The sequence below is a fragment of the Narcine bancroftii genome, chromosome 1, assembly GCF_036971445.1.
Source record: "Narcine bancroftii isolate sNarBan1 chromosome 1, sNarBan1.hap1, whole genome shotgun sequence".
NCBI lineage: Eukaryota > Metazoa > Chordata > Chondrichthyes > Torpediniformes > Narcinidae > Narcine > Narcine bancroftii.
The window spans coordinates 241,247,978-241,320,066 of NC_091469.1; the positions used below are offsets into that span (position 1 = coordinate 241,247,978).

The window sequence follows — 72,089 nt, forward strand, 5'->3', positions numbered from 1 at the left end:
ATAAGGAGGTAGTGAAATGGATTCAGAAATGGTTGGATGGGAGGTGTCAGACAGTAGTGGTAGAAAATTGTTTGTCCATTTGGAGGCCCGTGACTAGTGGAGTTCCTCAGGGATCGGTCGTGGATTCACTATTGTTTGTTAAATATATTAACGATCTGGAAGTAGGGGTGGAAAGTTGGGTAAGCAAGTTTGAGGATAATACAAAGATTGGTGGTGTTGTGGACAGTGAGGAAGATTACTGTAGATTAAAAGATGATTTAGGAAGGCTGGAGGTATGGGCTGAGAATTGGCTGATGGAATTTAATACAGATAAATGTGAGGTGTTACATTTTGGAAAGGCAAATCAAAATAGGTCATAGGCTATTGAGATGTGCAGAGCAACAAAGGGATTTAGGAGTGATGGTAAATAGTACCCTCAAGGCTGATACTCAGGTTGATGGTGTGGTGAAGAAGGCATTTGGAATGTTGGCCTTCATAAATCGGAGTATTGAATTCAAGAGTAGGGAGGTTATGATGAAATTGTACAAGGCACTGGTGAGGCCAAATTTGGAGTACTGTGTACAATTTTAGTCACCAAATTATAGGAAAGATATAAACAAAATAGAGAGAGTACAGAGAAGGTTCATGAGAATGATGACAGGATTTCAAGGTTTGAGTTACAGGGAAAGGTTGTGCAGACTAGGGCTTTTTTCTCTGTAGTGTATAAGATTGAGGGGGGAGTTGATAGAGGTGTTTAAGATTTTAAAAGGGACAGACAGTAAATGTGGATAGGCTTTTTCAATTAAGAGTGGGGGAGATTCAAACTAGAGGGTATGGTTTAAGGTTGAAGGGGTAGAATTTTAAGGGGAACATGAGGGGAAATTTCTTTACGCAAAAGATGGTAGGGATGTGAAATGAGCTTCCAGCAGATGTGGTTGAGGTGGTATGATTGGTTACATTAAAGGATAGACTGGATAGTTACATGGAGAGGAGAGGACTGGAGGGGTATGGACCAGGTGCTGGTCAGTGGGACTAGGAGGGTGGGGATTTGTTACAGCATGGACTAGTAAGGCCGAACTGGCCTGTTCTTTGCTGTAAGTGGTTCTATGGTTATATGGTTATAACTCAGATTATAAGATAATAGCAAAACTATTAGCAAACAGATTAGCCAACTGTGTACCAAAAATCGTAAAACTAGATCAAACTGGATTTATTAAGAAAAGATGAACAATGGACAATGTCTGTAAGTTCATTAACTTAATCCATGCAGTACAAGGAAATAAGACACCAACAGTGGCTGTTGCTTTGGATGCAGAGAAAGCCTTTGACAAGGTAGAATGGAATTATTTATTCAAAGTACTACAGAGGTTCAACCTACCAGAGAAATATATTAATTGGATTAAAGCATTATATAAGGGTCCAATGGTGAAGGTGACAGTAAATGGATATATATTGAACCAATTTAAATTAAGCAGGTCAACTCGGCAGGGATGTCCATTATCTCCCTCACTGGTCACTTTAGCAATAGAACCATTGGCAGAACTGATAAGAACAGAAAATAAAAAAAGGGATAAAAATAAAAGAGAAGGAATATAAAATCACTCTATTTGCAGATGACATCATAGTATACTTAACAGAACCAGAATTATCAATAAAAGAATTACATAAGAAATTGAATGAATATGGAGAAATATCGGGGTACAAGATCAACAAAATAAAAGTGAAGCGATGCCAATGAATAATGTGATTTCACAAAGTTTAAAAAAAAAAGGATCACCATTTAAATGGCAAACACAAGCAATCCGATACCAAGGTATTAGACTAGATAATAATCTAGGCTATCTATACAAATTAAATTATCAGCCATTAATTAAGAAATTACTAGATGACTTAAACATTGGAAAGATTTAACACTAACACTGATAGGAAGGGTAAATTGCATTAAAATGAATATCTTCCCAAGGATACAATATCTATTTCAATCGTTAACAATTCCCTGAACAGAGAAATTCTTCAATGAGCTAAAGAAAATAATAAGGAAATTCTTATGGAAAGGGGGAAACTGAGGATAGCACTAGATAAATTAACAGAATGGTACAAACAAGGGGGTTTGCAGCTACAAACTTTAAGAATTATTATAGAGCAGCTCAATTAAGATATCTATCAGATTTTTATCAAACAAGTGAAAAACCAGATTGGACCAGGATAGAGCTAGATAAAATAGGGGAGAAGGTACCAGAACATATACTTTATAAGTGGGATGAAAAACTGGTGCAATATACAAGTTCATCAGTACTCCACCATCTGCTCAACATTTGGAAGAAGATTCACGTAGAAAGGAAAAAAACAAATTACCAACTAACAAAATTATAATTGACGCAAAATCAACTAATCCCTTTCACAATAGATAACCTTTCCTTTAGAGAATGGGAAAGAAAAGGGATTAAAAGAATAGAAAATTGTTTTTTGGGAAATAATTTATTATAATTTGAACAAATGAAGTACAAATATAGAATAACTCACGGTACAATGTTTCCATACCACCAACTGAAAACCTACTTAAAGGACAAATTGGGAAGCAGACTGAGGTTACCAGAAGGAAGCAGCTTTAAATATGTGATTACAGACACATGATAATTAAAAAATTTATAACAAACATGTACATGAAGCTGCAAGAGAAAGAAAATGATGAAATAAGCTGCAAACCCAAACAAAAGTGGGAACAAGATCTAAACATAAATATAAGAAATAAAATATGAAAAAAGCTATGCTCCGGAACTATGAGAAATACAATAAACACGAGGTTACACATGATACAATATAATTGGTTACACAGGCTATATTATCACGCCCCAAAAGTTAAATAAAAAGTTAGATTCTCTTTCTTGATACGATTTAAAAGCATAGTTTTTTTTAAATTAAAAAACCCTAAGAATCCATGCTACTGCCTTTTTCAAATGAAACCATGAAGAGTGAGAGCAAGGGGGCGTGGCAAGATGGCGTAGAAGGAAGACGTGTATTTCACCTTTCCCCAACTGGATTACTAAATACCTGATTTTTAAAAAGCATAAAAGTGGTTAAAAATAATATTTATAGTGTTTAAATAACAGTGATGTATGTTGTCATCTTATGTGAAAAAATTTAAACCTCAACTTCAGAAAAAATTACCATACAAAAGTGCAGAATAATTGAGGCCTACCTGCATAGCTGAATCCATGGAATTGTTGTTGGGAGTCTCCAAGCCTCAGAGGACTCCAGCCCATTCGAGTTTGACCTCGGCGCCGATCCTGCCTCCGCAAGATGGCGCCGACACTTTGGTGAGCTCGGCCGTTGCCAACCCACATTCATGTGAAGCTGTGTGTGTGGGCGGCACAGCTGACAAGGGGATCCATGAACCCACGACCTTGATGGGCAGCCTGGGGGTATGCAGTGTAGTGTTGGAAGATGCTCCTGCGCGTCCAGTGGCTTTGCCTGGCTTGCATGGGGCATCCTAGGTCTGAAAATTGCTGGATAAAGTATGGGCTGTGGGGAAGCCCCAATGCCAAAGTCCTAAAGAGGTCGGGGTGCCGGCGTCGGGTGTTCAGACCCGCAGCCATTCAGCTAAAGGATCTACGATGACTGAGGAAGAAGAGGAACTTAACTTATTGGAATTTATCCAGGAGGAGAAGCCTGTAGTTAAAGGAGGCAGACCTCAAAAAATGGAGGTGGAATCTGGAATAGATTCAGTGTTCAGTGTTTACTGTTTTGGAAGGGATTGCTTGTCAAGTGCACAAATTGTCAAAACAAATATCAACAGGTGAATCAAGGATTTATGGAGATGAAAATAAAAATGTGTGATGAAATGTCAACTATGAAACAGGAAATGATTGTAGTTAAGAGTGATATTAATAGATGTATAAAATTAGTTGATACTGTGCAAGATAATTTTAAGAAAATTTAAACAGCCTTTTCTGAGTGTCAAAATCAGGTGGAACGTAATAGAGAAAAAGTGGAAGTTTCTTTTGTAGATTGGGGGATTCAAAAAAGAGATTTATTGAAGAAGATTGATTCATTGAAAAATCAAAGCCGAAGGAATAGTGTGAAAATAGTTGGTCTTCCTGAGGACATTGAAGGTTCCGATCATATAAAATTTTTTAAGCATTGGATCCCAGAGGTGCTGAGTAAAGAGCTTTTTCCTCAAGGCTTGGAATTGGATCGGGCTCACAGAGCTCTGAAAAGAAAACCATTTCCAGGACTAACACTGAGAGCAGTCATGGTTTGTTGTTTAAAATACCTATGTATGGCAGTACAGAAAGCACAGCAGAGTCGGTCTCCATTAATTGTTCAAAATAATAATGTTTTTTATGCCGATTTGAGCCAAGAGATTATTAGAAGATTACGAGAATTTAATACAGCCAAAGATGTTTTGTGGAGAAAAGACTTTAAGTTTGCTTTTCGTTATCTTGCAATTTTGAAGGGTTTTTATGGAAATTTTCAATCTCAATTCTTTGAGAATGATCATGATGCTTTGGTTTTTGCTAATTCTTTGCCAAAACTGTGGAGAAATGGGCATTCTCCTCCATTGTCTCCTAAGAGGAGGGTAAATGGAAATGGAAATGGACATGGGTAAGGAAAGAATGGAAAGTATGGAAAGAATGGAAAGAAAGAGAGTTGACAGAAAGTCTTCTTGATGTTGAAGATCCGGAGCAGTCACTGGGCATGGAATTTTTGGGCTGAATATATGGACTATATTTTATTGTGTTTAATTAAATAATAAATATGTGTCTGCCTCGGGGGTGGATGACACTGAAAACTTTGATAGTCATCTGCCGCTAGTAGGTTTACCACACCCAGATTTTTAAGGTATTACTACCTTTGGGTGGTTTTTTTGTGTTTTTCAGTTATTTTTTAAAAAAGAAATTAGGGTTCTTTTTGAAGAATTATAGAGGGGAACATTATTTTATAGTGTGTAAATATATTAGTAGTTAAAAAAGATGTCTAAATTGAATTTTGCAACTTTTAATGTTCAGGGATTAAATAATCCAATTAAGAGAAAGAGACTATTGGCTTATATAAAAAAAATGAACATTGATATTGCTTTTTTACATGAAGCACATTTGACTGAAAAAGAACATTTGAAATTGAAAAGCGATTGGGTTGGTCATGTTCTTTTCTTCTTCTTTTAATTCTAAGGGAAGAGGAGTACCGATTTTGATTCAAAAAATTTTACCATTTGAATTGGAATCTTCAGAGGGGCATGCTCCAGAGTATTAAGAGTGAACTGTAAAATTTTTGCTGAATCTTTATGCCCCTAATATAGATGATGAGCGGTTTATTTCAGAAGCTTTTTTACTGTTAACTCAAGCAAATGAAAATGTCTTGGTGGTGATTTTAATTGTGTTCTGGACCTTTTATTGGACAGAAATCAAAAAAGTATGAGGAAATCAAAGATGGCAACACAAATTAATGCGCTAATGAAATATTTAAATTTGGTGGATATTTGGAGAAAAGTTAATCCTACAGAGAAAGATTTCTCTTTTTATTCTTCACGACATGATTCGTTTTCTAGAATTGATTTATTTTTGGTATCAGCACATTTACAAGGTAGAGTATTACGAGCTGAATATAAAAGTAGAGTTATATCAGATCATTCATTATTACTTTTTTCTTGTGAAAGTTCAGCGGTAGTATGCCCGTCGTTTAGATGGACGTTTAACGCAATGTTATTGGGGAAAAAAACCAGTTTGTTACTTTTGTTAAAGAACTTTTGATTTTTATCTTTATTTTTGATTGAGAATGTTAATTTTGTGGATATCATTTTGTAATATGGGATGCTTTAAAAGCTTATTTGAGAGATTATTAGTTATTCTATAAAAGTTAAGAAACAATATCTGGTAGAAAGCTTAGAGTTAGAAAATAAGATTGCTGAGTTAGAGAAAGAATTTCAGAAATGTGTAAAAGAAGATTAAAAACAAGTTGCATTAGTGAGGTTGAAATTACATTATAATACTTTACAAACTTTTCAGTTTGAGCACTTAATTAATCGATCTAAACAACATTATTATGAGTTGGGGGAAAGAGCTCATAAGGTACTTGCTTGGCAATTGAAAGCTGAACCGTCATCTTGGACTATTAATGCTGTTAAGAAGAATTCAAAAGTTACTTATAAATTTCTCAGGAAATTAATGACCAGTTTTATTCATTTTATCTAAAATTATATACTTCTGAGGGGAAACAGGATAATGGTCTATTGACTTTTACTTATCTAAAGTATCTGGTATTAGATGGAAATGATGTTCAGGAATTGGATTTTCCATTTATGGATTTTGAAATTAAGGAAGCTATTCAGGAAATGCCTAATGGAAAGTCCCCAGGGGATGATGGATTCCCTGTGGAATTTTATAAACTTTTTATGATGATATTTCTAATGTATTTGTAGAAGTGTTGAATCAAGTTACTGAAGATCAGAAGTTACTAGAATCATGTTCAAGTGCTTTAATAACTGTCATTCCAAAAAAAAGATAGAGATCCATTAAGTGTCTTCATATAGATCTATTTATTTATTAAATGTAGATTATAAAATTATAGCGAAAGCATTGACTAATAAACTTGTTAAATATTTACCCAAATTGGAACATATTGATTAAACAGGTTTATTAAGAATAGACAATATATTTTGATTAATTACTTTGGTCAACTCATATCTGCATATTAGATGCAGAAAAAGCTTTTGATAAGGTTGAGTGGGTATTTTTATTTAAAGTGTTAGAGAAATTTAAATTCAGCCCTTTTTTATTGGTTGGGTTAAGGCTTTATATGGACAGATTTTATGGACAGATTTCTTCACCATTTAAATTAACTTGTTGAACTCGACAGGGCTGCCCATTGTCACCAGCCTTATTTGCATTGGTTATTGAACTGTTAGCTCAGGCTATTAGACAAAATAAAGAAATTAGAGAGATGAGGGTTAAGAATGAAGAACATAAAATTAACTTATTTGAGGATGATGTGTTGGTATACTTGACAGAACCTAAACAGTCATTGAAACAATTGCAAGAGTGTTTGTTGAAATTTGGAGAATTATCAGGATATAAAGTTAATTGCATTAAAAGTGAAATTTTACCAGTTGGAGTGGGAGATTATTCTGAATTTAAAACTATTACAAATTTAAGGAGGACAAATAAAATTAAATATTTAGCTGTGTTTATGGATACTAATTATCAATTAAATTGTGTATCTATATTAAGACGAATTAAAGTTGATTTGATTAAGTGGAAAGATCTTCCATTAACTTTGATTGGTCAGGTTAATTGTATTAAAATGAATATTTTTCCTCAAATTCAATATTTATTTCAGTCAATATCTTGTTTACTTTCAAAGGGCTTTTTTTTCAAGATTTGAATAAAGCAGTGTGAGAGTTTTTAAGGAAAGGTAAATTAGCTTGAGTGGCATTGCATAGACTTACATGGAAGTATGCATTGAGCGGACTACAATTACCTCATTTTTAAGACTATTATGAAGCGGCCCAGTTTGTTAGTATATTGATGGATTTAGATCAGCCTCCTAGCTGGGATAAAGTGGAGATGATGTGTATTCCTAGGATTGAGATACATTAATTTATATTTCATTGGAATTTGATTTTGTTACAGCAATATGATATGCTGATATTGAAACATTTGTTAAAGATTTGGATTTAAAAAACCAGACTGTTAGGGTCGAAAGATAAATTATCAATTTTAACTCCATTGTCTAATAATCAGCTTATTCCTTTTTCAGTGTTTAATACTCATTTAAAGATTTGGGATTCTTAAAGAATAAAGACAATACAAGATTGTTTTGTAGAGGGGCAATTTCTTTTTAATCAATTGAGAGAAAGATTTGATATACCTTAAATTATTTGTTTGTGTATTATCAACTTAGAGCTTTGATAAAATATAATTATGGTAGAGAGATGATTTTACCTACTTAATCGAGATTTGAATCTTTGATTTCCTCTATACCGAAAAAGGGTTATATTTCAGTTATGTATAATTTGTTACAAGATACTATGGATAAGTCAAATCTAAACTTAAATGTGAGAGTGATTTAGTATTTATTTTTCCCGATGATGATTAGGTGAATATGTGTCAGGACAATGTAATTAAATTGACTAATGTAAGATATGGAATGGTTAATTATAATTTTTTACATCAATTATATTTGGCCCCAGAAAAGCTATTAAAAAATGGGTTTAGTAATTCGGATTCTTGTTTTAGATGTGGCTCATGTATTGGAACTTTTCTACATGCCGTTAGGACTTGTGTTAAAGTTCAATCATTTTGGCAAGGAATTAAGTAGTTTTGGAAAAAACATATAATTTTATATTACCGTTAGATTCAACAATTTTTTTGTTGGGAAATTTGTATTCGTTAAGGGGAATGGGATTGGACAAAATTCAAATTGCTTTTGTACGTTTGGTGTTATCAGTAGCACATAAATGTGTTGCTAGGACTTGGAAAGATGATACTGAGATTAATATATCACATTGGCCCAATTAATTAAAAGTATGTATTGTCATGGAAAATATTACTTATAATTTAAATGATAATTATTCTTCTTCTGTTAGTAAGTGGTCTCCGTATTTGAAATATATGCATTCAGATATACTTTTAACATTTATATTTTCTTTTTACATATATATATATATATATATATAATCGAAATTGTTTTTTTCTCCCCTTAAGTTGTATGTAAATTTAAGAAAAGATCTTTGGTTGACAGTTCAATCTCATTTCTCATTCTTCCAGGTTTACTGGTTGCAGGCAATTCTTATACTGTGCACACAATTTAACATGTATAAAGTTGGCTGAAGGGGTGGAAGGTGGGGTGGGTGTTAATGTAAAATCTTGTTTTTATTATTTCAATAGTGTATGATATGTTTTTTTCCTATCTTTTAAATAAAGTTTGGGAAAAAAGAAGAGTGAGAGCAAATTATTTGAGTGATCGGATCATTTTCATTAGATATTTGAATAGTATTTACTTTTAATGTTTTGGATTTCAGGATCTTCCACTGAAATTTCTTTTAACTCTTCTGGATTTTGAGGCCACTCTTCTTGAGATCGAGAAAGAAGTTGAGGACTGGACATCCATGTGTTGGCTCTTTTCAGAAAAGATTGAACCTTTGATCTTTGTGAAGCCACATCAGCTGATTATCCACCATTTTAACATATCTCCATTGATTATCATGCAAAAGAAACCCTCTCAATTTCATTAACTCTTATCCACAAAGGTACGAAACCTTGTGATTTTGTTATTAATATATTAAAGTACTGATGTACTATCACTCCAAAACACAGAATCTGCTAACTCCTTCTGTGATTCTCTTCTTAACAGTGTCCATTTTGCTCGCCATAGTAGTGGCCGTCAATTCCATTTGAGGTATGGAGCCACGCTGGCTTTTCCCATTACAAATCCACAATGTACTCACACTTGGTTATTTTGTAGTGCTAAATAAATGACAGTTCCAAAACCACCTTCACTTGCATCAGCAAAGTGGTATAACTGAGTAAATGCAGCATTTCCAAAGTCTGTTGGTTGAAAACATCTGTGGACATCAAAATTTTCTAACATCTTAAGACTCTCAATCCAATTCATCCAATCTTGTGCGATGGATTCTGATATAGTTTCATCCCATCTGAATTTTCTTCTGCACAATACTTGCAGAAATTTCTTGGCTATTAATACGACTGGTACTAATATTCCCAAAGATTGAACTTTCAATCAAAAGTTACAAGCCCAAAGGACCCCAAAACCCAGCAGCAATAGGCATTCACCAAGACAAGTAGTTACTTAAACAAGAATTGTTTTTAATTATCTTTAAACATGAAAATAGAATCAAACTTTAACTTATCTCTATTAACTTAACTAAACCCAACTTAATCCCCTTCTAATTCTAAGTGCATGTGTATGTAATGTTTGTATGTAAATTTAAGAAAATATCTTTGGTTGACAGTTCAATCTCATTTCTCATTCTTCCAGGTTTACTGGTTGCAGGCAATTCTTATACTGTGCACACAATTTAACATGTATAAAGTTCACCAGGCTTTGGTGCTCGAAAGGTAAATGTTTACCGCTCAGGAAGGTTCTCATAGGGTTTGCAGAGAGAGATTTCTTGTTCCAGGATTTCCACAACTGAGGTATCACCTCAATGACTTGCTGATGAAACTTGCCCCATCAGGGTTCTCCAGATGATAATCTCTTTCTTTCAGGCTATCACATACTTCTTTTCTGTTTTCTTATTCCAAGATAAACCTCAGACTGATAGCACTTCCAGCCATCCACCACTCTGGAGTTTTCTGTTTCAATTCCAACAAGCTTCCTGGTTTGCACTGTTCAGCTCTCTCTCTCTCTCTCTCTCTCTCTCTCTCTCCAACTGCCAGAAAGCCCATGAGATTCTCTCACTTGCAAAACCCCTGACCTTCTCCAGCAAACAATAGGAGTTAGTCTTCTTGGTCAAGCTGTTGTCTTCAGGTAAACAAAACCTAGGTGTGGCCTTTCTGTGCACTCTGTCAAAACCCTTGCAAAGAGCTTTTAACAGCCAGAGTGTCTCCTGCCTGTTGCTTCAATTATGTCATTTCAATTAACACCTACTTGTGAAATGTGCACAGCATTTTCCAGTTTCTGTAAATTCACTGAATATTAATTCTTCAATATTTCAAATAAGATCTGTTTTAATGTGTGTGTATGTATGTAACCTACTCTAATTTTACCAATTCATCTCCAAAATATTCCACTGCAATACCTCTTCTTGTTAAAGGCAGTTCTTTCAAAACAATTATGAATTTGAAAACATCAGATTGAACACACCATTACACTCTAAAATTCTTTTGACAAGTAGAACATCACATTCCAAGTCAAGATGTTTTATCTCCTTTGCTTTTTCTGCCTCAGGAATAACAGCCAACTCATTGACTGTTGCTAATCCATTTTGTAAGGAAGAAACCTCCTTTATTACAGATCTCCTTTAACTCTTGATAAAGATCTATTGCCTCTTTATCTGAAACCACTGAAGTAAGACAATCATCAACATAGAAATGATTTCTAATGATGTTTGTAGCTTGAGAACTAAATGGTCTTCATTATCTTCAGTCACATTTCCTGACAGCAAAATCTGCACAACGCGGTGACGAATCTGCTCTAAATAGATAAACTGCCATTCTGTATTCAATCATGTCTTTACTTTAATCACCATTAGGCCACCATAACAATCGTAAAAAAAATGACGATTTTCTGATGGTACTTTCACTTCATGAAACATCGCTTCACTATCTGCAGCAATTACAATTAGCTCTTTACAAAATCTTATCAGAACACCTGTTAAAGTACTGGTTAAGTTGAGAATTCAATGAAACTCCTTGAAATCATGCTCCACAATCAAACTTTTAAACCTGAAACAAAATTTGCTTCAATGTTCTTTTCATCATTCATTGTCTTCAATCAGATCTATGATCTTTTTCCATGAAGATTAAGTTTATTCATTAATTCAATTGTACAAAATGAGGTGCTATTTCCTGGATAAAGAAATAAGTAGGTCTTCAGTATGAAGCTCCCCCTTTTAGCTTTAACATGCACAGAAACTATTGAGAGGGCTTTGTCACCAGCCCCAGTAAGACTGTTTGTCTGAACCGAAGCTGAAGCATGCTCTCTGACTGTCTGCTTAGTTTAAGATTCAGATTGTTTGACTTCCTTTTTGACTTTACTTCTTTGAGTATGCAGTAACTTGGAATGCTTTAAACTGCAAATATCACAACTGTGTTGCTTATTACAAGTTTTGCTGATGTGTTCTTTAGACAAGCAGCCAAAACATAATTCATTCTTCTTTAAAAAGGTTAATTTCTCATCATGTGACTTTTTCTCCAATTCTGAACATCTTTCTAAAGCATGCTCATCTTTACAATACAAAGAGAAATCTGATCTTCCTTCTTTTATTCCCGTTTCCCCACCCCTTCACTGCCTTATTCCCCCATATCCCCCTCCCCTTTGCCCATTTATTCCCTTTTTCCCCCATTGTTCCACCTCCACCTTATCCCTTTTATTTCCCCTTCCCTTTGCTGCTTAATTCCCCCTTGTTACCCTTCCATTTGCCACTTTATTCCCCCTTGTTCCCCTCCCCTTTGCCCCCTTATTCCCCTCCCCTTTGCCCCCTTATTCCCCTCCCCTTTGCCCCCTTATTCCCCTCCCCTTTGCCCCCTTATTCCCCTCCCCTTTGCCCCCTTATTACCCCATGTTCTCCTCCCCTTTGCCCCTTTATTCCCCCTTGTTCACCTCCCCCTTTATTCCTGCTTGTTCCCCTCCCCTTTATTCCCCCGTTCTCCTCCCCTTTATTCCCACTTAATCCCCTCCCCTTTGCCCCTTTATTCCTCCTTGTTCCCCTCCCACTTTATTCCCCCTTGTTCCTCTCCCCTTTATACCCCCTTGATCCCCTCCCCTTCACCCTTTATTCCCACATTCCCCCTCCCCTTCACCACTTTATTCCCCCTTATTCCCCCTCCCCTTCACCCCTTTATTCCCACATTCCCCCTCCCCTTCACCACTTTATTCCCCCTTGTTTCCCCTCCCCTTTATTCCCACGTTCCCCCTCCCCTTCACCACTTTATTCCCCCTTGTTCCCCCTCCCCTTCACCCCTTTATTCCCACATTCCCCCTCCTTCACCCCTTTATTCCCACGTTCCCCCTCCCCTTCACCACTTTATTCCCCCTTGTTCCCCCTCCCCTTCACCCCTTTATTCCCACGTTCCCCCTCCCCTTCACCACTTTATTCCCCCTTGTTCCCCCTCCCCTTCACCCCTTTATTCCCACATTCCCCCTCCTTCACCCCTTTATTCCCACGTTCCCCCTCCCCTTCACCACTTTATTCCCCCTTGTTCCCCCTCCCCTTCACCCCTTTATTCCCACGTTCCCCCTCCCCATCACTTTATTCCCCCTTGTTCCCCCTCCCCTTCACCCCTTTATTCCCACGTTCCCCCTCCCCTTCACCCCTTTATTCCCACGTTCCCCCTCCCCTTCACCACTTTATTCCCCCTTGTTCCCCCTCCCCTTCACCCCTTTATTCCCACGTTCCCCCTCCCCTTCACCACTTTATTCCCCCTTGTTCCCCCTCCCCTTGTTCCCCCTCCCCTTATTCCCCTTCGCTCCTTTCTGCCCCCTTGTTCCCTTCGCTTCCCCGGGTGTAGATTCCACCTGGACACATCTGGGCAAGCCCTTGTACCCATGCGCAGTGACGTCCCGTGATCTGACAGCTCTTTCGCCCCACCCCCCGGGCTGCGGCCGCAATGTCACGTGACAAACTTTTGCGGGCAACGCATTTGAACGTGACGTCACAGGGTTCCTGAGCGCCGTTCCCTCAGCAACGGGGAGGAGGGCCGCGGCCTGGGCCCGGGGATGGAGGTGAGACTTACCCCGGGCAGGCGGGTGGGGAACGGTTGGTGGGGTCCCGAGCCCAGCCCTTGTTGGAGCCGCTCTGCCGGCGGTCATGTGGAGGAGGACAAGGGGAACGAGGGTCAGGCCGAGGCCTCGTCCCTCTACAGTCGGGCCGGTGGGGGAGAGGAAGGGTGGAGGGGCAGGGGCAGGGGGCGGGGAGGGGCAGGGGGGGGGGGAGGGGCAGGGGGCGGGGAGGGGCAGGGGGCGGGGAGGGGCAGGGGGGCGGGGAGGGGCAGGGGGCGGGGCGGGGCAGGGGGGCGGGGCGGGGCAGGGGGCGGGGCGGGGAGGGGCGGGGCGGGGGAGGGGCAGGGGGGCGGGGGAGGGGCAGAAGGCGGGGAGGGGCAGGGGGCGGGGACCAGGCCTTGTCATATGGGGAGGAAGGGGAATCATGGGGAAGTGGAGGTGAAATTGAAGAGTCTCCCCGCCCCCCTCAACCCGCATCTCTCACCGCCCCCCCTCAACCCCGCATCTCTCCCCCGCCCCCCCTCAACCCTGCATCTCTCCCCTCTACCCCCCCCCCCCGTCTCCCCTCTACCCCCCCCCCTCCTGCCCGAGGGCCTACCACCCCAGCCCTGAGGACCTCCCCTCTCCCCCTGGCCTCGCGGGCCCTGCATCTCCTCTCCCCTCACCCCACTCTGTATCTGTGTAATATACAATGTGGAGAACAAAGACAAGGCCATTCAGTCCAGCTGGGGCCACACTGGGAGCATCCTGGTATCTCCCCTCCTCTCTGCATTTCTGCCCCATACCAGCCCCCAACCAGGAGTCAGCCTTCTGGCCCATCGAGCTTGTTCAGCCAGTCAATAAGATCATAGCTAATCTGGCCATGGACTCTGCTCCACTTAACTGTCCATTCCCGCCAACCTTTCATTTCCCAATCTGTTAAAAACCTATCCATTCCTGTCTTAAATATTTTCCACAAGGCAACTCCCACAGCTGGATTGGGGAGAGAATTCCACAGATTCACCCTCTGGGAGAAGCCAATTTCCGATTTCACCCAGATGGTGAAACACAAACATGCTGGAGAAACTTTCCCGGTCAGCAAGCATCAGGGGTTGTTGGTCCATTGGGTGGAAATGGTCTTACTGTGATGTATGTCTAAAAAAAATCTGAAGGATCCGATGGGAGCAGCTCAGCACCTTGACCAAATGTTCCTTTTCAAGTTGTAATGAGATAAAATCAGCAGGTTTTCAAGGTTTCAGATCAATGAGGGAGAACAAACACTTCCAGGGTGCAAAAGTGTTGTCAAGAACAGTAAGTCACATGAAAGATCAACAAAACAAAATGCCCTTCTCATCCTGGACTGGTTTGGGATGGCTGGCTTGGAAAATCTCAGAGGAACTGGCACCGATTGTGATTCTGATGTGAGAAGTTGAAAAAACTTGCTCTTGACTCACACTGATCTAATCAAAGAGTATGTGGTTCTTTACTAATCTACATATTTCAGTTGGTCATAACTCCCAACACCGAGATTGTTCACCTCATTCATTTTATTATGATGCTTAATGTCCCATGTGCAGGATTCAAGGCTTAATGAACCCCATAAATCAGGACCTTCACTTACTGATCTTCCCAGTTAATAGGCCTGCTCATTTTCTGAATTAACTGTGTAAACAAGCTGCCTTTCTTTCTATTTAGATAGCTCATCGCAACTTCCTCTATTCCATGGAACTGTAGAACATTAACAGAACAGAAACAGGCCTCTTTGGCTTTTCTAATTTGTGCTGAACCATTTCTTTTGGCTAGTCCCACTCACCTGCATCCAGTCCATAGCCCTCCATACCCCTCCAAGTTCTTAAATGTTGAGCCCGTATTCACCACTTCAGCTGGCAGCTCGTTCCACACGCCAATCACTCTCTCTGTGAAGCAGTTTCCCCTAAACTTTTTCCCTTTCACTGTTAACACATCCTCTGGTTTCTCTTACCTATCCTCAGTGGAAAAAAAAAGCCAATCTATATTTACTTTGTCCATCCCCTCATGATTTTTAATAGAGGTATTTAAATATAAATTTAATAAATTTCTCACCATTCTTCTACCCTCCAAGTCCTAACCTGTTTAACTTTTTCCTGTAACTCAGTTCCTGAAGTCCAGGCAACGTCCTAATAAATCTTTTCTGCACTTTTTCTATCATTGATATCTTTCCTGTAGTTGGGTGACCAAAACTGCACACAATACTCCAAATTTGGCCTCATCAATGTCTTATATAACTTTACCATATCCTCCCAGCTTCTGTATTCAATAGTTTGATTTCTGAAGGACAATATGCCAAGATCTCTCTTTACAACCCTATCTATGTGTGATGCCACTTTAAGGGAATTCTGTATCTGTACCCTGATATCTGTATCTGTTCTACTCCAATCTTAGTGTCATCTGCAATCTTGCTGATCCAATTTACCACTTTCCCATCCAGATCATTGATATAGATCAGTGGTTCTCAACCTTTTTCTTTCCACTCACATACCACTTTCAGTATTCCCTATGCCATAAATGCTTTGTGATTAGTAAGGGATTGATTAAGGTGGGATGCGAATGGGAAGGAAAAGTTTGAAAACCACTGTTTTCATCATACCTAATTAACTCATTATGTGCACGGTTTCATATTCCAAAGGAAATGGGCCAATGACAATTTTTCTCAAGCAAAATATTTCAGTTACAATTGGGTCTAGAGCAGTGATTCTCAACCTTCCCTTCCCACTCACATCCCACCTTAAGCAATCCCTTACTAATCCCAGAGCACCAATGGCATAGGGATTACTTGTAGTATGTGAGTGGAAAGGTAAAGGTTGAGAACCACTGGTAAACAACAATGGTCCCAGCACTGACCCCTGAGGCACACCACAAGTTGCAGGCCTCCAGTCTGAGAAGCAATCATCCTCTACCACTCTCTGACTTCTCCCATCCAGCCATTGTTGTATCCATTTCACCACTTCACCATGAATACCGAGTGACTGAAGCTTCCTGACTAACCTCCCATGCAGAACCTTGTCAAAGGCATTATTAAAGACCATGTAGACAACATCCATGGCTTTTCCTTCATCAACTTTCCTGATAACCTTGAACAATCTATCACACACAAAGCCATGTTGACTATCTCTAATCAGTCGCTGGCTATCCAAATAATTGTATATCCGATCTCTTATAGCATCTTCCAATAATTGACCAATTTTTGATGTTTGGCTCACCTGCCTATAATTTCCAGGGTTACTTTTGGAGCCATTTTTTAAACAACGGAATAACATGAGCTGCCCTCCATTTCTCTGTCACCACACCCATGGCTAGGAACATTTTAAATATTTCTGCCAGAGCCCCTGCAAATTCTACATGAGCCTCCCTCAAAGTCTGAAGGATAATCTTGACAGACCTGGGGATTTATCCACCCTCATTTACTCTGAGACAACAAGCACTTCCTCTTTGGTCTGTATAGATTCCATGACCTCACTGCTTGTTTTCCCACAACTCTGCCCATTTCCTGAGTGAATACTAATGAAAAAAAAAATTAACTCTCCCATCTCTTTTGTCTCCATACAAAGCTGACCACTCATCTTCAAAGGGACCAATTCTGTCCCTTACAATCCTTTTGTTTTTAATATACCTGTAGAAACCATAAGGATTTTCCTTCACATTGTCTGCCAAAGCAACCTCGTGTCTTTGAGCTTTCCTGATTTCTTTCTTGAAATATTTCTTGCATTTTTTTTAGACTCCTCGAGTATCTTATGTTGCCTATACCTGTCATACACCTCTCTCTTCTACCAAATCAGATCCCCAATATCCCTCGAAAACCATGGATCCTTTGCTTTCTAACCTTGCCTTTAATCCTAACAGGAACCTACAAACTCTGTATTCTGAAAATATCACCTTTGAAGGTCCTCCACTTACCTCGCACATCTTTGACTGAAAACAACTTATTGCAGTCCATGCATTCTGGTTCCTTTCTCATTGCTTCACAATTACCCTTTTTCCAATTTAAAATCTTAACCTGAGGCCCAGACCTATCCTTCTCCGTAATTAACTTGAATCTAATGGCATTGTGATCACAGGACCCAAAATGTTCCCCTACACATTCATCATTCACCTGTCCAATCTCAGTCCCTAATAAGAGATCCAATATTGATACCTCCATATATAGATTTAGAAAACTTTGCTGCACATATATGACAAACTCCAAGCCAGCCCTTTTACAGTATGGGAGTCCCAGTAGAAAGTTAAAATCTGCTTTCACAACCTTATATTTCTTGCAGCTGTCTGCTATCTCTCCATAGATTTGCTTCAATTCTCCCTGACTATTAGTGGTCGATCATACAACCCTATGAGTGTGGTCATACCTTTCCCATTTCTCATCTCCACCCATATCGCCACAGTAAACAAGCCCTCTGGTCTGTCCTGCCTGTGATATTTTTCCCTAACAAACAATGCCACTCCACCCCCTTTTGTTCCCCCCTGTTTTATGGTGTCTGAAGCAACGGAAGCTGGAATATTGAGTTGCCAGTCTTGCCCGTCCTGCAAGCAAGTATCATTAATGGCCACAATGTCATAATTTCACGTGTTGGGGGGAGAAGGCAGGAGAATGGGGTTGAGAGTGATAGTAAATCAGTCATGATGGAATGGCAGGGTGTGTTCAATGGGCTGAATGGCCTAACCCACTTCTGATCTTTTTTTATTACAGTCAGAAACAGGCATTATGTCCATGAACCTCGCAACATCGGGAGAGATTTCCCCACCTGGATTTTAAATCGGCCCCTGTTTGTCAGATGCAAGCCCAGCTCCTAGAGCCAAGGCATCACTCTCCTCACCTGAATATCCAAGACGGGGGTTGGATCTTCACCCAAGAAGTGCCTGATCAATGGATGCTTCTCTGACCACAATGCCAACTGTGGTTGGCAAAGGGCTCCACAGTCGCCATTCTGAACACTGCGCATGTGACTTCTTGGGGAGTTGGTAATGCATCCCTGGTAAGGCACTTGTCAAGGACTGAAGGTGATTCAGTGCCGGGGTTGGGAGCAGAGCTCAGCACTGGGCTACCGGGTTCCAGAACGAGGGGCTCCCGGCTAGAAGATGCTTCTCCCCATGTCCCGGCCCTAGTCCCAGCTTCAGTATTGATTTAACCTGCTGCCTACCTCTCCGGGTGTCTCCATCGAGCATATGCTCTGTGCCCCAGGACAGGACTGCATTGATTTATCCCCGGTCACACGATTTCATCCCCAAAGCGATGAACCCGTTTCAGTGCTCCATCTGCGGGAAGAACTTTAAAATGTCAAGTGAGTTAATGAAACACCGGCGGGTCCACACCACAGAGAGGCCCTTCATTTGCTCTGAGTGCGGAAAGGGATTCGCCCGGTCCTCCCACCTGCTGAGACACCGGCAGTTTCACACCGGTGAGAGGCCCTTCACCTGCCCTGAGTGTGGCAAGGGCTTCACCCAGACCTCCAACCTGCTGAGGCACCAGCGGGTCCATACTGGGGAAAAGCCATTCGTTTGCCCCGAGTGCAAAAAGGCCTTCACCAGGTGCTCCAGCCTTGAGATACATCTGCGGATGCACAAGGGGGAGAAGCCCTTCGCCTGCTTTGAATGCGGCGAAAGGTTCGGTGAGTCTCGCAAGTTGAGGAGGCACCAGCAGGTACACACTGGCGAGTGGCCCTTCACTTGCCCCGAGTGCGGCAAGGGTTTCAGCTGGCGATCGAACTTGCTGAACCACCAGAAGATTCACAGCAGCAACAGGCCATTCGTCTGTCCCGAGTGTGGGAAGGGCTTCACCCAGTCCTCCGACCTGCGGAGGCACCAGCGGTTTCACACCGGTGAGAGGCCATTTGTCTGCTGCGAATGTGGAAAAGGCTTCACCCAGTCCTCCCACCTGCTGGCCCACCAGACGTTTCACACTGGAGAGAGGCCATTCACCTGTTTCGAGTGTGGAAAAGGCTTCACCCAGTCTTCCTACCTGTTGACTCACCAGCAGGTTCATTCTGGGGAGAGGCCATTTGTCTGCCCCCAGTGCGGAAAGGGGTTCGCCCGGTCCTCCCACCTGCTGACCCACCAGCGGATGCATTCAGGAGAGAGGCCATTCACCTGCTCTGAGTGTGGGAAGGAGTTCACCCAGTCGAACAGCCTGGTGAGACACCAGCGAATTCACTTATAAAATGCAGAGTGTGGAATATTTCAACATCATTCACTCAAACACCAAAAAGGACTGGAGTCATGTGGTTATTGAGGCAACAAATCAAAACAGGTCTTGGTCTTGTTACTAATTTGCAATTTGTTTTCAGAGTTAAGTTTATTGCCACATGTACAAAGATGCAGTGAGGAAGTTTGTTTTGGAGCAGTCCAGCTGGACATCCCATACATAGTCCAGTAAATAATTCACAGTGAAGGAGTGCAGATACAGGGACAGCTCACTCGGAACAAGGCAAAAGCAGCATTATTTTACAATTTTATGGATCCTTCTAGAATCTGATAACACTGGAAATAAACTGTCCTTGAATCTGGTGGGATGTGATCTCACACTGGTGAATCTGGGGAGGGGGGTGGAGTCTTTTAATATGCTGGTTGCTTTTCCAAGGCAGTGGGAAGTGGAGGTGGAATGGATGCTCTCCATTAATGTCAAAGACTTAGATTAATAGAGCACAGTTGAAACTTCTCCAGCCCATGAAACCTGTGCTGCCCAATTAACCTACCAATCACGGGGAGAACGTACAGACTCCTTGCAGGGAGGACTGGATTCAAACCTGGGCCGTTGATAACGTTTCGCTAACTGCCACCCAATAACAGGAATTGAATTTCATGTCTTGGATCTGTACCAAATAAAGCAGCTGTGTTTGAAAACTGTGTCTCATTCCCTTGTATCTCTGTAAACACTTAATGTGGAGAACACATGTCAGGCCCGGGGGATTTATTTGCCTTTAATCTCCACTCTGTGTTCACTGAGCTTCCATTTTTAGATAGATGCACTGTTCACCTCAAGATATGAAACAAGATGTGAGGAGAGCAATAGGATGTGGAATCCCAGAACTTCCAGATCTACACAAATAATACTGGAAAAAAAAAACTATCAAAACAGCAACTAAAATGCCAGCAGTGTGGGAAGACATCAAGAACAGAAGAATAACAAATTAAAATAAACCCACATGTAAGAACAGTAAAGAATCAGCCCTGAAGCCAGGAAACTGAGTCAGGGTACCTTGTGGTGAAGAAAATGGCAGGGCTGCCTCGAGGCCTGCTGTGGAGGGTGTTGCCTGGCCCGTGGAGTCTGCAAGAGAACTGGGATTGAGGAGGTGATGCTGCCCCACACCGGCAAGCAGACGGCAGGAGCTCTACGAAGCGGCTTGGGGAGAGGGAGAGACTCTGAACTCTACTCTCGCAGTGGAAGTGTCAGGTCTGGCAATCATGCTACGGCTGGTGGGAGCAGTGATGGCAGGGCAGAGAGGCCAGGAAATGCAGGATAGGAGCCGAACCGGTGAGTCCGATGAGATCCAGCATTGCGCCGGGGATGCAAGGAGGGGGTCCGCGACGGTGATGGAGACAGAAACGGCAGCACTGGAGGCCGGCCAAGGGGGAGGACATCTCCTTTAGAGATGCACTGGAGACCTTGGGCCTCATGGAAGATAGGCTCTTTGAAACTTTGGGTAAAAGAGCCCAGGACATGATGAAACTAATTAGATATAATACGGGGAGCCCTCTCAGGATTAACGGGTAGAAGGACAGAAGTTGAGGACAGGGTGGGAGAAAGCGAGGATAAAATTAATGGGAGAAAAGGAGCTGGATACATTGGTAAAGGAGAGGGATTCATGTGGAAAAGGTTGGACGCCCTAGTAACAGAAAAATAGTGGTGATGAAGGAAAACACTGAGGGGATGAACCCTATGGATTTCTTCCAAAACTGGATCCCTGAAGCCCTGGGTAAAGATACATTGGGCGATGGGGTGAAGATGCAGAGGGCAGAAACCTCGTTCAATGCTGGTGCATTACCAGGACAGGGAAAAATATTAGGAGCGGCGGCAGCCAGTGCAAGAAGTGGGGGGGGGGGGGGAGCGGGGGCGACCAAAGGAAATCGAGTGATAGAAGGTATTCTTCTATCCTGACATCGGCACAGCACTTTTAAAGCATAGAAAATAATTGGAACCGGTCAAAAGGCTGGTGCATCCTGAGATATCCAACTACCCTGAAAATGGTATTGCCGGGGTGGAAAGCGGGAAGGAAATTTTTTGCGGAGCTGGTAAAGGCACAGCAGTTTGCTGAGGAATCACCTGTGCTTGGGGGAGAAAGAAGAGCAAGAAGGTGAAGCATTTTGGTGTAAATACAGATAAATATTGGGTTTTAAAAATGCATGTGAAACGAGAAAGGAAAAAGGGAATTGGGAGAGTGAGGGCAGGGGAGGAAGATGGAAGGGAGAGATGTGCATCACATTGGCTCAGTCATGGATGGAAATGGCGACAGCGTGGAAGGTGGTGGTCGGGATGGGGGGAGGGATGAGGGGTGTAGAGACCTATTCGCTCGTTAATGGTGGTATGTTTCACTTAGATTATTGACACTCATCCTGCTCTCTGTTCCATAACAAAATCCAACAATAACTTCACTTTCATGCTGTTTATTGATGTAAATACAATTTTGAACTGTGTTGCATTTAATCTTTGATAGAATACAATTTGTTCAATTGTAGAAACATTGTTAATTATTACAAATCTTTGAAATTATTTGACAACTTGAAATAGTTAAGATAGTTTGAAATATTTGAAATACCGTAACTTGAGGTTGAGCTCAACACACATTATCGAAACGTTCTTACTGACAGTCAAACAAGATTTCTTGCTTGATCCACAGTGACAAACTGATTGACCCCCGCCCTTCACATTCTCAAAAAAACCCAGACACTCTATGACCTTCACAGAATTGGTAAAAATTCTAAACAAGCAGTACCGTAAATTTACTAATACAGAAACTATATAATTTTAGCCTCTACAAGGAGGACAGGGGAAGGGAGTATGATAAGGGCTTGGGGTTTGTTGTAATATTTTGTGTAACTTTTGCCTTTTTTCCTTTTTTTTGTTGAACTATTTTTCTTAACTGTCCTTTCTGGCCTTAAGGTCCTTGTTTTTGTTTTATCTTACCAGTGTTTGTCACATGCCTGGTGGGCTGGAGCAGATGGCTGAAGGAAAAAGGTTGGATGAATGATGGTGAAGCTAAGGGGGAAATAGGCCTGAGAGTCTCTGGGGCAATGGCTAAGAGTATAAAGTACATTAGTTTTAATGTTAATGGCTTGAACAGTCCAGTGAAGAGTAAAAGTGTCTTGGTACACATTAAAAAAAATGGGAGCAGATCTGGCCTTAAAAGCCTCCTCACTCAGCTCAAATACAAAGGGGTGGCAATTCCTGTAGGGAAAAGTGTTCCATTGTGAGTGCAGAATGTGATCACAGACAGAACAGGAAGATTTGTAACAGTGTTATATTCAGATATATTCAGAATCCCAGACCTTAGTAAATGTGTACACCTCCACCTTTGATCACAAAAAGTTCATACAGGACATTTTCCTAACATTGGTAGAGGGAAAGGAAAACATTCTGGTTGGGGGAGATTTTAATTTTTGTCTGGATCCTGTCTTTGATAAGTAAACAAAGAAAATAACTAAAACAAAGGTGGCAAGGGCTACTATTTACAATATGAGGGTGGTGAATTTGATATACACGTGGAGGCAGAAGCATTCAAGGGAAAAGGGTTATTCCTTTTACTCAAAACAACATGACTCCTACACTAGAATAGATTTTTTTCCTGGCTTCAGCCCCTGTAGAGGGTAGAATCATGGAAACTGAGTACACAGCTGAGTACACAGAAGAAAGAAAGAAAGACAGTTGATATTAACAATAGAAATGCCAGATAAGCTGGATATGACATACGGATGGCATCTTAATGCATTGCTGGTAAAGAAGCCGGAGAATTATACTTTTATAAGAACACAGATAGACATATTTTGTGAGACCAACCATACCTCTACTCCAGATAAATTCCTCCTATGGGACACCCTCAATGCATATTTGAGAGGTCAAATAATTGGATACACCAAGACAGTAAAGAAAGAATATATGAGGTAGGTAGATGAATTAGAAAAGGATTTCCAAAAATCAGGTTCAGAAGACTACTACAGGGCTCCAACAAATAAAAAAAACTGAAATACTATACGTTCCAAGCATATAATATGAAAAAGGCCAGAATGCAGTCAAAACCAAAATACTATGAGTTGGGAGAGAGAGCCCACAAAGTCCTTTATTGGCAGTTGAGGACAGAACTGGTCTCAAGGAAGATTAATGTGATACAAACTGGGAATGGCAGGATCACTCATAAACCAAAAAGAAATTAATGGGTCCTTCAGGGAATTCTATGAAGGTTTATATAGATGAAGTTAGTGAGTTCCTGCCCAAATTAAAGTTACAAAATTTAGACCCAGAAGAACAAGAGGCCCTAGATCTTCCCTTCACAGAAGAAGAGATAGGAAAAGCATTGAATTCACTACAGACTAAGAAGTCTCCAGGGGAGGATGGGTTCACCTGACTTTAATAAGGAATTTAATGATTTATTGATGCCGCTCTATATGGAGGTGGTAGACCAGGCAACGGAGACCCACACCATCCCGGAATTTTTTGACAGCAATCATCACGACGATGCTTAAAAAAAGACAAAGATCTGCTAATGGTGTCTTCTTATAGGCCTATCTCACTGATGAACATGGACTATAAGATATTTGCAAAGCTCAGGCAAATAGATTGGCGAAACATTTGCTGAAACTAATAAATAAAGACCAAGTGGGCTTTGTGCAAAAAAGACAGGCAGCGGGTAACATTGGCGGACTGCTCAGAATAATGCATCTGGCACAAACCAGAAACGAGGTTTAGCTGTCGCCCTGGATGCGGAAAAGGCATTCGAGAGATTGGAATGGGGTTTTCTATTCAAGGTGCTGAAAAAGTTTAGGTTAGGGCCAACTTTTATAAATTGTTAAGGGCATTATACCACATGCCCAAGGCTAAAGTTGTGACCAATGGACAAAGTTCTCCAGCTGTCCCACTGACAAGATCAAGTAGACAAGGGTACCCTCTATCTCAGCCCTGTTCGTACTGGCCATAGAACTGATGACCGAAGCCATTCACCAGGATCCAGACATCAAGGGTTTTAGATCAGGCCAGGAAGAACATAAAATCAATTTGTTTGCCGATAACATACTGATATATCCGAAAGACCCAGCAAACTCATTGTCCAAGCTGCGCTCTACTCTGGAGGACTATGGGGAGATTTCTGGCTACAAGGTTAATTGAAATTATGGCACTTACTAAGTGGGATTACAAACAATATCAAGGAAAGAGTCATTTAAAGTGGCCACAAAACAAGATCAAATATCTAGGAGTCAGAATAGACAATAACCTGAATAATTTCTATAAATAAATTATAACACCTTATTTGACAGAATTGAGGAGGGCTAAAATAGATGGATGTCCCTGCCCATTACTTTGGTGTTGCTGAGACTTCAGTACCTCTTCCAGACACTGCCCGTGGCGTTGCCCCAGGAATTCTTCCAAAATTTGCTCTCACGATTAAGGACATTTCTATGGAGTGGAAAGGTAGCCTGGGTCAGATTACAGTCTGGGCGGATTACAAATAGAAAGATAGCCAGGGTATCTATGGAGAAATTGACTTGGGATTGCAGTCTGGGCAGATTACAAATGGAAAGGTGGCCGGGGTCTCTATGAAGAAACTAACCTGGGATTACAGTCTGGTTGGGTTACGTGGAAAGGTGGCCAGGGTCTCTATGGAGAAATTGACCTGGGATTGCAGTCTGGGTGGAGTACAATGGAAAGATAGCCAGGGTAGCTTGGAGAAAGTGATGTGGGATTGCGGTCTGGGCGGATTACAAATGGAAAGATAGCCAGGGTATCTATGGAGAAAGTGACCTGGGATTGCAGTCTGGGCAGATTATGAATGCCAGACTTTAAGAAATACTATTGGGCTGCCCAGTCGAGATACATCGCATCACTCATTGAAGGGGGAGATGTACCATCCTGGGCAAAAATTGACCTGCATGTGGTAGGCGAGAAGGTGGCAGAGGACTTTATTTATAAATGAGACACCAAATTACCTGGGAAAACAGGCAGCCCTATACTAAAACAAATTATCCTCATTTCGAATAAAATTAACCAATATCTAGAAACCAAAGTGGGGCTGTCCCCAAACCACTTCCGACTCTAAATAGATTAATACTATTGATGGTAAATAACAAGATCCTGGACACCTGGCATCATAATGGCATTAGGTGTATAGAGGACAGTTGCGAGCGGGGGCAGCTAATGTCATTCAAACAACTCACATACAAGTATGATTTATCAAATAAAATGTTCCACTGCTTCCTTCAGTTAAGATCTTTTCTTCTACCAGACAGCAGTGACATAGAGACCCTGATTCTAAGGGGGATCTCTCAGAGGTTTATCTCAGCAATGTATTTTTTGCACCAAGCAGAGAGACCTAAACCAGGCCTTCATAAGTCAAGGTGGAGGTGGGAGTCAGACTTCGGAATATCCAATGATGAGTGCTCTGGTCTAACCTGTGTTGGACCAGTATGACTGCAATTATTAATGCGCGGTACAGGTTGGTCCAATACAATTTCTTGCACCAGCTGTACCTGATGCTGCAAAAATTGAACAGACCTGAGCCAAAATTATCAGACCATTGCTTCAGATGCGGCATTGAGACAGGAACCTTTGTGCACACGACCTGGACATGTAGCAAGGTGAGGCCCTTTTTTTTACAAAACCAGGTGAAGTCCAAGAGAAAATTATATATAAGGAATTCCCACATGACCCATGTTGGGTAATATAATGGACATAAGACTTAAAATGAAGCTGTCCAAATTCTAAATGGAATTTGTAATGATTCCATTGGTGGTGGCCAGGAGGTGCATAGCAGTTACCCAGAAACCAACTCCTGACTGAGCATTACTCTTTGGAATGCAGAAATGCAAACTCATGTTTCCCTGGAGAAAATTACTTTCAACTTAAGAAAGAAGTATAACACTTTTGTGAAAATTTGGCAACCAAACCAAAATTCTATAGGAGCCGCTCTACCTTCTTTATCTACCCCTCAATTGATGGGGGGAGGAGGGTAGTCCTTCCCATCCCAACCAGGAAGTCAAGAGAAGAAAACAGCCTGAGCACTGGCCACCAGCTCGTGACAAACCCATAAACCCCTGATGTGTGTTTCACATCTTTGTTGTGAGTGTCATGAATGCCGTGTGTAACTGTGGTTAGTTAAGTGTTAAATGTTGGGGGGGGGAGGGTGGAAAGAGCTGGAATTCTTCAGAAAGCTTTATAGAAATTATCATTGTAAACTGCAGTCAATGCTGAAACTGTTAACAGTGACACTGATGATGTTAATAACAGTTTGAGTTTGGAAAATCATAAGAAATGGGAGCAGGAGTTGGCCGTCCAACTCCTTGAGCCTGCTCTGCCAGTCAATAGCATCATGTTTATCTGGCCTTGGATTCAGCTCCACTTACCCGCCCATTCACAACCGTTAATTTCCCAATTCATTAAAAATCTATCATCTGTGTCTTAAATACTTCCAACAAGGCAAACTCCACTGCTCCACTCAGGAGGAAGTCAGGGGAACATGATCCAGTCTTCATCGAGGGCTCAGTAGTGGAGAGGGTCAAGACTTCAAATTCCTGGGTGTCAACATCTCCAAGGATCTGTCCTGGAGCCTCCATGTCAATGTAAGAAGGCTCGCCTGTGGTTATACTTTGTGAGGTGTTTAAGGAGATTTGGTACATCACTGAAGAATCTCAAAAATGTCGACAGGTGTACCGTGGAGATCATTCTGGCTGGTTGCTTCACTGATACACCTCTGGTACAGAGGTGTCAATGTTTAGGACAAGAAAAAGCTCCAGAGGGTTAATTTGTCCTGCAACATCACGGGCATCAGACTTCACTTCATCAAGGACCTTGACAAAAGGCGGTGTCTTATGGAAACAGCCTCTATCCTAAAGGACTCCCACCACACAAGCTGTACCCACTTCCCTCTGTTCCCATCGGAAAAAATGTACAGGATACATGCCTAAAGATGAGCACTCAGTGGCAAAAGGACAGCTTCTTCCCCACTGCCATCAGATTCCTGAATGATCAATGAACCAAAGACATAAATACATGCACTCTATGTATTTATGATTGTAAGGTGGTTTATATAAATGTTTTCACTGTGACACTGCCACAAACAATGAATATTGTGACTTGTTCATGACAATAAATTCTGATTCTGCTTAATTGGGCAAAGAATTCCACAGATTCACTCTCTCTGCAAGAAGCCAATTTCTGATTCCACCCAGATGGTGAGACACGGACGTGCTGAAGAAACTCACCAGCTCATCAAACATCGTTATGGGCCTCAGATGATCCTTTACTTCCTACGGATGGTGCAGAGGCGATGATCTTTGTGTCCTCTTTGGCCACGGGTGAGGTGCTGGAGGATCGGAGAATGGCAAATGTGGCCCCTTTGTTTAAAAAGTTAATAGGGAGAATTCTAGTAATTACATATTACTAGTCTTCCATCAGTGGTGTGCAAATGATTAGAAGTGTTCTTCAGGTTAGGATCTATGAGTGGAGAAGTCCAGTTTACTCAAGGATAGCATGGCTTTGTGAATGAAAGGTCATGCCTCTCGATGCTGATTGAATTTTTTGAGGAGGTAACAAAAGAAATTGATGAGGGTAGGGTGGTAGATGTGGTATACATGGAATTTAGCAAGATATTTGACAAGATCCCCCAGAAAGTTATGAGACCCATGGAAACTTATGTGTGTGTGGATAAAAAGCTGTCTTGCACGTAGAAAGCCAAGAGTAGTAGTGGATGGTAAGTATTCTGCCTGGAGTATTCTGAGGTGGGATGCGGCGAGAGTAGGAAGAGGTAAAATTCAAGAGCTCGCAGGATCATTAGAAAGTAAACTGAGAAAAAAACTTCAAATGACTGCCAGACTACCAATAAGGGATGTAGAAAGACGTCTAAGATAAAATAACAACAAAAAAAAGCAAACTTACAGGTAAAAACATGAAAGAATCGATGTTAAAGCAAGAGACCCGGCTTGAGGTGCCTCGTGGCAGAGAAAATGGTGGGGGCGCTTCAAGGCTCGATGACAGAATTGAAACTCCAACCCAACAGCCCAGCCAGCAGGAAAAATGGGACCTGGGAGAAGACAGCACTGCAAACCAGCAAGTAGTGTCTGAAAGCCCTACTGGAGCCCTTGGGGAAATGGAGAAGCTTGGGACCTCCCTCCCACAGCGAGAACACCAGGTTGGACATCCTCACAATGCCCATGATGCATCTGTAGTGGTCGTGGGGTGGACAGGACAGGGCCAGGCCAAAAATCTAAAAAGCCGGGAGGAACTGGCGTCTGCTCCAATGCCAGGGTGAGTGATGTGACTTACTTCGGTTCCAGCGGCGGGTCCAGTGAAGTGCCAGCAGTGAGAGCGAGGGGTCGAGGAGCTGTGAGGAGGACCCAGACAGTGATAGAGAAAGGGTCCAAGGCTTAAAAAATCCTTGTCAAGGCAAAGCATTCAGGGGGCTCGGAGGCCTCCCTGCGAGATGTGGTGGAAGCATTTGGCCTCATTGAGGACAGGCTCTTTCAGGCAATGGACATAGGGGCTCAGAACATGGGAGGGAATTTGTCAGGACAGATGGGAAGGATGTTAGAAGTAGAAGAAAGAGTGGGGATAAATGAAGATACCATACATAGTATGGAGAATAAATTTGACACACTGATGAAGGAGCAGGACTGTTTATGGGGGGAGTTAGAGGCCCTCGAAAATTATAGCAGGAGAAATAACATTAAAATAGTGGGGCTAAACGAAGGGACCAAAGGACAAAACCTGGTGAGCTTTTCTCAGAGCTGGATCCCTGAGGGGATGGGCAAAGGCACATTCGGGGAAAGGGTAGAAATGGAGAACACACATAGATCCCTCCTCCCGAAATCAGGGCCTGGGCAGAAACCATATTCCGACCTGGTGAAACTATTACGTTATCAAGTCAGGGAAAAAATATTGGGGGCAGCAGAAGTCAGTGCATAAAAAGAGAGTGTCCCATGGAATTAGAGAGGACAAGGTTTCATTTTACCCGAATATTAGTGTGGCCCATTTGATGGCCAGGAAGGTGCTTGAGCCAACCAAAAGGCTGATAAGGCAAAAGGACTGTGTTGAGTCACCCAACCACCCTGAAAGTTGTACTACCTTGGTGGGGAGGAAGTCTATTACTGACCTAGATAGGGCATGGCAATTTGCCGAAGATTTACCCACAGTAGGAGATAAAAAGAAGAGTTAAAGCCAAGTTGGGCACTAACCCATAATGATTATTATATCATGTATCGTAAAGTATTCTGACATAAAAAGGTATAAATATTGTGTCTGTAGCCAATGGAAGTGATCAGGGTAATTTTCCTGGGAATCATGGGAGATGGATGGAGGAGAGGATGGGTGTGAGATGCACAATCTGTCGTAGTTGGGGGTGGTGGTGGTGATGACTTAAAGGAGGTGGTCACCGAGGGAGGTAGGGAGGGGGGATGCAATGTGGGACAAGGACTGCGTTGGGAAAATCATTTGGGATTAACTAAATATGTTACTGTAGTGATGATTATGTGTACTGGCTGGCCCGCCCTCCGGGTGTCTTCCTGCCTTGGCTCCTCCCTTAGTCCTTCCCATGTGACCCCGGGCCAGAAAGGCCCTTGACGTCAAGGAGAAGTCCTTTCTCCTTTCCACTCATTTCCAAGCCTTGGACCTGAGTCAGCAATCTCTATTACAATAAAGCCTATCATTCCCCTCAGTCTTTGTCTGTCATTATTGGGGCTACTGATACCACCCAACAGTTACCTTAATTTGTGTAAGTGTTTTTCTTTCTCCTCTCTTTTTGGTTAGTTATTTTAGTTTTTGTCTTTTTTCCCAGGATCTGGCATGGCTCAAAGCGGTCAGGGCTGGATGGCTTATGGTAAAGGGCTAGATGAGGAGGGGACTCAGGGTGGCAGAGGTACAAAAGAAATATAAATATGACAACCCCTGGGGCAATGGCTAAAAATATAAAATTTGCAAACTCGAATGTCAACAGTCAGAACGGGCAAATCAAGAGAAAAAGAGTCTTGGCACACATTAAGAAAATGGGACCTGGTCTTCCCCCAAGAAGCCTAATTTTTTAAATATATTTTATTTATTAAAGATATAGTATAGACATTATTACCCCCTCCCCCCTCCCTCATACCCTTCCCCCCTAAAAACTACCCCAAATAAAATAAAATGGAGTTAACATATGTACGGTAATTTACTTATTGCCATGTTGGGGGCCCTCTCTTTCCGGGAAGAAAAAGAACCATTATTACATTACTAAGCCCATATGTTTCACTAATTAAAAAAGAATAATTACCATATAAGTTGTAAGTTATCTTTTCCAATGGAATACATAATCGCAACTCAGCATGCCATCTCTGGATATTCAACTCAATTTCATTTTTCCAAGTAATTGCAATACACTTCCTAGCCACCACTAAGGCCAGTGGAATAAATGCAAGTTGAAATTTCTCCAATTTTAATCCCAAAATAAATGTTGTGCTATATCCAAGTAAAAATAACATTTGTTCAAGTTCCAACTCAAACAGACCTTTCCAAAATTCTACACCAAAAAGATTTCACCTCTTCACAAAGCCAGTCTGAGTTTAGAAAAGAACCAGTCTCTTTACCACAACAGAAACATCAATCTGAAGAACTAAATCCATATCTCTTTAACTTCTCAGAAGTTAAAAGTAGCAAAATTATAATGAACCAGTCTGTAGCGCATCAAATGACTGAAAAGACTTGTAGGCTCAAACCAAGGCTTTTATTACCAAAAGACTGGAGCGTAGTACATCAAGGTTGACCAGTCCAGACTGACCTGGATCTGGTTAAATGCAGCCCTTTATGACCTGGCCAGTAGGTGTGGCTACAGCTCTCAGCCAATCATTAGCACAATGTACAAATATATATAAATATGTACAGAGGTGATAGGTTCCCATACTATCACCCTTCTTTGAGAACTGACCCCAGGGTGGCTAAAAAGGGGTTCATTACCAAGTGGTGATTCCAAAACACGGAAGGATAGCATGCAGGGGTTATAGGCTGTAACAGTCAGGTGGCCTGATCATCTGACATGATCACTGTGGCACCAGAATCGGAGTAGCTGGCGGGGGCGGGGCATGATCATCGTTAGAGTCTCTGAGGATCAGTGCGGGTACTTCTAGTCATCATTATCTGTGTGCTGGTCCCGTCTACTGCCATCGTCATCTACGTACTGCTGCTGGTCTCGCTGTCCCAGGATGTTACCTGAGGGAGGTTTGGAGGAAGGTTGAGGAACGAATGTTAGATCTGGCTTGGGCCAGGTCTCTTACCGAGACCGTGTCCTCCCACCCATCTGGGTACTCAATATAAGCATAGTGTGGGTTCGCATGTAGCAGCATTACCCGGTCCACTGGAGGGTCGTTTTGAGTACTGGACACGACGTCTCAGCAGGACAGGTCCAGGAACTGTCAGCCAAGCCGGTGTGGTCGTCCCCGATTCTGACTTCCGTGGGAATGAGAACATGCGTTCGTGCGGGGTAGCGTTGGTGGCAGTACATAACAGAGACCTGATGGAGTGTAGGACATTTGGGAGTGCGTCCTGGGAGCAAGTGATGAGGGAAATCGTGATCGCTTTCCAGACGGTGGCATTCTCCCTTTCTACCTGCCCGTTACCATGCGGGTTATAGCTAGTGGTCATGCTCAAAGCAATACCGCGCTCCAGAAGGTACTGCCTCAGCTCTCCACTCATAAACAAGGAACCCCAGCCACTATGATGTAAATGGGGTACCCAAAAATGGTGAAGATGCTGTGCAGTGCGTTTATGATTGTGGAGGCGGTCATGTCCAGACAGGGAATAGCAAACGGGAAGCAGGAGTACTCATTGATCACCGTGAGAATGTAGGTGTTACAGTTTGACGAAGGTAGGGGCCCCTTGAAGTCCACACTGAGATGTTGGAAGGGCCGGGTGGCTTTAATGATGCGGGTCTTCTCGGGCCGGAAGGAGTTGGGCTTGCACTCAGCACATACGGGGCAGGCTTGGGTCATGGAGCGGATCTCCTTGACCACATAAGGCAGGTTGTGGGCCTTTACAAAGTGGTGAACCTGGTGACCCCTGGATGACAGAGCTCCTCGTGGAGTGTCTCTGCAGCCTGTCCAGTTGTGCACTGGCGCATGTTCCACAGGAAAGAGCATTGGGCGGGTCACTGAGTTTGCCGGACCGGTACAGAATGTCATAGTTAAAGGTAGGGAGTTCAATTCTCCACCTGGCAATCTTGTCATTTATGATCTTACCCCGCTGGTTGTTGCTCAACATAAATGAGACCGCGCGTTGGTCGGTTAGCAGTGTAAAGCGGCTGCCAACGAGGTAGTGTCTCCAATGATATATGGCCTCAACAATGGCCTGGGCCTCCTTCTCGACAGAGGAGTGTCAGCTTTCTGGGCCCTGGAGGGTCCTAGAAAAGAAGACTGCCAGTGCAAAGTCGGAAGCATCGCTCTCCACTGGGAATGTTATGGATTCGTGCAGAGTGGCCACGGCGATGTCTGGTTTGTTGCGGTCGAAGGCTGCTCTGGCTTCCACTGACAAGGAGAAAGAGGTGGATTTAATGAGTGGCCGTGCCTTTTCAGTGTACTGTGGGACTCATTGGGCATAATAGGAAAAAAATCCCCAGGCAGCGTTTGGGTGCCTTCTGGGTTTGGGGCGCATGTGGTCAGGATCTGGCTTTACCACACAGTTTTCCACCAGGCAACCTAGAATAGCGAGGCAAGTGATCCGGAAGAGACACTTCTCAAAATTGTAGGTCAGATTCAGCTGTTTCACCATTTGGAACAATTTCTCAAGGTTGGCATCGTGGTCCTGCGGGTCGTGGCCACAGATGGTTACATTGTCCAGATACAGGAATGTACCAGTTAGGCCGTTCTGGTCTACCATCCAGTCCATTTCCCATTGGAAGACCGCGACACCATTAGTGACACCGAAGGGAACCCTGAGGAATTGGTACAAAGACCCGTTCACTTCGAAGGCCGTAAAAGGGTGGTTTTCTGGATGAATTGGGAGCTGATGGTAGGCTAATCGAAGGTCAATAATGGAAAACACACGGTATTGGGCAATCTGATTCACCACATCCGTAATTCGCAAAAGAGGAAAAGTGTCCAAGAGCGTGAAGCGGTTGGTGTAGTCAACCACCATCCGCAGCTTTTCCCCATACTTAACGACTATTACCTGTGCCCTCCAGGGACTTGCGCTGGGCTTGACGATGCCCTCGTCCAACTATCTGTGCACCTCACTTTTAATAAATTTCCTGTCACCGAAGCTGTACTACAAGCTTATAATGCCAATCAGTTTCCAGCCAGGGGTGAGGTTGACGAAGAGTGATGTAGGAACGACCTGGAGGGTGGAGAGGCTGCAAGTGGAGCGTCAGGGCATGGGGAATGGCGTGGGCTGTCGCTGGCAGGAGGTATCCAGAGTGGAGTGGTGGTGACAGACAGAGAGCAGGGCATGGGGACCCCCGTAATGCAGTGATACCGATTTAAAATGGCATTGAAAATCCAACCCCAACAATACAGGAGCACACAGTTGCAACAGGACTAGTAACTTAAAACTCGTAAATCTGTTGCCCTGAACCACACAATACCCCTTGATGCCCATTGAGTGGGCTCTTGTGGCCAGTGAAATCTTCTGGTCAGTGGGATAGACTGTAAGCGCACGTCGTTGGAGCAGGCCTGGATGAATGAAGCTCTCTGTCGAACCTAAATCAAAAAGACAGTTAGTATATTAGTTGTTCACTTTGATGGTTTCCATGGCCTTAGCTAGGGGATGTGGTTGGCTTTGATTCAATGTCACAAATGTAGTGAACGATGCAGGGAGCAAAGCTGCCTGTGTTGGTGTCTCTGGAAGATTACATGATGACATCACGCATCGCTAGGAGGGCCGTCCGCTGGAGCCTCACGTCACTGGAGTAGGGCAGAGTGTCGTGGTGCCTCTGCCTGTTGTGTGCTACACTTGCGCGGTGATGCCATCAGAGTGGACGGTCTGTCGGGGTCTGCCGACGCAGAGACCCAGGTGGTGGGGGCCAACGTGGAGAGCCGCGGTGCCGGTAAGTCAGCGGTGAGTGAGGGGGCTGAAGTGGAGAGCCATGGTGCCGGTAAGTCAGTGACACGCATGGTGCAGGTGGTCCATCGGGGCTTGCGCAGAGGTCACATTGGGGAGGGTCGATGTAGAAGCCAGTGGCGGTGGTGTCCGTGGAGTGGTTGGTCTGTTTGGGTGCAGCATCACGGCAGCAAGGGCGGAGCCCTGCAAGGGCGATGCCTTTCGCGTGTGGTGCTTGTGTCATGACGTCAAGCATTGCCATGTGATCAGTTCCACGCTCTCATTGGATGAGAGTTCTGAGGTCAAGTAGTTTGAATCTGGGGAAGGTGGTTGGGCTTCGTACGAGGCACTGTGCTTGGTGGCACCCATCTTGGGCTGGCAGACTTTTGCGAAATTGCCATTCTTTTTTGCACTTCTGACACTGGGCTTTCCTCACAGGGCACAGAGATTGACTGAGTTTCTCCATCCCACAGAAGTAACACTTCAGGGTCATGTTGGGAAGCATGGCAGGAGCGTGGCCATCGACGGGGCGTGGGGAGGCCGAATTAAAGGCAGGTATTCTGCTCACATCGTAACAGTAGGCCCAGCCCTGTGTGTAGGCATCCATGCTTAGGGCTGCAGCCTCTATTGTTTCAGTGATCTGTACTGTCTCCACAAGGCTGTCTCCCACATGCTCCAACAGTCATTGCCTCACTTCATTAGACCGAATCCCAGCCATGTAAGCATCCCATATGAGGTCATCAATGATCCTGGCTGCAGTTTTATCGGTGCATGCACATGATCTGCCCAGTAACCTTAGTGCCTGTAGGTAGGCTTTGTAGGACTCCCCCAGCTGCTGTCTCCTGGTCACCAGCATGTGTCTGGCATATACCTTATTCACAGGTCATTCATAGCGTCCCTTTTGCACATTCATGGCTGCTGTGTAGGAGGTCGCATCCTCGATGCTTTCACAGACCCTCGTGGACACCATCGACATCAGAATCAACAGTTTATCAGCATCTTCCTCCACGATGGGGTCTCAGTGCTGCAGGTATGCCTCAAAGCACCTCACCCAGTGCCTGAAATCACTCTGGGCGGTAGCTGACTGCGGGTCGATGCTGAGGCATTCTGATCGTAGCATTCGTTCCATCCATTGAAGATTTTTTTTGGTAATAAAATTGTAGCACATCGAACAACTCAAAGACTTTTGACTCAAACCAAGGCTTTTATTATTAAAAGACTGGAGCATAGTACATCGTGATTGACCAGTCCAGACTGACCTGGATCTGGATAGGTTGGGCCCTTTATGACCTGGCCAGTAGGTGTGGCTATGGCTCCCAGCCAGTCATTAGCACTATATACAAATATATTCAGATATATACAGAGGTGATAGGATCCCATACTATCACCTATATCTCACATTTATCTATTTAGTCATACTGTCTTCACACAAAGTCATCCATTCTTCCTGAGATATTGGAATAGCTAAGTCTTCCATTTAATTCTTTATTTATACAGATCTAACTTTTTACGTTGTAACAAGACATACATAAATCCTTTCTTGCCTCCCTCTGTGATTAAAGCTTCAAAGTTCGTTCGTTTAGGTAACTAACTCGCGTAACAACTCTCATTAATACAGGGAAAAATAAGTCAAAGAATTCTTTATAAAATTCAGAGGTAAAACAATCCTCACCTTGGGATTTCCCCATAGACATAGATTGCAATGCTTTTTTAATTTGCATCTCATTAAATGGAACATCTAGCTCTTTAATCTCTTTATCTTCCAATGTCAGCATATCTAAATTAGACAAAAATGCATCAATTTGGTCGTTGTCTTGTACAACCTCAGAAGTATACAAATCCTTATAAAATGAACGAAATTCATCATTAATCTCGAGGTTTGGGGGTGTTACCTGATGGCGAAGGAAGAAGTTTAATTCCATCTTCCTCCAGTTGGACTAATAAATACCCGAGTTAAAATACTTTTAAAAAGTCTTGCAAGTTTGCTCTGAAGTTGTCTGAATGTTAAAAGAATACAATGGCTGCTAATACAAAGAAATTGAAAGCACAGATTCAGAAGAAACTTCCTTTTAAGAGTACAGAAAAAATGAGGCCAACTTATCAAGTGGAATCCACGGAATCAATTGGACAGCCACCTAAGCAGCAACGCACTCCAGTTTGCTTAAGTATTACCCCGGCGCCTTCGCAAGATATCGCCGGGCTTCCAATTTTTTCCTCTTATCTTGATCAGCGCACCTGCGATGTTGGGCGCACTGTAGAGTTGCCGGAGTCTAGTGTTGGGCCCATTGCACGACACTGCTGTGGTCCCGGCAGCACGGAGGGCTGAGGCAGCGCATCAGAAGACGTGCATGCGCAGGCCAAGGCAGCACATCGGAAGACATGCATGTGCGGGCCCCGGCGCTGCCAGGCATGTGCGGTGTGTCCCGGGTCTGTGATTTTCTTGATAGCATTTGGGCTGTCAGCAAAGTTGGTCGGCAACGGCCTGACCACATCGGGACTGGGTCTGTAGGCATGAAGATCAGAAGCAAGGTGACAAAATCGCTGGTAGAAACAAAAGAATAACTTCTTTTCAAACTGAAGAAATGGAAGAATCATTGACTGCTATTGAAGTGAAAGAAGGTCGGCTGCAAGGAGAGACTAGTGACACTAGTTTTGATGCTGTTTTTACAATTTTGGCATCTATAGCTCATCAAATTGGTAATATGTCAACACAAATGTCTATTCAGATTGATCATGGACTGAAAAAATGAATAATATTTGTGAAGAAGTTTCTTCTGTTAAGAAAGATATTTCTGTTGTTAAAGCTGATGTTAATAGATGTTTGAATATGGTGGATACAGTTCAAGACAATTTTAAGAAAATGGAAGGTACCTTTCAAGTTTGTAGAGAACAAGTGGAACATAATAAATAAAAAATAGAAAAAGTGGAAGATTCAAAATGGGATGGAAAATTCAGAAGGACTTATTGAAGGAGAGAGATTCTTTGGAAAATCAAAGCAGCCCATTAAAAGAGTGGGAATTCCGGAAGGAATTGAGGGTTTGGATCCATTAAAAAAATCTTGAAAAAAAATCAAAAGCAGCGGTTCAATTGGTTTTGTTGATGAAAGACAAATTTGATAGAGGTTTGGAGAAGGTTAGATCCTACTTAGAAAGATTTTTCATTTTATTCTTTGTGTCATGATTCATTTTCAAGGATTGACTTCTTTTTAGTGTCAGCACATTTGCAATCTCATTTTATTCAAGCTGAATATAAGAGTAGAATAATTTCTGATCATTCATTGTTATTCATTTCTTGTGTTGGGCTGGAAGTTATTCAATCAACTTTTCGGTGGTGGTTTAATGCAATGTTATTGAAAAAACAGGAATTTGTAAAATTTATTAATGATCAAATTGTTTCTTTTCTGGATTTGAATAGGAATACAGTTCAGAGAAATTTTATTTTATGGGATGCTTTGAAGGCATTTTTACATGGTCAAATTATTAGCTATGCATCAAAGGAAAAGAAGAAATTTTTGGCAGAGGCTCGGTCACTGGAAAAACAGATAGCTGATTTGGAAAACGAATTTCAGAGGAATTGTACAGAGGATAATAAGGCAGCTTTGACTAAATTGAAGTTACGATATAATACACTACAAACATATCAATTTGAATGTTTGATTCAAAGATCTAAACAACATTATTATGAGTTAGGGGACAGAGCTCATAAAGTTTTAGTGTGGCAATTGAAAACAGAACAAACATCAAGAACTATTAACGCTGTGAGGAAGGATAACTCAGTTACTTTTAAACCTCAGGAAATCAATGACCAATTTATATAATTTTACCAGAAATTATATGCGTCTGAGGGAGTTCGAGTTGATGGTTCCATTGAATCTTTTTTTATCAGAATTAAATATGTCAATATTAGGGGAAAATGATGTGAGGAAACTGGATTCTCCTTTTACAGATTTAGAAATAAAGGACATTATTCCACAAATGCCTAATGGGAAGTCTCCAGGTGATGATGGGTTCACTGTTCAATTTTATAAAGTTTTTTATGATGATCTGTCCTCTTTATTTATGGATGTTCTTCATCAGGGAATGTAGGAATAAGCTTTACCAGACTCGTGTTTAAGTGCAATAATAACAATTATACCAAAAAAATATAGAGATCCTTTGAATGTAGCTTCATATCGGCCAATTTCTTTATTAAATGTGGATTATAAAATAATAGCAGAATTATTGGCGAATAGACTTGCTAAGTATTTACCACAATTGGTACATGCTGATCAGGCTGGTTTTATTAAAAATAGGAATGCCTCTGACAATATTCTTAGAGTGATTTCATTGATCAACGCTTCACATCAGCAACCCAACCTACCAATGGTAGTTGCTCTAGATGCTGAAAAAGCTTTTGATAGGGTCGAATGGAATTTTTTATTTGAAGTTTTGGAGAAATATAAGTTTGGACCCTTTTTTATTGTTGGGTGAAGGCATTATATAATAGTCCCATTCCTAGGGTGGTAAAAAATGGTTAAATCTCTTTTTTATTTAAATTATTGTGTTCAACCCGTCAAGGTTGTCCTTTGTTGCCAGCTCCATTAGGCAAAATGAGAATTTTAGAGGTATAAGGATAGCGTACGATTAATATAAGATTACTCTATTTGCTGATGACGTTTTGATATATTTAACTAATCCGGAAATATCTTTAATTTACTTGCAAGAATGTTTAGAACAATATGGTAAATTATCAGGATATAAAGTGAATTGAGACAAAAGTGAAATATTACTAATTTCTGAGGGAAATTATGACCAGTGTAGACAAATTACTAAACTCCGTTGGACTGATAAAATTAAGTACTTAGGGATAATGATTGATGTAAATATTCAATCATTGTATAACTTAAACTATGTACTATTAATGAGAAAGATTAAAGCACATTTGATTAAATGGAAGGATTCACTTTGTTATTAATAGGTCGAGTAAATTGTATTAAGATGAATATCTTTCTACGAATTCAGTATCTCTTTCAATCGATTCCTTGTTTACTTTCAAAATCTTTTTTTCAGGATTTAAATAAAGTAGTTCGAGAATTTCTATGGAAGGGAAAATTAGCTAGAGTAGTGATACATAAATTGACTTGGAAATACGCTTTGGGAGGTTTGCAATTACCTCATTTTCAAAATTATTACAAAGCAGCTCAATTAAGATTTATTAACCATATGTTGGATGCTTTGTGCCCCCTAGTTGGGCCAGGGTAGAATTGGCTGGTATATCAGAACCTTACTCACGTCAATTAGTATTTAAATGGAATTCTGTTTTATTACAGAGATATAATGTACTGATTTTAAAACATTTGTTAGAGATTTAGACTAAAAGAAATTTATTAATAGAATCAAAAGGTAAAATATAGGTTCAAGCCCCAATATATCAAAATTAATTGATTCCTTTTTCATTGAATAATAGATTTTTAAGAAAATGGCAGTCTAAAAGAATAAAGTTATTGCAGGATTGTTTTAAAGATGGTAATTTTTTATCATTTAATCAACTTAGAGAGAAATTTGGAATTTCAGTCAATTCTTTGTTTATTATCAAATTACAGTGTTTGTGAAAGATCATTTTGGCAGAGAAATGAAAATTCCTAAGTTAATGAAATTTGAGTTTATGATTTCTCATTTTTCAAATAAGGTTTTTATTTCAGAGATGTATACATTGTTACAAGACACTGTGGATAAAATAAATTTAGATAAATCCAGGATTAAATGGGAAAACGATTTAATTTGTGATATTAATCAGGCCGACTGGGAGATGATGTGTTTTGATGGTGTGATAAATTGTTTAATGTAAGATATAGTATGATTAATTATAAGTTTTTTCATCAGTTACATTTAACCCCTGCGAAATTGAGAAAATATGGATTTAGTAATTCAGAGTTGTGTTTTAAATTACATGTAGGAACATTTTTACATTCCGTTTGGCTTTGTGATAAAGTTCAATCATTTTGGTATAAAATTAGGGAATTTCTTCAAAATTTGTTTAAAATCCAATTCTTGTTAGATCCCAAATTTTTTTAGTTGGGTTATTATGGATCCATTTATGGATTTGGGGTTAGATAAGTTTCAAACAGCATTTTTACGTTCAGCATTGGCTGTAGCACATAAATGTGTTGCGATTTCTTGGAAAGACGAAGTTGAGATAAAAGTAAATAATTGGCATAAAGCGTTGAGGTCCTGTATTTATATGGAGAAAATAACATATAATTTGCATGATAATTATGATTTTTTTTGGTAAGATGTGGTCACCTTATTTGAAATGCATGAATTTAGTAATATCCTAAAATGCTGTATGTATTTTTATTTATTTTCTTAATGCTTCCCTTGTGCAGTTTGCTGAGGGTGGGGGGAAGAGGGTGGGATAGTTGTAGTTTTCCTTTTTATATTATGGATTTTGTAAAAGTTTTTGTTTTGAAAATATTAAATAAACTTTAAAAATAATTTGACGTTTATAAGTAACAATTGCATCTTTTCTAACAGTATCATTAGTCCTCGAATCCTGTTTCATTTTCAATTGCCATTCTAAGACCCTGTGGGCACGTTTGCCAAGCTCATAATAATGTTGTTTAGATCATTGTAACAGTTTCTCAAATTGATACGTTTGTAAAGTATTAAATCGTAACTTTAACTTAGTTAACTGAGCTTTTTTATCTCCTATTATATCCCTTTGTATTTCCTTTTCCAATTTATCAATTTTCTTCTCCAAATCCTGACTCTCTGCCAAATATTGTTTCTTAACTTTAGCTGAAAAACTAATGATCTGGCCCCTCAAATATGTTTTTATCGCATCCCATAACACGAACGTACACTGCACCAACCCTTCATTTATTTGCAAAAAAGTTTTTATATGTTCCCAAATATAGTCAATGAATGCAGGTCGTTTCAGCAATGCTGTGTTAAATCTCCAACGATATGCTGCTTCAACTCTTTTAGAAACTGTAGAAGAGAATGATAGTGAAGAATGATCAGACAATATCCTACTTTTATATTCCAGTTGTCGGAGTCAACTTCCTCCAAATCTCTACCAAATTCAGCTCTTTCATTTTCATTGACAAGTGTTTAGTCATTTTTGTTTTACCCAATGTTTTTGGAGATTTGTCCAATAAAGGGACCAAACAACAGTTGAAATCACCCCCCACCAAAACATTATCATATGCCTGATTTAAATTCAAAACAGCCTCTGTCATGAATACCCCATCATCCACATTAGGTGTATAATCATTCATCAATGTCCAGACCTCTGAAAAAATCTTACAATTTATTACTAACACTCTACCTGCCGCTGCAAAAACTGAATACATAAAAAGATAGCTTTTTATGTATTTGGATTTAAAACATGCCCAACCCAATCTCTTTCCAACTCCTGGTGCTCCCTCTCAGTCAAGTGTATTCCTTGCAAGAATGCAATATCAATCTTCATCTTCTTGATATAAGTTAACACCTGTTTTCTTTTAATTGGGTTATTAATCCTGTTAACATTAAAAGTTGCAAAATTCAAATTAGCCATAAGCCCTAAATCTCTCCCCTCGAGTGGCACCCCCCCCCCGAGTGGCACCCCTCACACCACAAAATTAAAAAGAAGAAACTCCTTAAAGATTAATTTTAAAAAAACTACAATACAATTAGATGGGAGTGACCAACGCCACACATGGCTGACAACTCTGGAAGAGTTGGCAGCTGAGTCATTCCCCCCCCAACAGAACAAGCAATAATTAAAAGATACAATTAATAAGCTGCCTCTAATATACGATTAACTTGATCATCATTATCAATATCGATTAGTTGTCATGTCTCCGTCTCTCTTTTCTCAGTCTCTCCTACTTGTTGCGAGGAGTGATCCTGACCCTGCTTATTAACTGGTAATTAGCAAAAACAAGAACCATGTGATTATTATCAAAAAATTGAGACTGAAAATTTCCATAAAAAAACTTCAACACCGCAGGGTAACGGAATGCAAACTTCTGCCACAAAACATTTCTAGTTGAATTAAACTCCTTACGACGTTTAATAATATCTTGACAAATCAGCATAAAAGAAAACTCTGTTACTCTGGTGACATCTGGCATTCTGAACTGCAAGTCTTAAAATAGTCTCTCGGTCTTGATACCGTAAGCACCGGATCAGAACAGATCGAGGAGCTTGGCCAGGATATGGTTTTCCTCTGACCGCCCAGTCCACTCTATCCAAAGACATTCATCTTAACAGTAGAGATTTCTCCCTGTATCTCGGAGAACACACCTCGCATTTTAGTGAATCCCTGATTCATTTGCATAGCCAAACTTCCAATTTGACTAAGTATATCATTTAAAACAGGAGTGATAGATGGTAAATCTACTTTAGGTAAAAGCTTCTGCATTTCAGGCCTACCCTCCGCTAAACTTGCAACCTCCTCCAGTAACTGCACTTCCTCTTCAGCCAACATGTTCCTCCTCCATCGATGAAACAGTCAAGACCACCTGACTGCAGGTACGGAACCCCCCCCCCCCCCCCAGGATCACTAGGCCACTAGAGGTCAGGTCCCCCGCAGCCTGGGCCTGAAATTCGGGGGGGGGGGAAGTTTCACGCATGCGCAAAGCGTCCTCCACATTGGGAGAAGATCGTTGTCGGTCACTGGCACCATCTTGCGCCATGGGACGCAAGACTGGCATCAGGGTCAAATGTACCTTGCCCAGCGAGGTCCGTTGAGGTCAGGGAGGAGCTGCACTCGAGCCTGGAGGCTCACTTTGCAAGGTAGGCTGCGTTTCTTCCATACTTCCAGCCTGTTTAACTGTTATTTTCTTCAGAACTTGAACTTTAATATTCCTCATAGTTGTAAGGCAATGATATTCACCAGTACTTTAAGTATCTTTAAAACTTTTTTCAAAACTTGTAATTCAAGTTTTAATTAGTTCTGTCAGGGGGAGGTGTTGTTCTACATCCTCTTCCTATGCCATCATGCCATGAGCCCCCCCCCCCTCACCAAGAACCCCAATTAACAGAACAAGAGCACCAAAAGTTAAAGAGAGAGTGGGTGGGCTAGGTATTGGCCTCCTCATTTGGTTCGAAAGTGGGGGTGGGGGGCGTGGCAATTCTGATTGGAAAGAGTGTTCCAGTGAGATTCCAGGATGTGATTACAGATAAAACAGGTAGATTTATAAAGGTGCACTGTCAAATATACTCAGAATCCTGGACCCGAATGAATTTGTACACCCCCAATATAGATGATGGAAAATTTATGCAGGACATTTTCCTAAGATTGCCAGAAGCAATAGAGAATTTCTAATTGGGGGAGACTTTAATGTTTGTCTGGACCCTGATTTGGATAAGTCAACAAAAAAATAGTGAAAAGATAGGTGGCTCGTGCCGCTATTGGCAGAATTTCATAGAAGTGGAGCCGAAAGCATCTGAGGGGAAGGGTCTATTCCTTCTACTCAAGGCAACATGACTCCTACTCTAGAATAGATTTATTTTCCTGGCTTCAGCCCATGTAGAGAGTAGGATCCTGGAAGATTAGTACATGGTGAGGCTTCTCTCAGTTTATTCACCTTTAGTAGTCAAGACTAAGATGCCGGATGAGCAGGAGATGGTATACAGATGGTATCTTAATGCACTGCTGTTAAGGAAGCCGAGTTTTGTAATTTTATAAGAACACAAATAAATCTGTTTTGTGAGACCAACTGTTCCTCCACTTAAGATAAATTCCTTTTATGGGATGCCCTCAAATAATTGGATATACCAAAACAATAAAGAAAGAATACGAAAGGGTGGTGGGCGAATTGGAGCAAAATGTCGTTTGTTTAGAAAAGGACTTCCACAAATCAGACTCAGAAGATCAGTATAGGGTTTTAATAAATAAGAAGATGAGGTATACCACACTTCAAATGTACCGCATGGAACAGGCCACATTACGCTCCAGACAAAAATGCTATGAATTGGGGGAAAAGAGCACACAAGGTCCTGGCATGGCAGTTGAGAACAGAGCAAGAATGATCAGTGTGATACAAACGGGGGATGGCAGGATTTCTTACAAACCAAAGGAAATTAATGACACCTTCTGAAAATGTTATGAAGGTTTATATAAATCAGAATTGGAAGAAAGGGAGGCCGAATAACATTGGTGAGTTCCTGTCTAAGATAGAGTTGCCAAACTTGGATCGAAGAGGGCAGGAAGGTTTAGACTGTCCCTTCACAGAAGAAGAAATAGTGAGTGCATTGAATTCACTGCAAACCAACAAATCTCCAGGGGAGGATGGGTTTCCACCTGAATTCTTCAAGAAATTCAAAGATCTGTTGATACCTCTTTATATGGACACTCATAGACTCCCAGAATCTTTTTTGACAGCAATCATTATTACAATCTTGAAAAACTGATAAGGACCCATTAAAGCCATCCTCTTGGAGACTTATTTTGCTATTAAGCACGGACTATAAGATAATAGCCAAAGCCCTGGCAAATAGATTGGTGACATATTTGCCAGAACTAATCAACAAAGATCAAGTGGGCTTTGTACAAAAGATGCAGGTGACAGATAACGTGGGCAGACTACTAAGAATAATACATCTGGCACAAACCAGAAATAAGAGGGGGTCTCACTGTGGCTCTTGATGCAGAAAAGGCATTTGATAGATTAGAGTGGGACTTTTTATTTAAAGTGCTGGAAGAAATAGGGTTAGGGCTGTACCTGACACTGGCCAGAATGATCAGGCCAATGTTTTAGATGCAGCATTGAGACAGCGACCTTTGTGCAAGCGACCTGGACATATAGCAAGCTGAGGCCCTTTTGGGAATGAGGTGAAGTCCAAGGGTAAGTTATATATAAGGAATTCCCACGTGACTTGGAGTTGTTCCTGTTGGGTAATATAATGGACATAAGACTTAAAATGAAGCTTTCCAAATTCAATTTGTAATGATCACATTGGCGGTGGCCAGGAGGTGCATAGTGTTTACCTGGAAGTCCAGCTCTTGTTTGAACATTGTGCTGTGGGAAAGGAGATGCAAGGCTGTGTTCCCCTGGAAAAAAATCACCTATAACTTAAGGGAAGGTATGGCATCTTCCAAAAAATTTGGCCAGGCATACCTGAACCACATAGAAGCATGGTGGTTACGAAGAGGACAATTTTGCCTTGGGGCCCCTATTTCTTGGGAGGGGTGGGGGAAGAGGGATGAAGGGTTGCTTCATTCCAGCTGGGAAAAGTCAGGGAAAAAAATAGCCCAATCACGGGCCACTGGGCCAGACGAGACCTATAACTCCTTGATGTGATTTACTCCCTTGTTGTAAATGTTTCTAATGTCTTAAATGTTTTTCTTTGATTGGTTGTGTGTCAAGTGTTGGATGTTGGGGGAATGGGGTGGGGGGAGGGAGAGAGAGATGGGTGTTTGGCTGGGACTCGATAGAAAAAACTGGCATAGATTGGATAAGAATAAGTTGCAATCAGTATAGATTTGTGACTACTGATAAAGTTGTAAAAAGTTTTAGTTCAAATTTGAAAAATTATAAATACAGTATTCAAAAATAAATTCTGCTTGGAGGTTGGTGACTTGTGGAGTGCTGCAAGGATATGTTCTTGGACCCTTACTCTGTGATTTTTGTGAAGAGGAGGTCTGTAAGTTTGGGATGACACATGTGGATGGAGTTGAAGGTTATCATAGGTAGCAAAAGGATACAGACAGGATGCAGAGTTGGGCGGATGGAGTTTAATCCAGGTAAGCGTGAGGTGATACATTTTGAAAGGACAACCCTGAAAAGGCCGAGTCCAGATAGGGTTAATAGTCGCTTCCATAGGAGTTGTGGGTGACCAGGGGGAGCTCGCAGGTTGATAGAATAGTAAAGAAGGCTGATGAAGTGCTGGGCTTGTAGGTAACCTCGCCCCTGCTGGAAAGGTTCTCAGTTGGAATCCGCTCCTGGCTGCCATCAGTTTGTACTTAACTCCCCTTGACTTGTGTGCGTGTGTTTCCCGAGTTCTCCGGTTTCCTCCAATTCTTCAAACGACAAGGGGTTGAGTGTTATAGGGCGGAGGGGCTTCTACCCGCCGTATCCCGACAACACAGATAGCCCCGTCCTCTCGGTGGGCGTTGCCAGACCCGCACATCGGACTGTGCAATTGGCTCCTGAGTTCTCGGCGTTAAAGCTGCGCGTCCATGGCGCCGGCCTTTCCCAGAAACCCTCACGCCCTAGAAAGGACTGGGTAAGTGAAGGGGAATCAAACGCGCAGGTGCCGAGAACCGGAAGTGGGGATGCGCATGCGCTGAGAGTAACAGAGCCCTGAGGCTGGGCAGCAGGTAGGACATCGATGCCGGGTGGGGGATGAACCGTGCCCGAGGCCCAGCCTGTGGATCAGCGCTCGGGGAAAACACCGCGGGCCCCGGCCCCCTGGCGCGGTCCCGGTTCTCCCTCCCCCCCCCCCCTCCCCGGGTCGGTACCGGTTCTGCCCCTCTCTCCCTGGGGTCTGTCCTGGTTTTCCCCCTCAGGGTTGGTCCCTGCTTCTTCCCTACCCCTTCCAGCTGCCCCTGATCATTGACAAGGTCTCTTCCTCCTCCCACACGTCGGGAAGTGGGGATTATCCTGGATTCAACGCCTGGGTCATGGTGTGGAGCAGGAGTGCATGCGCATTGCTGTGTGTCATGAGGTATGGACTGGTTTCCAGCTCATGGGAATTGTGGGTAAAAAGGTAGCCATGATTAATAGCACTGGTGCTTAGAAAATACAGGTAGGAGAGAATTGGAAAGAGTTCAGGTGCTGGAATCTGGAATAAAACACCCCACAGGGGCAGCTCTTCACATTTGTGAAGGCAAAATGTTTCACTGGAGATCCACAGGAAACTTCAGATTCTGGAATCTGAAGCCAAACTGCTGGGGGAAGTTAGCAGTTCAAGTGGAGATTCTGTGACACAGTGTTTGAAGTCAAAACACAGCTGGAGAAATTCAGCAGGTCAAGCAGTGTAACATCGAGCAAAGGTCAAAATACATCATCGTTTCGGGCTAGATCTCTTCATCAAGATCAAGATATGGAAGTGTGTGTGGTGGGGGGGGGGGGGGAGCATGGTGCCAAAGACGGAGTAATAGGTGGAGTAGGGAGGGAGGGCACAACGGCAAGCAAGGGGAGGAGGGATGGCTGAGTGAATAGAGAGGGAAGGAGTGGGGTGGGGAAGAAGAAAACAGATGAGCAGAAATTAGGAAATTTCATGTTGATGACATCAGGCTGCAGAATGCAACAATCAGGTGTTGTTGCCGCAGTTTCTGGGTGCTTTTGGTGGGATAGAACATATGGCAATGGACAGATTTGTGAGTAGGGACACAGAACTGAATTGGTTGGCTACTGGGAAATCTCTGTCGCTGCTGCTTGATGTGGTGAGGTGGAGAGTAGAGGGTTCAGAGGCAGTGAGATGAGAATGCGAGATGGGAGTGGTGAAGTTGAGACGGTTGATGTCTCGGTGGCAGTTGGAGATGAAAAAATCCAGAGCGGGCAGCTGGCCGAGACCAGGTGACCAAGCAGCAGCAGTCTGAGAAAAAGGAGGGTTGCAGTTTTCAGCCCAACAGAGGAAAGTTAGTAGAGAAGCTGTGTAACTCAGGCTGGGTGTGGAATGAGGTAGGGGACCTCCACACAGGATTGGTGAACCAGGCAGAGGTGATATATCATGGTCAGAGACAGAGGGTTGGCAGATGTCAGACCACAGGAAAGGGGCAATAAAAACTGATGGGTCGGGTGGAAGGAGAAGAGAAGTTCACTTCTGGTCGCCTCATTAGAGGAAGGTCGTAGATGCTTTGGAGAGGGTCCAGATGAGATTGACCCGGATGTGGCCTGGATTGGAGAGCATGTCATTGGAAGTGAGCTTGACAGAGGTAGGGCGATGAAGGATGAGAGGCATAGAAGATTATGAGGGGCTTGTTCAGCGGTGGACACCCAGTATGACAATAGCAAATACCAGAGGACATTGGTTCAAGGTGAGTGCAGGAAAGTGAAGGGGAGACTCAGTGCTGGGAATGCTTTGCCCTGGATTGCCATCGAAGCTGGTACAATAGGGATGTTAAAAAGATGTAAGAAAAAATAGAGGTTTATGCATATGAAGGAGGGAAAAATTCCCACTCCCACACCAACTTTCCTGTCCTTGGCTTTCTCCATTGCCACTGAGAGACTAACACCAGTTAAAAGAATGAAGTCTCATTTGGTCGAACACAGTGAACCATCAGTTATCTGGGAATACAGGCATGTAGTATGTTGAAAGTGGGGTCACAGCTGGATAGGAGTTAGGATGTTATCGTGAAGCATGAGACATTGGTGAGTTTGTAGCATGCGCGCTATGTGAAGTGTGGAGTAGGAACGACACACGGATAGTCGAGTCAAGGTCGAAGACTGATTTCTTGCTCTGCCAGCTCTGTTTATATTAACTCCCTGCCTCTGACGACAGTGTTCCCGCAGTTGCCTGCTGTTTCCCGACCGCCATTTTGTGAGCCGTATCATGACTCGGCTCGCGGGCCACTATACGACACCACCCCCCCACCCCCAAGAACTGGTGATCAGAATCTTTGTTGTTACTTTGGGTGACCTACCTCTGCGTCGCAAGGTCTGAGTCTCGACTGGCTGGCTAATGCCTACATGGGCAAGTTTCAGGCAGTCAGGGTGAAGGTTTCCTCTTTGCTGGTAATGTCCAATACATACGTTGACCCATTATGCCTGACGACTCTGTACGGCCCCTTGTATAGCCATTGGAAGAGTGCCCAGTGCACCACTCCCCTTCACACAAAAACATATTCACAGGTGTGCAAGTCTTTGGGAATGAAAGATATGGGCTGCTTGAGCAGCGGGGGCTGTAGAGGGGCAGGGTACCCAGTCTTTCCTTCAGTTGTTCCAGTGCTACCATAGGGGTTTCAGGATCATTAGCACTGGCCAAAAACTCCCCTGGGATTACCAAGGGTGCACCGAGACCATTTCTGTGCAGCCATTAAAGTCCTCTTTCAGCGTGGTGCGTCTCCCCAGAAGGACCCAAGACTGTTCACCTGCCCAGTTGGGCTCCTTGAGCTGGGCCATCAGAGCTGCTTTTAAGTGTCTGTGGAATCACTCCACCAACGTGTGATATGCCATGGTTTAGTGGAATTGGGTTCCCAACAGTTTGGCCAGCGCTGCCCAGAGCCCCAAAGTAAACTGCACTCCCCTGTCGGAGGTGAGATGTCCTGGGACTCTGAACTTGGACACCCAGGTGTTGATTTGTGCCTTGGTGCAGGTCTCTGTGGTCTTGTCAGCCATCGGGACTACCTCCAGCCATCTCATGCAGCAGTCAACCATAGTGAGGATGTATCTCACCCCACAGGACACCGGTAGCGACCCCACAATGTTGATGTGGCTGAACCAACGCCACACTGGCTCAAAAGTCTGGGAAGTGCTTTAGTGTGCGTTTGCACCTTGGATGCCTGGCAGATCGTGCAGGTCTTGGCCCACTGACCTGTTTGTAAATTGAGTGCTCGATGAACCTGCTGGCCACCATCTTGACTGTGCCAGGTTATTCAGCGTGTCAAAGACCTGCCGTCTCCATGCTGTCGGTGGGGTTAGCTGGTGGAGACGTCACAGAGGAATGTCTGGTTGCCAGGGGCGATGATGACACCCTCCAGCCACAGCCTGAAAACCGCTGTCCTGTACGCTGGGATCTCAGGGTCATCGTGTTGTGTCCTGGCTTGGGCTGAATAGTCTATGCCCTGGGATAGGGTGTGGATGGACTCTATGGCGGGACGGGAGAGTGCGTCAGCCACCACATTGCTCTTGCTAGCAATGTGTTGGATGTCCGTGGTGATTTCGGACACGTAGGAAAGGTGCCTCTGCTGCCTGGCCGACCACGGATCAGACACTTAGTGGAAGGCAAAGGTTTGTGGTCTCTGAAGACCTTGAATTGTCCATCTTCCAGAAAGTATCAGAAGTGCCTGGCCGCCAGGTACAGCACCAATAGCTCCCAGTCAAAGGCGCTGTATTTAAGTTCAGGTGGCCGGAGGTGCGTGCTAAAAAAGGCCAGGGGTTGCCAATGCCCATTGATCAGATGTTCGTGGATCCCTCCGACTACAGTGCTGGAGGTGTCCACCAAAAGGGCGTTCAGCCCCTCTGGCCTGGGATGAACCAGAAGGGTGGCGTTGGCCAGACTGTTCTCCCCGTTCTGGAACGCCTCCGAGGCCTCCCCATCCCAGGCAATGTCTTTATTTTTCCCTGCCATGAACACGAAAAGGGGGGCACATGATCTGAGCCATGGTAGAAGTCGACCATTCCTGATTAACTCCCACAGCCCCTTCACGGTACGAGGGTTCTTGAACCACCAAACAGCCTCCACCTTCTCGGGCAGTGGTCTCGCCCCGTACCTGTCGATCCGATACCCCAGGAAATCAATTGTGTCCTGTCTGAACTGACAGGGGTTGATGGTCAGCCCGAACCCCTGCAGGTGGGTGAATAGTTGTGAGGTGGGATGCGTGCTCTGAATGGTCGCGGTTGGCAATAAGGATATCATCCAGGTAGATGAAAGTGAATGGGAGGTCCTAGCCCACCGTGTCTCTCAGCCGTTGAAAAGTCTGAGCGGCGTTCTTGAGGCTGAAGGCCAGCCTCATGAATTTGAACAGGCCGAAGGGGGTGATTATGGTGGTTTTGGGTATGTCCTTAGGGTGCACTGGGATTTGGTGATAACCCCTGATTAAATTGACCTTTGAAAACACCTGTGCCCCATGTAAGTTGGATATGGGACATGGGGTATCTGTCTGGTGTGGTGGCCTCATTGAGGCATCGGTAATCACCACACACCCTCCACCCCCGAGCTGCCTTCGGGACCATGTTTAGGGAGGAGGCCCAGGGGCTTTCCGACCCTGCACTATCACCAACTCCTCCATTTTCTTAAATTCCTCTTTGGTGAGGGGAAATTTTGCGGTGGGGGGGGAAGAGTGCACATCCTGGCATGGAGCGGGGGCCCTTTGGTGAGTATGCAATGCCCTACCCTAGTTCTGCAGTGAATTGTGATGGCACGATTACGAGAACTCTGCCAGGATGCGTGTGTAGGTGTCGTTGGACAGTGTGACAGCTGAGGTGGGGGCCGGTAGTTTGGATTCCCCCAGGGGTTTCATTTGAAAAATTCTGGTGTGCATTGGGCATGCAGAAAATCAGCTCCCAGGAGTGGTTGCGCCACTGCCACGACAGTAAAAAAGTCCACTTAAATCAGTGGCCAGCAAATTGTAGGACTGTAGGTTTGTATAGAGGTGCTGTTCACTGCCTTCAGTGCCAGGTGGGTGTCGTAGGCTTTGGGGTGGGGGTGGGGGAAGGACACTTATTTCGGCACCTGGTGTCCATGAGGAACCGCCTTCCCGACAGAGGGTTCCACACGTGGAGCAGGCTGTCACGCTGGCCATCCGCTGCAGTCATAAACAATGGTTGGCCATGGCGTTTCCCAGAAACGCACAGGGTGGGCGACAGCAACGTGCCCCTGCACCCCATCATTGATGGTAATAACAAAATGGCTAGGTAGGGGGGTCCACTTGCTGGCTGGGGTCGAGGCTTGGTGATCTGTTCCACTGAGGCACCGTTTCTTTCTTTGCTCTTCAGAGCATGTCTGTCCGGGCTGCAACTTTCCTTGGGTCACTGAAGTCCTCATTGGCGAGCAAGTCCGATATCTTTCGGCAGCAGCTCCTGGAAAATTTGCTTAAAGAGCAGACAAGGCTTGTGCCCCTCGACAAATGTGAGCATCTTGCTCATGAGGATGAATGTCCTCCAATCCATCCAAGTGCAGCCGGTGTGCCTGGTAGCCTGAAGTATGGGTTAGTAGCTCTTTGAGGGCACCGTATTTGCCTTGATCAGGAGGCTGCCATAGAAAATCGATGACCCTTGCTGCCATTTCCTGGTCAAGTGAGCTCACTATGTAGTAGTAGCGGGTGTCGGCGGTGGCTATCTGTTGAAGGTGGAACTGGGCCTTGGCCTGTTCGAACCACACGTGTGGCTGCGACTCCCAGAACGTTGGAGCTTTAGCGAGACCGTGTAGATAGCTGCAATTGCTGCGTTTTCTGGCCATTTTTTGAGCTGGGTCATGACTTTGTTCGTGGGCCTGCTACAGAGCTATCTATGGACTTGACCAGTTCACAGAAATGGAGGGAGTTGGGTGGAAACATCTGAGGAGATTTTATTTACACCCTCTTCAAAATCCCATTATCCCCTTTTTGCTGAGAAGTTGTGGAAATCCAAATGCAAACCATGCCCCACAAGACATTTTTAAATGTGAGATACCCTTTGAAAGTAAGATATATTTTGGGTTTAGACCTGAAGAATTCTGGAAAAGGGATAAATATTTAATGATTCTACTGCTGGTGGCTGCTAAAAGATTCTTTACCAGGAAAAGGTTATTGCAGGAGAGTCCACCCCTAAACACATGAAAGGAAATGATAATGGACATTTCGAAAAAGAAGATAACGGCATCTGTTCATCATAAACTGGATCAAGTTGACTCATGCTGGGTTTAATGACAAATACCTCTTATTATTCATGTTATTACAAATCAACAATAATGTGGTTTTAAAAAATCCCTCCCTACTTGTACATAGATTTCTCCTTCTGTCCTGTCATTCCTCTTCTCTCTATAAGTGTATAGTATCTGAGATACATCATTTGGAAATGTTTCATTAAAAAATAAATTTTAAAAAACGGAATATGGAAAGACCTGGTTATAGTGGACGTGGAGAGGATGTTTCCTGTGGAGGGAGAGTCTGTGACCAGAGGCCACAGCCTCGGAATACAAAGCGTCCCTTTGGAACAGAGTGGAGGCATTTCTTTATACAGATAGCAGTGAATTTGTGGAATTCATTTAAGGTGGCATTTGGAAGGGAATCAATGGTTGAGGGGAGAAGGCAAGAAAATGGGGTTAAATCAACCATGATAGAATGGCAGGGCAGTTTGATGAGCTGAATGGCCTAACCAGTTTATGATCTTATTGTATTACAGGTAGTAACAGACATCACATCCGTGAACTTCGCAGCATTGGGAGAGGTTTCCTCATCTGGATTTTAAATCGTCCCTTGTGTGTCAGGCAACCCCAGCCCGAGGGCCCGGGCGTCACTCTACCCACCTGCATTTCCAAGGTGGGGGCTTGCTTGCTGTCCATAAGTGCTTGACAATTGGAGACATCTCTGACCACATGTCCTGCACTCAGCAAAGGGCTCTTCAGCCACTGTTCTGAACACCGCACATTTACCTTCTGGTTATTGCAATGCATCCTGGGTAAGGCGCTTGTCAAGGACCGAAGACGATTCGGCACTGGGTGCCAAGCACTGGAAGCAGAGCGCAGCACCGGGTCCCTGAACGAAGGGCTCCCGTGGTTCTGGAGCTTGCAGCACCTGGCTAGAGGACGCTTTCCCCAATCCCAGCCCTAGTCCCAGCCTCACTGTTGATTTAACCTGTGACCAACTCTCGGCAGTCTCCATTGGGCTGAGTAGGTGCTGTGGACTCCGGGGCAGGACTACATTGATTTATCCCCTGTCACACCCTCTCATCCTCATGGCGATGAACCCGTTTCTGTGCTCCATCTGCGGGAAGAACTTTAAAAGTTCGAGTGAATTAATGAAACACCAGCAGGTCCACACCAGGGAGAAGCCCTTCACCTGTCCCGAGTGTGGCAAGGGCTTCAGCGAGCGATCAAACCTGACCACCCACCAGAAGATTCACAGCAGAGACAGGCCATTCATTTGCCCTAAGTGCGGGAAGGGGTTCACCCAGTCCTCCCATCTGCTAACCCACCAGCTGCTCCACACTGGGGAGAGGCCATTCATCTGCCCTGAGTGCGGAAAGGGGTTCACCCTGTCCTCCAACCTGCTGGCTCACCAGCGAATCCACACTGGGGAGAGGCCATTCATCTGTCCCGAGTGCAGAAAGGGGTTCACCCAGTCCTCCAACCTGCTGGCCCACCAGCGGGTCCACACTGGGGAGAGGCCATTCACCTGTTCCAAGTGTGGTAAGGGGTTTGCCCGGTCCTCCCACCTGCTGACCCACCAGCGGGTCCACTCTGGGGAGAGGCCGTATGTCTGCCCCAAATGCGGAAAGGGGTTTGCTGAGTCATGCCACCTGCTGACCCACCAGCGGGTCCACACAGGGGAGAGGCCATTCACCTGCTCAGAGTGTGGGAAGGGGTTTGTCCGGTCCTCCCATCTGCTGACCCACCAGCGGGTCCACACTGGGGAGAGGCCGTATGTCTGCCCTGAGTGCGGGAAGGGGTTTACCCAGTTGTCCAACCTGCTGACCCACCAGCGAGAACACACTGGGGAGAGGCCATTCACCTGCTCCGAGTGTGGAAAGGAGTTCACCCAGTTGTCCCACCTGCTGACCCACCAGCGGGTCCACTCCGGGGAGAGGCCTTTCGTCTGCCCCGAGTGCGGAAAGGGGTTCATCCTGTCATCCCACTTGCTGAACCACCAACGGGTCCACACCGGGGAGAAGCCTTTCGTCTGTTCTGAGTGTGGGAAGGGGTTCACCCAGTCCTCGAACCTGCTGATGCACCAGCGGGTCCACACCGGGGAGAGGCCATTCACCTGCTCCGAGTGTGGGAAGGGGTTCGCTCAGTTGAACAGCCTGGTAAAACACCAGCGAGTTCACACATAACGTTTGTAGAGTGTTGAATATTTGAATATCACTCACTCAAACACCAGGAGCGACTAGAGTCTTGTGGTTACAGCAGTCCAGCTGGACATCCCATACATAGTCCAGTAAATATGTTACAGGGACAGATCAGTCAGTACAAGGTAAAAGCAGCATTATTTTACAAGTGTGAGGATCATTCAAGAGCCTGATAATGAGGGAAAGAAACTGTCTGTGAATCTGATGGGGTGCAATCTCACACTGGTGAATCTTCTTCTCCATGGGGAGGGGGTTAAAGGGAGTGTACCTGGGGAGGGGGGAGTCTTTTAATATGTTGGTTGCTTGTCCAAGGCAATGGGAAATGGAGGTGGAATGGATTATCTCTGATAATGTCAGGGACTCCAATTACATTTTTAAACATTAACAATACAACCTGGTTGAAGGGTCTCCGGCCCATAAAACCTGTACTGCCCAATTAACCTACCAATCACGGGGGAAATGTACAGCCTCCTTGCAGGCAGGACTGGATTCAGACCTGGATCGTTGGTGCTATAATAACATTTCGCCATCTGTGCCACCAATAGCAGGAATTGAATTTCATGTCCTGGATCTGTTCCAAATAACGCAGCTGTGTTTGAAAACTGTCCCATCCCCTTGTATTTCTGTAATACACTCAATGTGGAGAACAAAGACAAGGCCATTCAGTCCATCTCGGGCCACACTGGGAGCATCCTGGTATCTCCCCTCCTGTCTGTGTTTCTGCCCCATACCAGCTCCCAACCAGGAGTCAGCCATCCGGCCCATCGAGCCCATTCTGCCATTCAATAAGATCATAGCTGATCTGGCCACGGACTCAGTTTCACTTGCCTGCCCATTCCCCACAACCCTTAATTCCCTAATCTGTCACAAACCTACCCATTCCTATCCTAAATACTTTCCACAAGGTAACCCCCACAGCTGGAGTAGGGAGAGAATTCCACAGATTCACCCTCTGGGAGAAGCCAATTTCCAGTTCCACCCACATGATGAGATACAAATGTGCTGGAGGAACTCTCCATCTTATCAAGCATCAGAGGACGTAAAGGGGAATCACCATTTGGACCTCAGATGATCCTTCACTTCCTACCGATGCTGTGTGACCTGCTGAGTTTCTCCCGGTAGTTTGTGTGTTGCCCTCGACCCCGGCATCTGTAGATGTTCTTGTTTAACTCCAACCCCCATCCCTCTGACTTCCTTCCTCCAGCTCCCTACCCCATTTCTTTCCCCGATCAGACAGCATCTTTTACAGCCCCCTGACCCTTCCCCATCACCTCTTGGCTCTTTCTTCCACCTATAGCCATATCTGATCTGTGCTCCCACCCCCACCCTATTTGCATGTTTTCCTGATTTTGGGTATAATTAAGAAGGGCTCCCTTTCAATGGACGCGACGTGACCTTCTGAGTCCCTCCAGCACTTCAACGCATTGTCCTCTATCCCTGTCTTAAATCTACTCCCCTGTATCTTGAGGCTCTGTCCCCAGTTCTGGACTCAGCTGCCAGTGGAAACAACCTCCCTGCTTCTATCATCTATTCCTTCTGTGGAAAAGTGTTTCCTTTCCACCATCAGGTAGGGGTCTGCTCAGAACATCCTGCAGAAACTGAGCGATGAGGATTCGATAGATCTAGTGGGATGGTTTCCTGAGCCGACATCCAGGTCACCTGGCAGAAGGCCTCATTGCCAGGGCTCACCAACAATCAGCAGGACTTGGCCTGGCTGGCAGTGAGAGGAGCCCTCGCAGTCAGATCCTCCTTGAACAACCAGAACATCCTCCTCCAGGCACATTGTCCTCGGGACGGCTGTGGTGGAGTGGGGACAGTTGCCCACCTCTTTGCTGAATGCAGATTCGCAAAGTGTATCACGGTAAATTGACACAAAATATAAAAACAGAAAGCAAAAATTTTTATAAATATATAAAACGGAAGAGGGTGGCCAGAGTTAACATAGGACCCTTGGAGGATGAGAAAGGAAAACTGGTAGCAAAAAATGAGGAAATGGCCGAGGCATTGAAGAAATATTTTGTGTCAGTCTTCATGGTGGAAGACATGTCCAGCATGCCCAAGTGCGGAGTTAAGGATGCGAATGTTGGGGAGGGCCTTGATAAAATAGTTGTTACAAAGGAAGTAGTGATGGAGAAACTAATGGGACTAAAGCCAGACAAATCACCTGATCCTGATGATATGCATCCAAGGGTTCTGAAGGAAATGGCAGAAGTTATAATTGATGCATTGGTGGTCATATACCAAAATTCCTTGGATTCTGGGCAGGTCCCGGCAGACTGGAAGACAGCAAATGTCACGCCACTTTTTAAGAAGGGATGTAGGCAGAAGACTGGAAATTATCGGCCAATTAGCTTGACGTCTGTAGTTGGAAAAATGCTTGAAGCTGTCATAAAAGATGAAATTGTGAAACTTTTGGAACGTAAGGGTTCAATCAGGCAGATGCAGAATGGTTTTAGAAAGGGAAGATCTTGTTTGACAAACTTGTTAGGATTCTTTGAGGATATAATGGGTGCGGTGGATAGAGGGGAACAGGTTGAAGTTGTATATTTGGATTTCCAGAAAGCGTTTGTTTGCCGCACAAGAGACTTATCAATAAAGTGGAGTCAGGGGACATATATTGGCCTAGATTGAAAATTGGTTGTCTGACAGGAGGCAGAGAGTCGAGATAAGTGGGAGTTTTTCAAGTTGGCAGAGAGTGGTAAGTGGGGTGCCGCAGGGGTCAGTGTTTGGCCCACAACTGTTCATCATTTACATTGATGACTTGGAGGAGGGGACAAAATGTGGTGTAGCCAAGTTTGCGGATGACACCAAATTGAGTGGAAGAGCAAATTGTAATGAGGATGTGGAGAGTCTGCAGAGGGATATAGTTAAGCTGGATGAGTGGGCAAAGGTCTGGAAGATGGAGTACAATGTTAGTGTGAGGTTATCCACTTTGGCAAGAAAAATAAAAGCTGAATATTATTTAAAGGGTGAAAAACTACAGCATGCTGTTGTGCAGAGGGACTTGGGAGTGCTTGTGCATGAATTGCAAAAAGTTAGGTTGCAGGTGCAGCAGGTTACTAAGGCCTTCATCGCTAGAGGAATTGAATTCAGGAGTAGGGAGGTAATGTTGCAACTGTATAAGGTACTGGTGAGACTGCACCTGGAGTACTGTGTCCAGTTCTGGTCTCCATATTTGAGGAAGGATATACTGGCTTTGGAGACGGTCCAGAGGAGGTTTACTAGGTTGATCCCTGGGATGAAGGGGTTGACTTATGATGAAAGATTAAATCGTCTAGGATTGTATTCGCTCGAGTTCAGAAGAATGAGAGGAGATCTTATAGAAACATATAGGATTATGAAGGGTATGGATAGGATAGATGTAGGAAGGGTTTTTTGAGCTGGCTGGGGAAACTAAATCGAGAGGACACAGTCTCAAGATTTGGGGGAGTATATTTAGGACCGAGATGTGGAAAAATAGTTTTTCCCAGAGAGTAGTGAATGTTTGGAATTCTCTAACCAGGGAAGTGGTTGAGGCTGCTTCATCAAACATATTTAAAATTCGGTTTGATAAATGTTTACATGTTAGAGGAATTAGGGGATATGGGGAGAAGGCAGGTAGGTGGAGTTAGGTCATAAATTAGATCAGCCATGATCTTATTGAATGGCGGAGCAGCCTCGATGGGCTATTTTTGGCCTACTCCTGTTCCTACTTCCTATGTTCATCCCCAGTGGCAGCATGACAGAGTCTCTCTGATCTACAGGCTGTTTCCGGGGACAGATTCTGATTCCGACCTCCAGACCATCAACCCTGTGAAAGACGCACTGAAACCTGTTGGTCCTTCAGCCCACGCAGATGTTGGTGAGGGAATGCTGTCAACTGTCTCATTCCAGGCTGCAGGAGTACATTCAGAGGGACGCAGTGAGGCTTGGTGCTGCCCACATGAGGGCACTGTGGGGAAGGACCACGATCTAGAGTTCATCTGTCACCAGGCACTGAGGGGTTTGGGCTGAAGGGAAGCAACTCAACCAACTGGGGACCACAGGGTGGTAACAGGTTTTGGAGAGAGAATGTACAATGCAGAGAATATATTGATATGATTGACACCATGAATGTAAAATATCTGGAATGGTTTTCATGTATTGTGAATGATTTGTTGTGAATACAGTATATTTTTGGGAAAAAATTCTGTTCAGATTGTCACCATAAGATCCTTCCTCACCCTTTGAAACTCCAATTATGACAGACTTGAGGCTACTCAATCTAACCCCCCCACCACCATCGCTGGAATCAACCTGGTTAACCTTTCTGGCAACATCTCCAAGACCAGAATGACCACTTTCTGTGAGAACAGGCTTCACATTGTTCCATTCTCCAAGGGGAGAAGTCTCTTATGAATTGGGTGACATGGTTGGTGTAATGGTTAGGGTAACAATGTTGCAGCGCCAGGGATTTGGACAAGGGTTCAAATCCTGTGCTTTTTTTTAATGTTCTTCCCGTGTCTGAGTTTTCCCCAGGGGCTTCGGTTTTCTCCCACCCTTCAAAATGTACCTGGGCTGTTGGTCCATTGTGTGTGATTGGGAGGCATGGGCTCGTGGGCTGAGGTGGCCTGTTATTGTGCTGTGGGCTGAGGTGGCCTGTTATTGTGCTGTGGGCTGAGATGGTGGGGTGAGATAGCCTGTTTCTGTGCTGTGGGCTGAGATGGCCTGTTTCTGTGCTCATGGGCTGAGGTGGCCTGTTTCTGTGCTGTGGGCTGAGGTGGCCTGTTTCTGTACTATGGGCTGAGATGGCCTGTTTCTGAGCTCGTGGGCTGAGGTGGCCTGTTTCTGTGCTCGTGGGCTGAGGTGGCCTGTTTCTGTGCTCGTGGGCTGTGGTGGCCTGTTTCTGTGCTATGGGCTGAGGTGGCCTTTTTCTGTGCTGTGGGCTGAGGTGGCCTGTTTCTGTGCTGTGGGCTGAGGTGGCCTGTTTCTGTGCTGTGGGCTGAGGTGGCCTGTTTCTGTGCTGTGGGCTGAGGTGGCCTGTTTCTGTGCTGTGGGCTGAGGTGGCCTGTTTCTGTGCTGTGGGCTGAGGTGGCCTGTTTCTGTGCTGAAGATTCATGTGGGAGCAGCTCAGCACCTTGACCAATTGTTCTGTTTCAAATTCAAGTTTCAATGAGATAAAATCAACAGGTATTCAAGGAATTCAGATCATTGAGGGAGAAAACACTTTCATGGTGTAAAAGTGTGGTAAAATCAAATGAAAGATCAACAAAACAAAATGCACTTTTCTTTGTGGACTCTGGTTTGGGATGGCTGGGTTGGAGAGTCTCAGAGGAACTGGCACCAATTGTGATTCTGGCGTGAGAAGAACTTGCTCACTACACGCACACTGATAGAATCAAAGTTTATGTGGTTGTTTCCTAATTTACACATTCTAGTTGGTCAGAATTCTCACAACCAAGAGTGAAAGACAGGGCTTCCGTTGTTCACCTTATTCATCTTATCACGATGCTTAATGTCCCGTGTGCAGGAATCAAGGCCTAATGGACCCCATAAATCAGGACCTTCTCACAGATCTTCCCAGTTAAAATGCTTGCTCATTTTGAGGACTGTGAATGGACAACTCAATTTTAAGCAAAAAGATGTGCCATTAACTCTCTCTTTACAGAAGTTTAAGTTTCTCCTAATCAGACTGAAACAACCAGAACAAACAGGGTTTCTCTGGACCAAATTATTTATTGCAATTTAAATCCCAATTAGCTGTCCTTGCCTCCCATATAATCAATTACATCACAGAAACGGGCCAACTTGGCCCTTCTAGTCCATGCCAAACCCTTTCTCACACCTAACTCCACTAACCCACCCTCAACCTGTTACCCTACATTCCTTTCCCATCCATATGCATTTCCAACTTCTCCTTAATCAAGCCTACCTCCTCCACTTAGTCTGGAAACTCATTCCACACACCCACCACTCTCTGAGTAAAGAAGCCTTCCCCTTATGTTTCCTCTCAACTTTTTCCCCCTAACTCTCAGCTCATGTCCTTTTGTTTGTATCACTGCCTTTTGTAAAAGATAAAGCTTCTCCACAATAACTCTTTCTCTACCCCTATTCATTTTAAATACCTCAATCAAATCCTCTCTCAACCAAAGAATAACGACCCAACTTATTTAACCTTTCCTTATAACTTAGACCCTGTAACCCTGGCAACATTCTAGCAAATTTTCTCTCCACTCTCCAATTTGTTGATATCTTTCCAATACTTTTCGTGACCAAAACTGTACACAATATTCCAAATTTGGCCTCACCAATACCCTGTACAATTTCAACATAATATCCCAGCTCCAAGACCCAATTCTGATTTATAAAGGCCAATATCCCATAAGCTTTCTTCACTGCCCTATCCACATGTGACTTCAACTTCAGGAAACTATATACCATTATTCCGAGATCCCTCTGTTGTACTGCACTCTTCACTGCTCTACAATTCACTATATACGTCCTGTTTTGATTAGCCCTACCAAATTAAAACACCTCACTTGCCTGCACTGAACTCCTGAACTCCATCTGCCATCTTTCAGCCCACTCTTCTAACTGGTCTAAATCCCTTTGCCTCACTATCCACAGCTCTGCCTATCTTAGTATCATCAGCTTACTTACTAAACTAATTACCCACCCCATCATCCAGATTAATGTATAGGACAAGCAGAAATGGACCCAGAACTGAACCCACAAGTCGCATCATTAGTCACCGGCTTCCAATTTGACACAGTTATCTACAACAACTCTCTGGCATCTCCCTTACAGCCACTGTTAAATCCCTTTTATTAGTCCCAAGTAGGGCCATATTAATGAGATGGAAAGATGCTGTTTCCCCCCCCCCCCGCCCCCCCAACTTACAGAGACAGGGAGAGGGGGGTTGTCTGATATAATGGCATGTCTGACTTTGGACAAAATCACATGCTTCATGACTGAAATGAATCTGAACTTTGTTTCTTTATCGGGTTCTTAATTATTTCCAAAATTTGTAAGGTTAACTTGTTTTTCATTTTTTAACCCAATGTTGACCTTCCTTTTGTATTATTAGTAGTGGACTGAGGGGAGGGGATTGAATAAGATATTTAGTGATTTTCTTTTGATCTTTTTAATGTAATGTTGGTCTCAGTACTGTTTGTTTTGCTGGACAAGATCTGTTCATACTTTATTGTTATGAACCTATGGAACATTTATTTGATAAAATGCAATAAAAACATTGAAAAAGAAATTTAAATTGAGACAGGCCCTTTTTGGCACACAACCCCATGCCGTCCAATTACACCCAATTAACCTGCAGCCCCCTGTATGTTTTGGAGGGTAGGAGGAAACTGGAACCCCCGGGGAAAACCCATGCAGACACTAGGAGAAGGTACAAACTCCTTCCAGGCAGCGAGGAATTTGATCCTCTCTTCACAAAATAGTCCCGTACGGGAATTATGGGTAACATCAGTACAAAAAGCATTACGTAGGAACATAGGAAGTAGGAACAGGAGTAGGCCAAAAATGGCCCATCGAGCCTGCTCCGCCATTCAATACGATCATGGCTGATCTAATTTATGACCTAACTCCACCTACCTGCCTTCTCCCCATATCCCCTAATTCCTCATTACTAACGATTCTGTCGGGTCTGGTACGGGAGGAGGTCCATGGGGGTGGGAGGGGGGTGACACCATGAGTTACTGCAGTGGGTGACACCACTGATATAGTCTCTCACTGACCAAGCTATTAATGTGTAGTGGAGGGTCTGTTTACTTTGATGCTTTAATCCAGCGAGTCCAAAACGGGGAAAAGCACAGGGGTTCTGTGGAAGAAACAAGTAGTAATAACTGGGGTTACAGAGACGGGGAGGGGAGAAGGGGACCAGAGGGGGTTACAGAGAGGGAGGGGTGAAGGAGAGCATAGGGGTTTACAAAGACAGTGAGGGATTGAAGGTGACCAGAGGGTGTTACCGGGAGAGGGAGCGATGAAGGGGAACGGAGGTGGTTACAGAGACAGGGAGGGTTGCAGGGGACCATAGTGGGTTATAGATACAGAGGGGTGTAGGAGACTGTAGCAGGTTATAGATACAGGGAGGGGTGTAGGGGATTACAGAGACAGAGAAGGGTGTCGGGGTCTGGAGGGGGTTACAGAGAGAGGGAGGGGTCAAGGGGACCGGAGGGGGTTACAGAGACAGGGAGGGGTAAAGTGGACTAGAGGTAGGTACAGATACAGGTAGGGGTGTCGGGGACCAGAATGGGTTACGGACACATGGAGGAGTGAAGGGGACCAGAAGGTGTGACAGAGACACAAAGGGGTAAAGTGGACCAGAGGGGGGGGGTTAGAGAAACAGTGAGGATGAAGGGGGATACAAACACAGAGAGAGGTGTAGGGTTTTACAGAGACAGGGAGGGATGAACGTGACTGGAGGGGATTATAGAGATAGGGAGGTGTGAAGCAGAGCGGAGAGGTTTACAAAGACGGTGGGGGGGGGGGGGAGGGGGGTTGAAGGTGACCAGAGGGTTTTTCAGGGACGAAGTGGTGAAGGGGAATGGAGGTGGTTACAGTGTCAGTGTGGGATGTAGGGGACCGGAGGAGGTTGCAGAGACAGGGAAGGGGTGTAGGTGTCCTGATGGGGTTACAGAGACTGGGAGGGGTGAAGGGGACCCGATGGGGTTACAGAGACAGGGAGGGAAGGACCCAAGGGGGGGGGGGTTACAGAGACAGGGAGGGAAGGACCCAAGGGGGGGGGGTTACAGAGACAGGGAGGGAAGGACCCAAGGGGGGGGGGGGGTAACAGAGACAGGGAGGGAAGGACCCAAGGGGGGGGGGGTTACAGAGACAGGGAGGGAAGGACCCAAGGGGGGTTACAGAGACAGGGAGGGAAGGACCCGGGGGGTTACAGAGACAGGGAGGGAAGGACCCAAGGGGGGTTACAGAGACAGGGAGGGGAGAGGGGACCTGAAGGAGTTACAGAGACAGGGAAGCGTGTTGGGGACAAGTAGGGGTTACAGAGATAGGGAGGGGTGAAGGGGAATGGAGGGGGGTTACAGAGACAGGGAGGGTGCAGGGGAGCAGAGGGGGGGTTACAGACACTGGGAGGGGTGAAGGGGAATGGAGGGGATTACAGAGACAGGGAGGGGTGAAGGGGACAGGAGGGGTTACAGAAACAGGGAGGGGTGTCAGAAATGGGGGGCATGACAGAGACAGGAATGGTGTAGGGGACTGGAAGCGATTACAGAGACGGAGGGGAGTCAGGGACCGGATGTTGTTACAGATACAGGGGGGTTGTAGAGGACCGGAGGGGGTTAATAGAGACAGGAAGGGTTTTAGGGGACTGGGGTTGGGGGGTGGTTACAGAGACAAGGAGAGGTGTCGGGACTGGAGGGCATTACAGGGACAGGAAGGGTGTAGGGGACCTGAGGGAGTTACATAGACGGAGAGGGGTGAAAGGGACTTGAGGGAGTTGTATAGACAGGGAAGGGTGTAGGGGACGAGGGGGTTACAGAGACAGGGAGGGGTGAAGGAGACCAGAAGGGGTTGCAGAGACAGGAAGGGTTGATGGGGACCAGAGAGGGTTACAGAGATAGGGAGGTGTATGGCTGACTGGAGGGGGTTACAGTTACAGGGAGGGGTGAAGATAACCTGAGGGTGCTACAGAAACCTGGAGGGGTGAAGGGAACCAGAGGATGTTACCAGGAAAGGGAGGGGTGAAGGGGACAAGAGGGGGGTTATAGAGATTGGGAAAGGTGCAGGGGTCCTGAGTGGGTTACAGTGACAGGAAGTGGTGTAGGGAACTGGAGGTGGTTACAGAGACAGAGAGGAGTAAAGCGCACCAGAGTGGGTAACAGAGTCAGGGAGGGGTGAAGGGGACTCTATGGGATTACAGAGACAGGTAGGGATGAAGGGATCCAGAGTGGGTGACAAAGACAGAGAAGACTTTAGGGGATAAGGGGGTGGGGGGAGTTTCAGAGAATAGGTGTGGTGTAGGGGACCAGAGGGGTTTACAGGGAAGGTTGAAAGAGACCGGAAGGGGTTACATAGACTGGGAAGGATGTCGAGGACCTGAGGGGGTTACTGAGAGAGGCAGGGCTGCAGGGGACCTTTGGGGGTTACAGAGACAGGGACGTGTGAAATGAACTGGAGGAGTTTTCATGGACAGGGAGGGGTGTAGGGTTCTGGAGTAGGCTACAGAGTGAGGGAGGGGAAAAGGGGACTGGAAGACGATAAAGAGAAGACGAGGGGTGTAGGGGACCGGTGGGGCTTACAGAGTCAAGGATGTGTGAAAGGCACCGGAGGAGTGTACAGAGACAGGGAGGGGTGTAGGGTTTCGGAGTTCACTACAGAGACAGGAAGGGTTGAAAAGGACTGGAGGAGGTGGTTACAGAAACACGGAGGTGTACAGGGGACAAGAGTAGGTTACAGAGCCAAGGAGGGGTGAAGGGCATCTGAGTGTGTTAGGGAGGGGTGTAGGGGACCAGAGGTGGTTTCCGGGACAGGGAGGGGTGAAGGAGACTAGAGCAGGTTACAGAGACAGTGAGGGGTGAAGGTGACAAGACGACATTACAGAGACAGGGAGGACTGAAGATGACCGGAGAGTGTTACAGAGACCTGGAGGGTAAAGGTGACTGGAGGGTGTTACCAGGAAAGGTAGGAGTGAAGGGGAATGGAGGTGGTTACTGGGACAGGGAGGGGTGCAGGTGACCAGAGGTGGTTTCAGGGACAGGGAGGGGTGAAGGAGACTTGCAGGGTTTACAGAGACAGGAAGGGCTGCAGGGGACTGGAGGGGTTACAGAGACAGGAAGGGGTGAAGTGGACAAGAGGGCATTACAGAGACAGGGAGGGGTGAAGATGACCGGTGGGTGTTACAGTGATAGGGAGGGTTGAAGGGGAACTGAATGGGTTACAGAGACATGGAGGAGTGTAAGGGACCAGAGTGGGTTACAGCGAGAGAGAGAGAAGGGTACCAGAGGGGGTTACTGAGACTGGGAGGGGTGAAGTGGACAAGAGGGCATTACAGAGACAAGGAGGGATGAAGATGATCGGTGGTGGGGGTGAAGGAGATGAGCGGTCATGACAGAGACAGGGAGAGGTGAAGGGGACCAGTGGGTGTTAGTTACAGTGATAGGGAGGGTGAAGGGGAATGTCAGTGTTTACTGGGACAGGGATTGGTGATAGGGTCCAGAGGGTGTTACAGAGACAGGGAGATTTGCAGGGGCGCTGAGGGAGATACAGAAACAGGGAGGGGTGAAGATGACCGGTGGGTGCTTACAGAGAAAGGGAGGGGTGAAGGTGACAAGAGGTTGTTACAGAGACAGGGAGAGGTGAAGGGGACCGGAGGGCTTACACCGACAGAGAGGGGTGAATGGGAATGTAAGCGTTTACTGGGACAGGGATTGATGATGGGGTCCAGAGGGTGTTACAGAGACAGGGAGATTTGCAGGAGTGCTGAGGGAGATACAGAGACAGGGAGGGGTGAAGGGTAGCCGACGGGTTTACAGAAACACGGAGTGGTGAAACAGACCGGAGGGGGTTACAGAGATAGGGAGTGGGGTAGGGGACCGGTGGGTGTTACAGGGTCAGGGAGGGGTGGAGGGGAACCAAGGTGGTTTCAGGCACAGGGAGGTCTGAAGTGGACCAGAGTGTTATAGCTGAGACATGGAAGTGTGAAGGGAACGAGAGGTGGTTACAGAGACAGGGAGGGGTGAAGGGGACAAGAGGGGTTACAGAGATAGGGTTTGAAAGGGTTACATGGATGTGGAGAGATGTAAGGGACCACAGTGGGTTACAGAGACAGGGGGTGGTGTCCGGGACCAGAGGGGATTACAGAGACTGGGAGAGGTGAAGTGTAGCGGAGTGGGTACACAGACAGGAAGGAGTGAAGGGGAATGGAGGTGGTTAATGGGACAGGGATTGGTTATGTGGACCAGAGTAGGTTACAGAGACAGGAAGGGCTATAGGGTACCTGAGGGTGTTAATGATTCAGGGAGGGATGAAGGGGACCAGAGTGGGTTATAGAGACAGGGAGAGGTGAAGGGGACCGGAGGGGGTTACACACACACAGAGGAGAGAAGGGGAACAGTGGGTGTTAGAGGGAGAGTGAGGGGTAAAGGAGAAGGGAGGTGATTACGGTGACAGGAAAGTGGATATGGGACCAGATGGGGTTACATAGAGATACAGGTGTGCAGGGAACCATTGGGGGTTACAGAAACAGGGACGTGTGAAAGGAACCGGAGGAGCTTACAGAGATAGGGAGGGGTGAAAAGGTCCAGAAGGCGTTAAAGACAAGGTGAAGACTGGAGAGGAATGGTGAGGGTTACAGAGTCAGCGATGTGTGAAAGGCACCGGAGGAGTTTACAGAGTCAGGGAGGGGTGAAGGGACGAGAGGGGTTATAGAGGTAGGGAGTGGGGTAGGGGTCCAGAGGGTGTTACAGGGTCAGGGAGGGGTGGAGGGGAACGAAGGTGGTTGCAGGGACAGGGAGGTGTGGTGGACCAGAATGTATTACAGAGACAGGGAGGCGTGAAGGGGATGAGAGGGGTTACAGAGATAGGGAGGGTTGAAGGGGTTGCATAGACGAGGAGAGGTGTAAGGGACCAAAGTGGGTTTCAGAGACAGGGATTGATGTAGGAGACCAGAGGGAATTACAGAGTCAGGGAAGGGTGAAGGGGAATGGAAGTGTTTAAAGGGACAAGGATTGGTTATGGGGACCAGAGTGGGTTACAGAGACAGGGAGGGATGTAGAGGACTGGAGGGGATTACAGAGACTGTCAGGTATGTAGGGGACCAGAGGTATTTACAGAGACAAGGAAGGTTGAAGGAGACCGGAGGGGGTTACATAGTCTGGGAAGAGTGTAGTGGATGTGAGGGAGTTACAGAGAGAGGTTAGGGTGCAGGGGTCTGGAGGGGTTACAGAGACAGGGACATGTGAAAGGAAATGGAGTTTACAGAGACAGGGAGGGGTGAAGATGACCAGTGGTGGTTACTGAGAAAGGGAGGGGTGATGGGGTCCAAAGTGGTTTACAGAGTCATGGAGGGGTGTAGGGGCCCAGAGGTGGTTTCAGAGACAGGGAGGGATGAAGGGGACCGGAGAGGGTTACAGAGACAGAGAAGGGTTTAAGGGAACAAAGGGGTTGACAGAGAAAAGGAGGCGTGTAGAGAACCAGAGGAGTTTACAGAGACAGGAGGCGTGTAAGGATTTGGAGGGGTTTACAGATTTAGGGAGGGGTGAAGGGGACTGGAAAGGTTATGGTGCCAAGGAGGGGTGAAGGGAAACAGAGGTGGTTATAGAGACAGGGAGAGATGTCGGGGACTGGATGGGATTACAGAGACTTGGAGGAGTGTAGGGGACCAGAGGTGTTTACAGAGACAGGGAGGGTTGAAGGAGATCGGAAGGGGTTATATAGACTGGGAAGGGTGTAGGGGACTTGAGGGAGTTACTGAGAGAGGCAGGGTTGTTGGGGACAGTTGGGGGTTACAGAGACAGGGACATGTGAAAGGAACTGGAGGGGTTTACAGAGACAGGGAGGGGTGTAGGGGTCTGGAGTGCACTCCAGAGAAAGGGAGGGATGAAAGGGACCAGAGGGGGTTACAGAGACAGGATAGGGTTACAGAGACAGGCAGTGGTGAAGGTGACCAGAGAGTGTTGCAGAGAAAGTGAGTAGTGTAGGTGACCAGAGGTGTTCACAGAGATAGGGAGTGGTGAAGGGGAGTGGAGGTGGTACAGAGAGAGGCAAGGGTGCAGTGGGATCGGTGGGGGTTACAGAGACCAGGAGGGGTGAAGGGGCATGGAGGGTGTTACCGGGAAAGGAAGGAGTTAAGGGGACCAGAGTGGGTGACAGAGACAGGGAGGGGTGAAGGGGACGAGAGGGATTACAGAGAGAGGGAAGGTTGAAGGAGTTACATAGACATTGAGAGGTGTAAGAAACAAAGTTGGTTGCAGTGTCATGGAGGGCTTTAGGGGGCCAGAGATGGTTTCAGGGACAGGGAGGTTTGAAGAAGACGAAAAATGCTTACGGAGACAGGAAGGATTGATGGGGACCGGAGAGGGTTACAGAGACAGGGAAGGGTACAGTGAACTGGAGGGGGTTTCATGTGCAGGGAGGGGTGAAGATGGCCATAAGGTGTTACAGAGACCTGCAGGGGTGAAGGGGACGAGAGGGGGTTTTTGAGACAGGGAGAGGTGAAGGGGACCGGAGGGGGTTACACACACAGGGAGGAGAGAAGGGGAGCAGCGGGTGTTAGCGGGACAGTGAGGGGTGAAGGAGAAGGGAGGTGATTACAATGACAGGAAAGTGAGTAGGGGACCAGCAGGTGTCAAAGAGAGAGGCAGGAGTTGGTTATGGGGAGCAGAGTGGGTTACAGGGACAGGGAGGGATGTAGGGGACTGGAGGGGATTACAGAGACTGTCAGGTATGTAGGAGACCAGAGGTATTTACAGAAACAAGGAAGGTTGAAGGAGACCGGAGTGGGTTACATAGTCTGGGAAGGGTGTAACGTGAGGGGTTTACAGAGAGATGTAGGGGTGCAGGGGACTGGAGGGGTTACAGAGACAGGGAGGGGTGTGGGTGTCTAGAGTGCACTACAGAGACAAGGAAGGGGTAAAAGGGACCAGAGGGGGTTACAGAGACTGGGAGCGTTAGGGTTAGGGTTACAGAGACAGGCAGGGGTGAAAGGGACCAGAGAGTGTTGCAGAGAGAATGAGGGGTGTAGGTGACCAGAGGGGTTTATAGAGACAGGGAGTATTGAAGAGGATTGGAGGTGGTATAGGGTGAGGCAGTGGTGCAGGGGGATCGGTGCAGGTTACAGAGACTGGGAGGGGTGAAGGGACCAGAGGGGCTTACAGAGAGAGTGAGGAGTGTAGGTGACCAGAGGGGTTTATAGAGACAGGGAGTGGTGAAGGGGACTGGAGCTGGTACAGAAAAAGGCAGGGGTGTGCAGGGGGATCGGTGGGGGTTACAGACACCGGGAGGGGTGAAGGGACATGGAGTGTGTTACCGAGAAACCCGGAGCGGGTTACAGAGACAAAAAATGGTTTAGGGGACCAGAGGGGGTTACAGAGAAAAGGAGGGGTGTAGGGGATGAGAGGGGTTTACAGAGACAGGGAGTGGTGAAGGGGACTGGAGGAGGTACAGGAAGAGGCAGGGGTAAAGGGGATCGGTGGGGTTTATAGAGACCGGGAGGGGTGAAGGGGCCTGTCGGGTGTTACCGGGAAAAGGAGGGGTGAAGGGGAATGGAGGGGGTTTAATAGAAAGGGAGGGGTGAAGGGGATGAGGTGATTTCAGAGACAGGGAGGGATGAAGGGGACCAGAGGGGTTTACAGATACGCCCCTGTCTCTGGAGGTCAGGGATGGATGTTGGGGACTGGAGGGGTTAGAGAGTCGGTGAGGGGTGAAGTAGAGCAGAGGGATTTACAAAGACAGGGAGTGGTGAAGGGGAACGGAGGTGGTTATAGAGACAGGGAGGGATGTAGGGGACTGGAGGGGATTACAGAGACTATCAGGTGTGTTGGGGACCAGAGGTGTTTACTGAGACAGGGAAGGTTGAAGGAAACTGGAGGGGGTTATATAGACTGCCAAAGGTATAGAGGACGTGAGGGGGTTACAGAGAGAGGCAGTTGCCGAGGGTTCCTAAGGGTGTTACAGAGACAGGAAGTGATGAAGTGGACCAGTGTGGGTTACAGATTCATGAAGGGGTGTAGGGGACCAGAGGTGGTTTCAGGGCAAGGGAGGGGTGAAGGAGACCAGAGGGGGTTACAGAGACAGGAGGGGGTGATGTGGATGGGAGAGGGTTACAGAGACAGGGAGGAGTACAGGGGACTGGAGGGGGTTATAGACACAGGGAGGGGTGAAGATGACCGGAGGGTGTTACAGAGACCTAGAGGGGTGAAGGGGACCAGAGGATGTTACCAGGAAAGGGAGGGGTGAAGGGGACAAGAGGGGGTGTCAGAGATTGGTAAAGTTGCAGAGGTACTGAATGGGTTACAGAGACAGAAAGTGGTGAAGGGGACTGGAGGGGGTTACAGAGACAGAGAGGAGTGAAGCGCACCAGAGTGGGTAACAGAGTCAGGAAGGGGTAAGGGAACTCGATGGGATTACAGAGACAGGGAGGGATGAAGGAGACCACGGGGTTACAGAGATGGAGAAGGGTGTAGGGGACCAGAGGGGTTTAAAGAGACAGGTGGTGTGTAAGGGTTTGGAGTGGTTTACAGAGACAGGGAGGGGTGAAGGGGACTGGAGGGGTGAATGGGTCCGTAGGGGGTTAAAGAGACTGGGAGGGTAGAAAAGGATCGGATGGGTTTCCCAAGAAAAGGAGGGGTGTAAGGGACCGGAGGGTGTTACTGTGAAAGAGAGGAGTGGAGGGGAACAAAGGTGGTTACAGGGACAGGAAGGGATGAATTGGACCTGAGTGGGTTACTGAGACAGGGAGGGGTGAAGGGGACGAGAGGTGGTTACAGAAACAGGGAGGGGTGAAGGAGACCAGAGGGTTGAAGGGGAACTGAAGGTGTTACAGAGACAGGAAAAGTTGAAGGGGACTGGAGGGGTTACACAGACAGGGAGGGATGAAGGGGAACGGAGGTGATTACAGGGACAGGCATTGGTCATAGGGACCAGAGGGAGTTACAGAGACAGGGAGGGGTGAAGTGGAACGGAGTTGGTTAAAGGGACAGGGATTGGTGATGGGGACCAGAGGTGTTTACAGACACAGGGAGGGGTGAAGGAGACCTGAGGGGCTACAGAGACTGGGAGGGGTGAAGGGTAGCCGACGGGGTTACAGAAACATGGAGGGGTCAAGGGGCGCTGAGGGTGTTACAGGGTCGGGGAGGGGTGTATGGGACCGGAGGTGTTACAGAGACAGGGATGGATGTTAGGGAACAGAGGGGGTTGTACATACAGATTAGGTGGGTTTTGGGGAAT

The 72,089-nt window shown here is 45.0% G+C and overlaps 1 protein-coding gene across 1 annotated transcript; it reads left to right on the forward strand.

The window, feature by feature from the left end:
• Positions 1-13,338: 13,338 nt before the first annotated feature.
• On the forward strand, positions 13,339-55,280 carry LOC138740817 (zinc finger protein 850-like). Its single transcript, XM_069893970.1, has 3 exons — positions 13,339-13,383; positions 18,080-19,539; positions 54,092-55,280. The coding sequence occupies exons 2-3, from the start codon at positions 18,623-18,625 to the stop codon at positions 55,188-55,190; spliced, it is 2,016 nt and encodes a 671-aa protein (XP_069750071.1). The 5' UTR covers positions 13,339-13,383; positions 18,080-18,622; the 3' UTR covers positions 55,191-55,280.
• The last annotated feature ends 16,809 nt before the right edge of the window (positions 55,281-72,089 follow it).

Excerpts from the sequence above, each read along its gene's own strand:
- LOC138740817 (XM_069893970.1), top strand. The coding sequence starts at position 18,623 with ATGAACCCGTTTCAGTGCTCCATCTGCGGGAAGAACTTTAAAATGTCA. Across the intron at positions 19,540-54,091 it reads GTGAGACACCAGCGAATTCA|CATGGCGATGAACCCGTTTC; the intron begins CTTATAAAATGC and ends CCCTCTCATCCT.